Here is a 72,089-nt window from a genome sequence, read left to right as displayed (position 1 = left end):
GGATCGGTGCAGCTTCTGCAGTAATGCGGTCGATGTATCAGTCTGTCGTGGTTAAGAAAGAGCTGAGCCGCAAGGCGAAGCTCTCGATTTACCAGCCAATCTACATTCCTACTCTCACCTATGGTCATGAGCTTTGGGTCATGACCGAAAGGACAAGATCCCGGATACAGGCGGCCGAAATAGCTTTCTCCGCAGGGTGGCTGGGCGATCCCTTAGAGATAGGGTGAGAAGCTCGGTCACCCGGGAGGAGCTCAGAGTAGAGCCGCTGGTTCTCCACATCGAGAAGGGTCAGCTGAGGTGGCTTGGGCATCTGTTCCGGATGCCTCATGAACGCCTTCCTGGGAAGGTGTTCCGGCCCCATCCCACTGGGAGGAGACCCCGGGGAAGACCTAGGACACGCTGGAGGGACTATGTCTCCCGGCTGGCCTGGGAATGCCTCTGTGTCCCCCCGGAAGAGCTGGAGGAAGTGTCTAGGGAGAGGGAGGTCTTTGTGATCTCTGCTTAGACTGCTGCCCCCGCGACCCGGCCCCGGATAAGCGGAAGAAGATGGATGGATGGATCACCCTGCAAAACATGACTTAGTACTTGGTGGCAAAACTCTTGTTGGCAATCAAAGAGGTCAGACGTTTCCTGTAGTTGGCCACCAGGTTTGCATACATCTCAGGAGGGATTTTGTCCAACTCCTCTTTGTAGATCTTCTCCAAGTCATTAAGGTTTCGAGGCTGACGTTTTGGCAACTCGAACCTTCAGCTCCCTCCACAGATTTTCTATGGGATTACGGTCTGGAGACTGGCTAGGCCACTCCAGGACTTTAGTGCTTCTTCTTGAGCCATTACTTTGTTGCCTTGGCCGTGTGTTTTGGGTCATTGTCATGCTGGAATACCCTTCCATGACCCATTTTCAATGCCCTGGTTCAGGGAAGGAGGTTCCCACACAAGATTTGACCGTACATAGCCCCATCCATCATCCCTTTGATGCAGTGAAGTTGTCCTGTCCCCTTAGCCGACCCCTTAGGTCTCATCTGACCACAACACTTTCACCCAGTTCTCCTCTGAATCATTGAAATGTTCATTGGCAAACTTCAGACAGGCCTGTACATGTGCTTTCTTGAACAGGGGGACCCTGCGGGCCCTGCAGGATTTCAGTCCTTCATGGCGTAGTGTGTTACCAATGGTTTTCTTGGGGACTATGGTCTCAGTTGCCTTGAGATCATTGACAAGATCCTCCCGTGTAGTTTTAGGCTGATTCCTCATCGTTCTCATGATCATTGCAACTCCACGAGGTGAGATCTTATATGGAGCCCCAGACCGAGGGAGATTGACAGTTCTTTTGTGTTTCTTCCATTTTGCGAATAATCAAACCAACTGCTGTCACCTGGTCTTGTAGCCCATTCCAGCCTTGTGTAGGTCTACAATCTTGTCCCTGACATCATTGGACAGCTCTTTGGTCTTGGCTATGGTAGAGAGTTTGGAATGTGATTGATTGATTGTTTCTGTGGACAGGTGCCTTTTATACAGGTAACAAACTGAGATTAGGAGCACTCCGTTTAAGAGTGTGCTCCTAATCTCAGGTCGTTACCTGTATAAAAGACACCTGGGAGCCAGAAATCTTTCTGATTGAGAGGGGTCGAATACTTATTTCACTAATTAAAATGCAAATCAATAAAAATTTTCCCTCACTGTATAATCGTACCAGTCCAACTGCCATTGATAAATCGTACCAGTCCAGCGTAACAGACAAAGCATGTATTCCCATATGCATCCCTCTGCTTTACTGAGGCCTCTGCTTTACCCAGCCATCTTGGTAAATGGGAATAAACTGAGTTTGGTGATGGCGTCCAAACGACTGGCATCGCCCCCCTACTTGCACCAGTCTATCGGACGTCAGCCACTTAATCGTACCAGTCCAACCAGCGTCGGCCACTTAATCGTACCAGTCCAACCAGCGTCGGCCACTTAATCGTACCAGTCCAACCAGCGTCGGCCACTTAATCGTACCAGTCCAACCAGCGTCGGCCACTTAATCGTACCAGTCCAACCAGCGTCGGCCACTTAATCGTACCAGTCCAACCAGCGTCGGCCACTTAATCGTACCAGTCCAACCAGCGTCGGCCACTTAATCGTACCAGTCCAACCAGCGTCGGCCACTTAATCCAGTGCACACAGACCATGCGTTTATCCTAATCTAAACACTGCCTGGTAATCCCCCAAAATAGCATGATCAACCAGCTGTCCTGGTAAATGTGAATAACCATGGTGATGCCCAACCGACCAATGTCAGTCCCCTAATTACACCAGACAAAGCACTTTCAGACCAAGCTTGAGACACAAAAAACCCATCCAGCAGGTCACAGAGTAAGATGAACTAGCCATCTTGGTAACCCATTATGCAGTTTAAGTAAAACCCCTGCGAATTAATGATGGGAAATCATGGCTTTTGTCACATTAGGCCGAAAAACAGTTCATTGTCTCAAGGCTTTTGAATTCATTGCACAGTGGTGTCACCTGCTGGTCACAAATAAATATCACGTTTTAGAGTCAATGGCCCTCATTTATCAAAAGTGCGTACACCAAATTTCCAGCGTATACCTGGCGTACACCCAAAACCATGGTGACTTTGAGATTTATCAATATGGACGTTGGCGTACAACACTCTCAAATCCTACGCCAGCTCAGGAGGTGGTGTACGCACGTTTTGAGTTAGTGCGGAAATGCGCAGAAAAAAAATCCTAACGCACTGACAAACTAAAAGATATGATATATTATGACCCACTGTAAAAAAAACAACAACATAATTACAAACTTCAGTGTTTATTTTTGTGCAACATGGACTTCAATGTTTAATTTGTGTGACTTTACCAAAGCATTTGATTTATATGTATTCCTTCAGATGCGAGCCTGTGCGCTTTACATGATGTTTCCGTGTTAGGCCCGGCAGTTGCGCACGGACTGGGTTCAGTAATAAAAGGCTTTTAATGACCAAAATATAATGACTATATAACTGACAAAATAATAAAAATGATATTCTTCTTCTTTTAAATAATAATAATAGAAATAATAATAATGACATTCTTCTTCTAAATAACAATAAACGTCATTAATAATAAATATCATAAAATAATAAGACGAATATTACAAATTGTCATGCAATTATTAATGTGAATGAATGGTACTCCACATCATATCATCATCTTTTATTCCGTTTTTTAAACTGCCAAATAAAACAATTTTAATTATTTATACCTCCCTGGTGATCGTCTCAATCTCCACGTCAGAGAAGTTTCTCTTTTTTGCCGTCTTCCGTGTGTCCATGGCGTAAAATGAGGGCGTGGGGGAAGCGGAGACTTGAATATATAGGGGCGTGTTATTCTAATGACGATCGTTTTCAGCCGCGGCATTTATCAAGGGCAGGTATTGCGTACCCCTGGATTTTAAAGGTACGCACAGCTTCATAAATCAGGCGGTGAGAGGAGTGTAAGCAAAATCTTACGCCAACATATACGCCCGTTTCTACGCAAGAATGATAAATGAGGGCCAATGACACTAACAGCTGTGCCATTGCTGGACTTACAATGCTAACAACTTTTTAAAATACGTTATTAAATAAGGTGACCAGTGGAGGTTGGTGTTATCAGGCACCGAACAACCACAGATGCTTGCATTTTACAAGAGGCTTTGGAAAAAGCATGTGATCAAAACAAGGCTTCAGACGTCATCAATCATGTCGTATTACACCGATGCAAGCCCCACCCCTTTCGCATTGAATAGAAAGGTGTTGAAATTTCACAGCAAGCCTCGGTCTGAGAGCGTAGTTCAATCTCCTGATCAACAATAATTGAAAAACATTTGCATCTTACACAAAAAGAAATGTTATTATTTCAATAACTGTGTGGTCACATAAAACCTAAACTGAGACTAAATACAACACTGTGACAGTTATTTCATTACCAACTTTACATACTTACCTATTGTTTATGTGAATCAATTGTAAATAAATTGGCATGCAGGAAATCCCTGGTGCCAGTCAGTGGAGATTGACATCTGCAGTCCATTTGGAAAAAGCCATGAGATCAAACAGAGCTTCACACAAGCATAAGCAATTGTGAATCAATGTCACCTGTTTTGGTGCAAATGTAAGTGATAACAGGTGCCCTGGAGAGGCAACAGCAAGACAACCCCCAGAAAGGGAATGGTTTTGCAGGTGGTGGCCACAGACAATTGCTCTCCCTTTGTCATTTTTGACTGATTCTTCTCTAGTTGTGCATTTTGCTAGTGTCCTTATCACTAGACCTACTGGTGCGCCATAGAGAAAGGTCGCACTGACAATGGCTCCATGTTCACTATGTAGTGTTTTGTTTACTACTTAGATGTCATGTGCCATGTCACAATAATTTCATTGTGCAGGATGATGTTGCATTATTCAGTGAATTTGATAAATAAAGTTTGACATTTTAACTACTGGTAGCATGAGGCGGTACCTGCAGCCCATTCAGGCTGCACAGGAAGTCCAGATCTTCCAGGATGGCATATCCACACGTGTCGTTGCAAGAAGGTTTGCCGTGTCTCCCAGTACAGTCTCAAGAGCATGGAGGAGATACCAGGAGATGGACCTTTAACATGAGGAGAGCTGGACAGGGCCGTAGAAGGGCATCAACCCAACAACAGGACCGGTATCTGCTCCTTTGTGCGAGGAGGAACAGGAGGCACACTGCCAGAGCCTTACAAAATGACCTCCAGCTGAGGACCAAACTGTCAGAAAAAGACTCAATGAGGGTGGCGTGATGGCCCGATGTCCTCTAGTGGGACCGGTGCTCACAGCTCAGCACAGTGCAGTTCGATTGGGATTCGCCAGAGAACACCAGAATTGTCAGGCCAGAATTGTGGGGGCCATTGGCGTCCCGTTCTCTTCACAGATGAGAGCAGGTTCACACTGAATACATGTGACAGACGTGAAAGAGTCTGGCGATGTCGTGGTGAACGTTATGATGCCTGCAACATCATCCAGCATGACCAGTTTGGAGGTGGGTCAGTGATGGTGTGGGGAGGCATATCTTTGGGTCGCACAGACCTCCATGTACTAGCCAACGGTTCCCTGATTGCTGTTAGGTACCGGGATGAAATCCTCAGACCCATCTTCAGACCTTACACTGGTGCAGTGGGCCCTGGGACAATGCTCAGCCTCATGTGGCCAGAGTGTGTAGGTAGTTCCTGGATGACAAAGGCATTGATGTCATTGACAAGCCCTCACAATCCCAGACCTGAATCCAACTGAGAACCTCTGGGACATTATGTATCAGTGCAACTGACGCCGCTAAGTAGCGCCACAGACTGTCCAGGAGCACACTGATGCCCTGATCCAGGTCTGGGTCCCCCATCTCATCAGGAGCATGCCCAGGCATTGTCGGGAGTGCACACAGGCTCGTGGGGGCCATATGCACTATTGCTTACTAGTTATGCATCAAATTGTTTATTTCAATTATATTAGCAAACCTCTACCGGTAACTGTTAAAAATGTATATTAAATAATTATTGACCAATCTTAAAAATACTGTCCTTTTTCTAAAGATTGCGGAACAAAATATACTTACACGCATCACTATCCATCAGGCAATAGGTGGTGTGTACATTTATGTAATTACTCAGAAGCTCTCAAAAATGTATGACATTATGAATTCTGATTCTTGCATTTAGTAATGGACAAATACGATCAGTGAAAAAAATTATTTTTAAGATTACATAGAGCTTTTTTCTCAAGAGCAATTCCTGATGGGGACAACAAAGTAGTGCTGTAATACTGTTTTAGTTTGCGCCATCGGTTCGCTATTAGATCTGCCAATTGAGATATTGTGTGTGAACCCTACCAACATAAAAACAAACTGACTGGATTAACCCCACATTAGCTATTGAGTGCCGTTCAGAAGGTTGACATGAACAGTCACCTTGCCAAGTAAGGAACACATACATTGCATTGCAAGCTTCTCTCATTGACTTGAATTCAAACAGCTGCAAACATTGGTTGATGTGTTACTGTAGCTAGCTAGCAAATGTCAGCTATCCGCTAGCTAACAAAGTGTGACCTGTAATTCTGCGCAGCGAAAATGAAGATTGGTGACAGTTATAAATGTAAAAGTAGAAAAAAAATCTCTAACATATCCTTTGTTTGAACTAGTTACTGAAAGTCAGCCACCAACAACAGAATCCCTCAGATTCCCACACATGCACTGTAGTTATGTAGTACCTGCATGATGTGCCACTGCTGAGGACTAGATCAAACCATTGTGAGGCAAAGGGCGGCGTGTCGCAATCATTTGAAACTTAAAAATGCGCTATTAATCAGGGCCAACTGGTAATTAGGGGCAGGTGGGGCACAACCCCACCTGTTGTCAACAGAAATAAATGCAACAAAATTGGTATTTTTATTTCTCAAAGATTACTTCCTATAATTTATTATCTATGAATATAGTATCTTCCTAAATTGCATATCATTTGATTCACAGTGGGGAGAACAAGTATTTGATACACTGCCGATTTTGTAGGTTTTTCCACTTACAAAGCATGTAGAAGTCTGTAATTTGTATCATAGGTACTCTTCAACTGTGAGTGACAGTTGAAAAATCCAGAAAATCACATTGTATGATTTTTAAGTAATTAATTTACATTTTAATGCATGACATAAGTATTTGATACATCACAAAAGCAGAACTTAAGATTTGGCAAAGAAACCTTTGTTTGCAATTACAGAGATCATATGTTTTCTGTAGTTCTTGACCAGGTTTTCACACATGCGCTGGCTTGAGCAGGGGGACCTTGTGTGCGCTGCAGGATTTTAATCCTTGCCGGCGTAGTGTGTTATTAATGGTTTTCTTTGAGACTGTGGTCCCATCTCTCTTCAGGTCTTTGACTAGGTCCTGCCGTGTAGTTCTGGGCTGATCCCTCACCTTCTTCATGATCATTGATGCCCCGCAAGGTGAGATCTTGCATGGAGCCCCAGACTGAGGGAGATTGACCATCATCTTGAACTTCTTCAATTTACTAATAATTGCGCCAACAGTTGTTGCCTTCTCACAAAGCTGCTTGCCTATTGTCCTGCAGCCCATCCCAGCCTTGTGCAGGTCTACAATTTTATCCCTGATGTCCTTACACAGCTCTCTGGTCATGGCCATTGTTGAGAGGTTGGAGTCTGTTTGATTGAGTGTGTGGACAGTTGTCTTTTATACAGGTAACAAGTTCAAACAGGTGCAGTTAATACAGGTAATGAGTGGAGAACAGGATGGCTTCTTAAAGAAAAACTAACAGGTGTGAGAGCCAGAATTCTTACTGGTTGGTAGATGATCAAATACTTATGTCATGCAATAAAATGCAAATTAATTGGCTAGCCCCTCTCTCACAATGCAATCTACATGGTACGTGTGAAAATATTAATACGCATGCTCAGAATGTTAGTGTGATCAATGTAGATCACACAAATTTGATGCCAAGTGGGGCAGACAGCCAGTAGCCCAACTACAGCGTAATTTCGTATTTCAGACCTGATTGGCTGTCTGTCTGTCTGGCGCCAACATTAATCGGCAAGAAGAGCGAGGAGGGTAGATTATCTTAGCTAGCTTGTTAGCTTCACAAACGGCAGATAACTTGAGAACAAAGTGGATTTCATACTCGAGCACTGGTTTGAAACCCTTAATTTGGAGGAGAAACTTGAAGTAAAGCTACTTGGTACCCATCAGCCACAGAATATTGTCATCCCTCAAACTGTGGGTTTAACGTGGAGTGGTTTTTGAAGTGGCTAGCACACAAAAGAAGGCACTCTTCTGTTTTCCATGTCTGCAATTTGGTGGAGATGTTATTTGGTCGAGGACGGGTTACAAAGATTTGAAACATCTTTCTGAGAGGATTGCAAAACATGAAAGCAGTGGGAGTCATCTGGACAATGCTATGAAATTGGGCTTACTTGGAAGGTCAAATGTCGCAGCCCAAGTTGACAGTGCATACAGGCGCTCCATTGAGCTGCATAACAAACAGGTGGAGGAAAACAGATACGTTCTCAGTCGGATCATAACATGTATTAAACTGTGGAAAATGTGAAACCGCACTGAGGGGACACGACGAGTCGGTGGACTCCCTGAATCCTGGAATATTCAGATGCATTTTCGAGACTATGTGTGAGGGCGATTCGAGACATCAGAGGCACTATGTTGCTCAGCCCATGTTCAAAGGGACATCCAGCACTGGAATAAAAAAACTGTTAGACTGTATGTATGAAGTGTACAGGGAGGAGATAGCCAAGCAAGTGGAAGAGACATCATTTGTTGCCATACAGGCAGATGAGACAACTGATGTCTCCTGTAAATCACAAATGGTGGTTGTGTTGTGATACATGTTGCCTGACAATACAGTGACAAAGAGGTTTTTGAAGTTTGTGGAAGTCAAAGATAAAACTGGACTCTGCCTTTCTAATTGCATTAAGGGTGTGCTGGAACTACTGATGCTGAGAGAAAAGCTGATCGCTCAGACTTATGATGGTGCGGCTGTAATGAGTGGAAATGTCAGAGGGGTACTGACGCCAATGAAAGAGACATGCCCACATGCCCAGTTTGTTCACTGCTATGCTCACCTGCTGAACCTGACCTTGCAGCAACTTTGTTCAGCAAGGATGAGCGTCCTGAAGGTGTTTTTTGCGCTCCAAAACGTGTTGCAGCACTTGCTGAGGAAACACAGAGACGCATTCCAAGGCCACCCGCTGTATGATGGAACTTTAAAAGTAAAACCTTTCAATGCAGTTTGGGAAAACCGCTCTGCGCTGCTCCTGTGTATGGAGGACATATACGCTCAGAACCAGGATGGGATGAGGCCACCATAAGTGGGCGGAGCCTTTCTGCAGCTGCTGGATTTTTTTTCTTCCTTATGCTGATGTTTTATACCACACTCTGCAAAAACGGAGCATCGGTGCATCAGGGATTAGCAGTGCGCTCACCCGTTTCAAGGAGAATGTCCAGAATATGCGGAAGCAAACTGATGAATGGGCTGCCACCGTTCACGATGGAACAGACGAGCCAGGCCAACGAGTAACCAACACAGCACCGGTGATGAAGGGGGCATGCAACACAGTCATCTCCCAGGTGGAGCAGAGGTTTTCACCAAGTGACCACCTGATTGCTGCCAACCTGGTTGACAGCTCGCTCTTTCCATTATTTGTTCTGTCATTCCCTACATCTGAGCTTGACTGTGCAGTGAAACTATGGCCTCTAGGAAACAAGGAAACGTTGAAGTCTGAGATGACCACTCTGTACCGCCACACTGATCGTCACGCTGGTAAGACGGCCCTGTCTCTGTTAAGATCCATCCATGAGAACAACCTAGAGGAGGCTTTTGCTGAGACCGTCACTGCTGAAAATTATCATAACAACACCTACGATGACATCCGAGTAAGAGAGGAACTTTTCCACCTTGAAGAGGGTAAAAATCTTCACAAGTGCTTTCATTGCGGGTGTTATAAATATTATTATACCTCGCCGAATTAGTAACGGTCTACCAACCTGCTAGAGCTCTCCGCTCCTCTGAACACACCTCTCTGGTCGTTCCCAAATTCAAATACAAAAAGTTTGGAGGCCGATCATTTGCAGTTCAGGGCCCAACTCTGTGGAACGCTTTACCACCATCCCTGCGTAACATTACCGTGTTCAGTGTTTTTAAAGCGCAGTTGAAAACACATCTGTTCAGACAGGCTTTTAACACGTAATCTCTGACTCGACTGCTCATTTTATATATTTTATGTGTATGTATGTGTGTGTATATGCGTATGCGGGTGTATGTGTATATATATGTACATATACATTTTTCTTTATTTATCTTAGATTTTTATATGTTTTAATATTTTTTATATTCTGTTGTCTACTGAACCTTTTAATGGAAAGCGCCTTGTGCACCTTTTGGCTGCTGTAAGGCGCTTTACAAATAAAATTTGATTGATTGATTGATTATAAATATTATTGAAATTACAGTTATTTTTACAGTGATATACTGGGGAGCAACAAATCACAGTTTTCCCAGGATGGCAAATCTGTCAGAAAGACTAGCAAATGTAAATGAACACAAGGTCTCAGAGTTACTCACCTTTATCTTTTGGGTCATAAACAAGCATAGCGGCATAACTGAACTTTTAGAAAGTTTTTACACAATGATTTTGACCGGTTTTCAGCTCTTCCAGGAAATGGTAAGATGCTCTACAGTAGTCGCTAATATCTTTCGATTTTGTGTCAGACGTATTATGTTTTAATTTGAAACAAAACTGCTAGTATTGGCTGCCTGTTGGTACGTAAGTAACCCTTCATGTCCTGATTTGAATGCTTGCTACCTGGTTAATATCATAGTGTGGTCTTCAAACAATTACAATCAGGAAATAAAGTTATAAGCACTGTTTGAGCTAAATGTGAGTAAATAAAAGCACGGTCTGACCAGCCATTGTTACGTCACTCGTACCTGGGCGTTCTAATGGTGCGTTCTAAACAATAAGTTCTAATCACACCGGTGTGATCGTACCTTTCAGGGACCACTCTAACCTGATCATACCGGTCTGATCGTACGCGTCAAAGGGTTAATGAGCGAAATGCAGTAAGGAAGGACCGGGGGAAAAACCATAACCTGATAAACACAGCAATCAGGTTTAGCTGTGGTAACAATAGTAGCATACATTCCATAAGTCCCAGAAGCAAAGACACACCCAATACAACAACGAAATGTTACGAAACTTCCAAATCTCACCGGTCTACAGTATATCGAAATGAAAAGAGGTCTGACAAAGAAAAATTCCAATCAAACAATACGATAACAACCTGACCTCCATAACCGGATATAAATCAGGACAAGGACATGAATGATACCAGAGTGAAGACTTCTGGTTAGAGAGGCACCATGTTAAGATGTAAAGTTATCGAGCTCTCCACAACCAGCTTTAAATTTCGTTTATATTACTCTTATTTTATATATTTATGTGCTAAAGCTGCCTTGGTGTGCTAATAAGAGCGTAACAGTGTAAATCCAGTTGGGTTGAATGCAGTTTGGCCGGAGTAAGGGCCGGAGTAACCACAGAGATGCAGAATCGACCGCCAGCCAAAACGCTAATGCTAGCGTCGAACTCCACGCGACATCAAAGAAAGACTCGGCTTCAGCTAGTGACAACTGAGTGGTTCTTCAAGCGATTAGTTCACCTAAAGAGGGCTTGATTGCAAAGATTGAAGAGAAGGCTGTTGCCCAATCAGCTGAACTCTTACGCAGTGCCGTGGATGTTGTTAATACCAGGCTGGAAGCAGCGGAGGCGCGGATTTGCGGGTTAGAGTCTGCGGTAAACGGCTACTCGGACTCCACTACTACTCTTGAGAAGGAGCTTATGGTTATGAAAAAGGAGTTGGCCGTACTGAGAGAGCGGAGTGAAGATCTGGAGGCGAGGTCACGCTGCTCAAACATTCGCATTACAGGAGTTAAAGAGGGGCGAGAGCACGGCAAACGGATAACTGAGTTTGTGGCCGGCCTCCTGACAGAGGCCTTGAACCTTGAGAAGACCCCACTCTTGGACCGAGCTCACCTCACTCTTCACAGCAGACCAGCTGATGACAATGAACCACTGCGCGCCTTTGTGGTAAGGTGTCATTACTTCTCGGAGAAAGAGGACATTTTGAAGAAAGCTATGGGAATGAGGCAAGCCACTACAGCTCACGGTGACCGGATACGGATTCTTCCTGATTTCACTCAGACAGTGAGCAAGCAGTGAACAGCTTTCAACGAGGTGAGGGTCTTACGTCGTAACTGTGAGGGGGTTCACTTTGGGTTGAGATACCCTGCAATTCTGAGGATTACGACACAGGATGGACAAGAGTCAAGCTTTAAGGACGCGCTGAAAGCTAAAGACTTCATTCTGAAGAACCTGACTTGTAAGGGAAAGTGACAATCACACATAACGTTACATCAGCGGCTGGCAGTTGACTGGACACCAAGTTGAGGACTGTTCCGTCGAAGTTCAATTCAGGTTTGATACTGTTATGGTTAGCCGGCGTTCAATTTGAGTTCACTTAAAATGTTTATTTAATGTTTACGCTAAGTTTATATCGAGCCCCGAAGCACATGCTCTAACTTAACAGAAATCGCTGCTCAAGAGCAAGAGTGTTTTTGTTTTGTTTTCTCTTCTGGGGCTCTGTTTGGGGTAGCTTAGTAATTCAATAACTGCAAGAGCCTTATATTGTTCGGTTTTTAAGTGGGGGCTCACGAGGTATGCTAATTAGGAGTTAGGATAGCTGGAAGAGGTTGCGTTCTCATATGCAAAGAATACGTTTTTTTGTTTGTTATTGTCAGTCTTTTGTACTGGAGTTAAATTCATGCATATGTTTTTTGTGTGTTTAGGAACACCCCCCCCTTTTTTTTTTACATTTTTTAAATTTGTTTTTCTCTCTTTATCACAAGGGGTTCTCTGCTGGCAGTTCTGAGAAATGTACTTGATGGCCTTTAGTAGCATAGGTGGTGCGGACACGAGGCTGGTCAGTTGGAATGTACGTGGGCTAAATCATCCATTGAAATGAAACCAGGTATTCAGCCACCTTAATAAATTTAAATCGGATATAGTATATTTGCAGGAGACTCATTTGTTGAACAAGGACCATCACAAACTTAATAGAGGAGGCTTTATGCAAATGTACCACTCTAACTTTAACAGTAAGAGTGGGGGAGTTGCTGTTCTTATACATAGGATTGTACAATTCGTAGAGGAGGTCACTGTGAGCGATAAAAATGGTCGATATGTAATAATTCAGGGCAGTCTTTATAATATGCCTGTGGTCCTGGCCAATGTATATGCACCTACCTGGGATAATGCACAGTTTTTTCGTGATCTCTTTTCATTTTTACCTAGTCTAATTTTACCTTGATACGTATAATAAAATTTTAGGAGGAGATCTGAATTGTGTTTTACACCCAATTCTGGACCGCTGTAGTTCTACGACTATGCCAGCCAGTAAATCAGCGCAATGTATCAATGCTTTTCTCCAAACATATGGTGTAATGGACCCCTGGAGATTTAAGTACCCTTTATCCAAACAGTTTTCATTCTATTCACCGATACATCAAACATACTCCAGGATTGATTATTCTCTGCTGGATAAGAAACTACTTCCTCCGATGACACAAGTGGAGTATGACGGTATAGTTATCTCAGATCATAGTCCAGTGTTACTCAAGCTTCGTTTCCCAGGTACTTCATTCTCTCAGTGTATGTGGCGCTTGAACTCTAGGCCTTTGGCAGATTAAGATTTTGTTAAATTCATAGAGACCCAAATTGATTTATTTCTTGAGACAAATGAATCCCCAGAGATAAGTTATAGCATTTAATGGGATACTCTGAAAGCGTTTGTGAGGGGTCAAATTATTTTGTATCAAGCTAGTGCTAATAAGAGGAAATGGAGGCGGATTACGGAAATAATGAATGAAATAAAGACAATCGATCAGTCACACTCTACATTGTCCTCAGAGGTGTTGCATAAGGAGAGACTCCTGTTACAAGCTGAATTTGACTCCCTGACCAGCGAGCTTGCAGAAGATCTCTATTTGAAATCATCAAATTCATTATGAACATGGCGAGCGTGCGGGCAGGTTTCTGTGTCATCAATTGAAGCAATCTGCAGCAGCGGGTATTATAGCGGCAATTGAAAACAGTGAGGGCCATATTATTACTTATCAACAGGGTATCAATAATCAGTTTAAGTCCTTTTATGAGGCTTTATATACTTCAGAGGTGAATGACACTGACAGGATAGAAGAGTTTTTCAGCAACATAGAGTTGCCATCTTTTAACGATTCAGACAAATCCACTTTAGAAGGCAACATAACAGTTCCTGAAATTGACAGCGCAATTAAGAAATTTCAATCTGGGAAAGCGCCAGGCCCGGACGGATACCTGGCTGAGTTTTATAAGAAGTTTTCTGCTAAGTTGACACCAGGTATTTGAAGAGGCCCTCGTTTCAAAATCTCTCTTTCTTAAAAAGGATAAAGACCCACTTAAATGTGAATCCTACCGCCCGATCAGTTTACTTGGCTGTAATTATAAGATCCTGACCAAGGTGCTGGCAGATAGAGTAGAGCCAGTTGTGAGCAAAATAATTGAATATGCTTACTTATTAACAACACTTAGAAGGTTTGTCTTTGGCCCTGTATTCTGTTCATGTATTAAAATTCTATATACCAGCCCTCAAGCATTTATTCGAACAAATAGTATAATATCCAAATGCTTTCCGCTTTTCAGGGGGACAAGACAGGGGTGCCGTCTGTCTCCTCTGCTTTTTGATGTTGCTATTGAACCCCTTGCAATTATGCTAAGGAATGCAGCCGGTTTGGATGGAATTCACAGAGAGGGACTTGTTCACAAACTTATGCTTTATGCAGACAATCTCCTCCTCTTTTTGTCCAATCCACATTCCTCTATACCGATTGCTCTTACAATTATTTCCGATTTTGGAAATGTTTCGGGATATAAAATTAATTTGACAAAGAGTCTTCTTTTCCCCATTAATGAAAGAGCGCATCAAATGACATTTCAATCTTTTCCATTTTCAATAAGCCTTGACAAATGTCTTTATTTAGGTGTGAATGTAACCCGCAGTTATAAGGATTTATTCAACAGTAATTCTAAAACAGCATTTCATAAGGCCAAGCGCGATTTGGTACAGTGGTCAACTCTACCCTTATCTTTGGCTGGGAGGATCAATTCAATTAAAATGACAATTTTACTAAGGTTTTTATTCTTATTTCAGACAGTGCCAGTCTTTATATTATTTTATTTTTCAAGGATTTGAGTAGTTGTATTTCTTCTTTTATTTGGGATTTTAAAAAATCCCCACATAAGAAAAGAATATCTGGAAAGGAAGAAGGAGGATGGTGGATTGGCAATGCCGAACTTCTTGCATTAGTACTAGGCAGCTAACCTTCATAAACTGACATTTTGGCTCTCTGATATGTTGAGGGAGGAAGCTCCAGTTTGGTTACTCATGGAACAGCGCGTGTGTAATCCAGTATCACTATGCTCACTGCTCTGTTCTCCAATACCCTTGAGCAAAAGCTTTTTTACTAATAACCCAGTTATTCGCGGATCACTCAGAATATGGTCGCAATTCAGACTTCATTTTAACAGTAAGAAAGTGTTGCCCTCAGCCCCCATCCTGTCAAACCCTATATTTCCTTCGTCCCTCATAGATTCTGCATTTCAGCGCTGGTCTAGAAATGGAGTCAAGTGTGTTAAGGACCTCTTTAAAGACGGCATGTTTATTTCATTACAGCAATTGAGAACAGATTTTGAGATCACTCAATCCAACTTCTTTAGGTATCTACAGGTCTGTGGTTTTGTCAAAAAAAAAATGTCCTTCTTTGAGCAAGCCGGAGGGTGGCTGGATTGATGAGCTTTTAAATATGGACTCCTCTCTTAGGGGTATGGTGTCTATCATATGTGAGAACATCCAAAGATTTGCTTCCCCTTCTCTTGATCATATAAAGAGGCAGTGGGAGGAGGAGCTGGGTACAGAAATATCTGATTTAGCTTGGCAACGGGCAATAGAATTGGTGCATTCATCCTTGGTACGTATTAGACATGGGCTTTTGCAATTTAAGGTACTTCACAGGCTCCATCTTTCTAGGAGCAAGCTGGCTAAAATGTATCCAGGGTCAGACACAACATGCCCAAGATGTAGTCTGGAACCAGCAGACCTGAGTCACATGTTCTGGGAATGCCCCAGATTAACAAAATTCTGGGCAGACATTTTCAGAACGTTTTCATTTATTTGTAACAAAGATCTTGATCCCAATCCTCTGACTTCCATCTTTGGGGTAGTGCCGGAAGAATTGCAGCTAACAACCAATGAAATAGAGCTCATAGCTTTCTCCACATTATTGGGTAGACACCTGATTCTTCTCAGTTGGAAAAGGGCATTGCCACCATCTTATAAACGCTGGATTACTGAGGTGATGTCGTGTCTTAAACCTGAACATCTCAAATACACTATCCGAGGTACCTCTGCAAAGTTTTATGGGGTCTGGCAGCCCTTTTTATCTTATTTGAACCTTCATTGGCCGGTATAGTATAATCAGTACTATTATGTTTATTATCTCCTCCCCCCTTTTTATTTATTTTTTGCTGCAGGGGTGCGTATGTTGATGTGTGAATAAGACTGTAGCTCTAGAATTTATGTTGTATGTGGTTCTGTGGGATTGTGATTGTTGCAAAACTGAGAAATCTATAAAAATATTTGTAATAATGAATGATACCAGAGTATTGCAACTCCAGAGTTTAGCAACCGCATGCCAAACAACCAGCAGAGTAGCGGACAGATTGGCCCAATCCCAATGTCCACACTCACAGACTTTGAATTGCGTTCTCGCTAAGTCTGTGAGGGCTTAGGGCTGTCAAGTGCGCAAGGGCTCTTCTGCAGAAAATGTTTAGCCCTTTATGCACCCTTTTTGTAAGTCCGCATTTCTGCAGACTTTGCCTGAGGAAATTGCACTCAGTTCATAGCGTTGTGACGTGAAACACGGGGGTTACCAGGGGAAGCCCGGATGCGAGAGAAAAATCCTGGCAAATCCCGCTTTATAAGAGATGAAGGGTAAACTTCACTACATTAAGAAGGATTTAAGATGGCACATAGAACACATGAAATCAGAGGAATGTAATCACCTTATTACACACCTAGTACATTCAACTATTTATTTTAGTTTTTGCTTAATGCTGTTTTGACCAAAAACTGTACATTGATTATTGACAAATATAGATTGTTATTGACAATTAACTCTGTAGGGCAAAAGCCTGAAAGACATAAATCAGGCAGTCGGTCTATTAAGTGTCTTGGCCGCGAAGAAAGTAAAAAACGTAAAATAAAAAGTCTCAAACCCACAAAAGTGTTTCAGCATCGTCAAGGTAACATAATAAATTCACAAAGTGCTTCCCCATTATTATTCTTAGCATTGAAAACCCTTACAGCCTCTTGCACTCAATCACTTACCAGGTGATGTGAGTTAACTCTGTGAGGGTTCAGGGCTTAGGGTTTAGGGGGGACATTGGGATTAGGCCAATAAGTAACACTAACCCTAACCAGTCTCAGGATTCCTAACCCGCCATATTAGATTAGGAATCCTGAGACTGTGGTAGGCGTGATTCCGACATCCGCTGATGCATCACTGAGCCAATGCCCACTTGGGTTCCCTGGCTGAACTAGCTGCGCTCATCTCATGGCAATTTCTCACATGGAATAGCATTCATTTTTCAGAGCAAGAATAGATTGATGAGTTTCAGAAGAAAGTTCTTGGTTTCTGGCCATTTTGAGCCTGTAATCAAACCGACAATTGATGCTTCAGATACTCAACTAGTCAAAAGAAGGCCAGTTTTATTGCTTCTTTAATCAACAGTTTTCAGCTAAGCTAACATAAGGGGTTTCTAAGTATCAATTAGCCTAAGTATATAAATGATATACTTAGATTGGCAAACACAATGTGCCATTGGAACACAGGACTGATGGTTGCTGATAATGGACCTCTATAGAAGTAGATATTCCTTTGAAAATCAGCCATTTCCAGCTACAATAGTAATTTACAACATTAACAATGTCTATACTGTATATCTGATCAATTTGATGTCATTTTAATGGACAAAAAAAATTGCTTTTCTTTTAAGTGTCCTCATACATTTCAACAGTAACATTTATATTTCCCTGCATTTGAGAGGTACAGGCTGAAGTAATTCCCAATTGCATGCCGCAATTGTACATAGCTACAGATTATATTACCTTCTGTTACACTGTGTATGGAGAGATATCCAGTTTGTCCCTTTAATGGATTTCTTAGCCAGTGACCTTCATTGATGCTCTATCGCAATGCCTTTTTTAAAGTAAAGCAAATGTCTGTAAAAGTTGTAGAATAAACATCTACTCGAAAATTCCAATCAATGTGCCCAACTCTCTTGACATATTCAACTTCCCCCAGAAGCCTTATTCTAAGGTGGAGAAATGGGGGAGCTGCTTTCCTGTTTTCTGTCGGACCCTTGGGATCCTGTGGAGGCACGGCCCCCTCATGCTTGGTAGTGAACCTTTTCATTTTTGATGAGATTAGTTCTGGTTACTGCCTTTGCAGTGTTACTTCTGCCTACTGAATTCTTTGCCCTCTTGAATTGAGCCTCAGTGAGTGACTGTCGGCTTTACTTTCTACTTCAGTTCAGTGTATTGACTTGTTGTTTTTATTGGTACTGAATACTCCAGCATGTGTTTTCGATTGGATTGTGAACAATTGCCATTTTTTTTCATATAGAAAATGCTCTTATCTGGAGAAACTTACAGAAGCCATTTGAATTAACTGTCTTGCTTAAGGACAGACTGACTGTTTGTTTTTTTACCTTGCCAGCATAAGGACTCCAGATTCTAGGAAACTTTCCTTACAGGTATAGTTGATTTTATTGGTATTTCTATTTTAGCAATCACCCCAATACCCAAATAAACTGTGTTGAAACATAGATCTGTAGATTATTAAAGAAAAATATTGACAGTTCCCCAAAGTAAAGTGGCTCCATCATGGTGAAATGGAAGAAGTTTGGAACCACACTTCCTAGAGGTGGCTGTCTGGCCGTACAAAGTAACCACTCCAGAAGGGCCTGGATCAGGGAGGTGACCAAGAAACCATCTTTTGGCCACTCTAACAGAGCTTCAGAGTTTCTCTGCAGAGATGGGAAAACTTAGCTTGACTAACACGACCTACATAAATCACAGCCCAGGGAGATCTATGAGTCATTAGTCTGGGCAGGATCCTATTGTAAACGCAATTTTCACTCAGGAAATGTGCAAATATTTTGACTGGTTCTTATTTACTAGCTGAAAGCATCCTCATTAATTTGCTTCGCCAGACATTTTGGGAATAAACATTTTATGAACTGTTCAATTTGAAATGCAGATATCAAAACAGTAGTGCGCATCCCCTTCATTATCAACACCCCTTGACAACATCAAAATACCCTTTCCAGACTATGAAGTGAGGAGGACATTGAGTCAGGCGTCAGCCAGGCTAGGGAGAACCTGCAAGAAGGACAACTATCTCTGCAGCACTCTATCAATCAGGCCTTTATGATAGAGTGGCTAGACGGAAGCCACTCCTGAGTAAAAGGCATATGACATGCTGCCTGAAGTACTCTGAGAGTGAAAAGAGAAAGGTTCTCTGGTCTGATGAGACCCAAATGTAACTATTAGGCCTGAATGCCAAGCGCTACGTATGGTGTCAAAAAGGTACCGCTTATCACCTTAGTGATACGATCACTATGGTGAAGCATGGTGGTGGGAACATCATGCCGTGGGGATACAGGGATACTGGTCAGGGTTAGGGAAGAATGAATAGAGCAAAATACAGAGAGGTTCTTGAAAACCTGGGGCAGAAAATAATTTTTCAGTACAAAAACACCGTAAAGCAATCAAGCAATCATGTATTTTAAAGAGCTTTTTTCATAACAGCAGTTGTCATAAAGTGCTTAAACAGGTATCAATACCTAGCCTCAGTTGCGTGGTTAGGCCTGGGCTTCCCTGGCTATAGCCCCAGATCTTTTATGAATAGCCCTGGATCTCAAATTGACCAACAATTTTTTTATGATAAAACAACCCCTGACCTATGCAACTGTAATTCCAATCGCGCATTATGACAATTTAGACATGTAGGCCGCTAGTATGTACATTGAAATGTTCCTTATGTACAAAACCCTGTATTTTCTGTCCCGGGGGACAGTGCCTCTAAGACATTTTACATTTCATGTAAGTTATATCATTTTTTTGTCAATTGTGATTGTTTTTCTTAATGTATGTTTTATTTCCATTTTGTATGTGGTTTTTTGTTGTGATACAGGGCTCAGCTGTAAAAGAGACCCTGGTCTCAAATTGATTTCTCTGTGTAAATAAAGATAAATAAGTAAATACATGACCGCATTAATATTCCATGTTTAAATGACCAAAGCACACAACCAGGACAATGCTGGAGTGGCTTCGGTACAAGTCTGTGAATGTCCTGGAGTGGCCCAGCCAAAGCGCAAACCCCATTGAACATCTTTGGGGAGACCTGAAGATTAGGTTAGCTGCCACTTCCCATCCAGTCCAACAGAGCTTGAAAGGACCTACAAGGAAGGAAGAATGGGAGAAGCTGTTCAAAGCCTGGTTTGCAAGGCTGGTAGAGACTTAGAGAAAACTCAAAGCTGTGATTTCTGCCAAAGGCTTTTCTACATAGTACTGAATAAAGGCTCTTAATACTTACGTACAGGGGATATTTCTGTTTTATATTGTAAATAGTCACAACTTATGGGGTACTGTGTGTAGATTGCTGAAAAAAATATTAAATGTAATCAGTAATAAATTAAATATATAAAACAGCAAAATCGGGATAAATGGGTCTGAATGCTTACCAAAGGTACTGTATTATTCAACTTTTTTCATATTTCACATATATTGTCTTTCAGTATAGGAGCACAAACACATTTCCCTCCATGACACTGAGGATTTGAGCTTTGTAAACTGTCTAAACAAGTTTGCTGGTCACCTTGGACTAGGATGTAACTGCATTAGCTGCACGTTATTATAGCTGAAATGTCATGTTATTTTTTTGGACTCCAATCAGGCAGATTTAACTTTGTAACTAAGATGCAGACATATTAAAAATGAAAACTGTATCGTAGACAGGTTTTATTGGAAAGATTTTTTTTAACAATGTATATGATATATTTGTACACATGCCCAGTTCAGTCCATCCTGATATTGATTTCTTTGTTATCTACATGCATCCTAAACTTTCCCAATAAACCATAGAAGGCAACAACCTCTTTGGGTTGCTGACTCAACATGAGATGAGAGAATGATACAGTTTTGTATTTATTTATTTAAAGTATAATAAACTCAACTACTTGCCAGAAAGAAAAGGCTCTTTCCGGAAGACTCCAGACTCAATCATATACTATTCCATCAAAGCTATAATTCTAATGATAATTTTTTTGCATACAGATTTGGTCCGTGGTACCAGGTTGGTGAACGTTTATTTTAGACTTAACTTGACTCCACTTCAGGCTAGGAGGTAGAGCAGAGGCCCTCTGTTTCTGTGTTTAGAGAAGAGATGTGCCTGGGATTGACAGGTCATGTCTGGGCTGTGTCAACCACAGGTTCCCTCTGACACTGACCATCAGTCCTTCTGTTGCAAGATCCTGAGAGATAAAGAAACAGAGAAAGAGAGAGACGGAAAAAGCCAAACACATGAGAGGGAAAGAGAGATTGTGACTTCATAAGGTGAAGAAGATAGTACTTGGGTGACAAAATCAGACCAATCATAGCAGTTTTCTAAAAGTATTGTCAAGCTATGATAAGATCAGCAAAAATAAGAATATTCTGACTTTACATGTAAATATAAAATTTCACTGGCATTCAGTTTAGCAGATTAACACTCAGTGTTTATAATGTCTTTGAGATGGGTTTACACACAACTTGGAAGACACAAAATAATTTTTCCATTAAATGTCTTATTTTCAGATGAAATACAGAGAACGGATTAAGGAAGACCCTGGGGTTTTCCATGTTCTTTTTTCTCTGAGCTTCAACTTTGACTCAACCTGACAGTATTTGCAAACAGTATTTTTCATTGTCATGAGCTGAGCTGCATTACAACCAAAGTGGAAGGTAGAAATTAAGTTGGGAAGTTGGGAAGATCAGTTGGGTGCATTCACATGCTTTGAACTTGTTAAGAAATCCACATTGGATAAATGCCAATAAGCTGCATCAACTACCAACTAAATGTATAGCTGTAAGGTTTGTATAAGTATTATAGAGCTAAAAACATCCATAAATTGCTTTTTACAAATAATATTCACCGTAAAGTTGCATTTAACTGACAATTTTTTATTTTTTTTTTGTCCCGGTAATTCCAACAAGAGTCAGAGGTCAGCTTGTAATGACCTGATCATGTATACGCAAAAGGGGTCTGAGGCCACTCTGTGTGACCTTTCAGGTGCCTTAAAAAATTCCCACAGAAACTTCTTCAAATTGTTCTCGCCCGACTAATGCGTTATCTACACTACTGATCAAAAGATTTAGAACCCCTAAGTTTTCCCAGTTTTTATTGAAATTCACACAGGTTAATGCCGTTATGTTTTAATGTAATTTTATATTACAGCATAGAACAAAATTAACAATTGGAGGCAAAAAAGAAATCATAGTCCTTTTGTTCAACAAATTCTAATGTACATTTTTGATTCATCAAAGTAGCCACCTTTTGCACACAGAACAGCCAAACTCACTCGTGGCATTGTTTCTACAATGGAAATCAAATATTGTTTGGAAAATTCTTGCGAACGCTGTTACAGAGGTTTCCACAATTTTGTTGCACTTGTAGGTTGCTTTGCTTTCATCCTTTTGCCTAGTTCATTGCAAACCAGCTTTACCAGGGTTTAAGTATGGAGACTGTGCTGGCCATTCCATGATTTGAAACCTACTGTCTTGATTTTCTTCTATGGTAGTTCTGACATAGCCGGGAGGTATGTTTTGGGTCATTATCTTGCTGTAGGTTGAACCCCTGACCAATTATGTGTACACCAGACAGTATTGCATTGTGTTGTAAAATGCAGTGGTAGCCGTTTTGGTTTAGGGTGCTGAATCTGGATCCAAAAGAGCCCCAGACCATCACGCTTTCTCCTCCATGTTTGACAGTTGTTGTTACACACTGAAGAACCAGTTTTCTCTATCATTTCACTTTTTCTAACATCTCCTCCAAACATGGCTTGTTGATTTCTACAGTAAACAGTCAACTTCAAGACCCGTGACTGACATTTATCACAAAAAATGTATGTGGTATGTACTACAATCAATTACAAATGTTGTGTTTTTGCTGTGCCAGAACATTTGTTTTTCATGTACACTAATGGTCCAAAGGTTTAGAACACCCTGATTTTCCCAGTTTTTATTGAAATTTAAGCAGATCATGTCCAGTAAACATTTTCATCCAGAGCAACTTGACGTACATTCTCTAGAAAAGGGAATCATGACTTTGAAGAGACTGTCTTATTCAACACATGTAACCTGTAATGCAAAACATAGCATTATATAGATGACAGAATTATTTTAGAATTAACTTTTTTCGGTAGGTAGCCAGGCTTACAAGCTTCTTTCATCTTATTGTGAAGACATAGTTAATGTTTATCTTATCCATGAGAATGCAATGTCCTATAGAACTCAAGGAAAAAACTGAATTTCTAACCTAAAAATCCTTAAATGCGAAGATCAGGGGCCATATTCACAAAACGGCTAAAACTCCCCAACTCCCAAACTCTCAACTTGCTGATTTAGGAGAAACTCTTAAAAACAATGGGTGTGTCAGTCCTATTTTGTGACTCCTACATTTATGTTCTAAGAGTTTCACAAAGTGTATTAGTGTTAAAACCAGCTCCTAAATCTGTGAAAAGTTAGAGGTAGTCAAGAGGAATCCTAAGTCACTAAGTCCAAATCACAAACTAACCTAAAATGGCTGCTACGTGCAGTGCGCCTCATAATCAGCCCGGTAGGAGCCAAATCTAATATTTTGTTGTTCAGTGGAATTTTTCCACCCCCTCTAGAGGCCTGGAGGAGAATGTGCCAGCAGGATAAATTACCTGGCCAGGAGAGAGGCAGGTGTGGTTGATTGGAGGCTACAGCTTCTTACATCTGTTTTCATTTTGTTTGTTGTGTTATCGCTTTGTTTTAACCAACCTTTTCTTCATTTATTTTTGCTGTTACTTCAAGATTATATAATAAACTGGAAACATCCTGAGATCACTCTAATTCCACCTCTGGACATTCCCTTTTTATTTTAGCACGGACAAACACGGACAGTCAGTAAAGAACATTTCTCCCAGTCAAGCACCAGAGAGGCAAAATGTCTCTACAAACCCCATTATGCTGTTGTCTGATTTGGAACCAATTACTATTTTCAAAGACAACCTAGCCAAAGGGATTCATTTGCAATGACCTAAACAATTACATGACAATAATTAAGTCATATTATCTATTCCAATTTGATGCTATTTAAAACACTTTTTGTGTTAAACTTTGAGGATGAACATCTTTATATTGTACGTATTATACTGTTTCCTCATGAGACTTGGTACAAATCCCCAAACTACTAAATTCTACCGATTTGTTGCCATGTGTCCAAAACATATTGACATTTTCATTTAGCATTTTAGTAATTTAACAGACTTAAAAAGGAGATACATTTTAATATTTTCTCACACTAGAAAAATGGTAGAGCATAGATTCCCCGGTGGGAATTCATGCTCTACCAACTTCATTTATACACACACAGAGACTGAAATGCTCCAGTCAATTTACAGTAGGACATGTAAAATATGTAGGTTTGCTGTGGTACGTTTTGAAACAGAAAGATTCCTGTGGGGTTTTACTTACACTGTCAAAATACAGTGCGCTAAAAATTATAGCATTCTACTCATGTTCCCACAATTTCCACATGACATCTGCCCCACCAGCCCAGAAGAGGAAATGGGGGTACTGAGAGAATAAACCTTATGGGGGAATGGCCCAAGTCTTTGCCTCTCCTTCTACTGTGTTCACTCAGGGTCACTCAGTGAATAGATCAGAGGTCAAGCTTTCATATAGTGACCTCTAGTACCCTGGGAAGAGCTGACTTTATTTGGTTTAGGAATGTTGGCTTATTGCTTGTTGTTTCCGGGTGTGAAAGCAAGGCAGCTAGTCAATGAGGCAGTCTTTCATTAAGGGAAACCCCACATATATTTGGAGAGGTACCAATAATTTAGCTTTCTCACTGAGGCCTTTTACTCCTGGAGCTCAGACCATTCACAACAGTTCTATAACTTATCTGGTCCACAGTGATATTTTTCAAGTCTGCTTAAAATTCTCATCTCAAAATTGGTGGTCCCATTGGATTACGTTTCTCACTGACAAAGGGGGGTGGGAGGCTGTTGGTGGGTGGAAGTTTCGTCAGAGCCAGGGGGGTGTTAGAAGAGGCTCATAAGAACTAAATGTTTACTCGCGGGGATGGAAACTGTTGCTCCCAGGCTTGGGACGGCTCAGTTAATTCCACACTGGGACAGTTTTTGATGGGAACATGTTGCCCTTTGAATTGGAGAGTGCAACCCCCCCTGCATCAAACTCTCAAGATTGAGCTAAACAGGATGCTGAAGGATTCTGTGGTGCCCTCAGAAACATGGGAAGATGTATACTGTAAAGTAATTTACTTTATGTGAGTTCCTAATCATGTAATTCATCTTGTTTATGTACTTCATAAATGAATTATCATTGTAGCATCAAACATCACATTTAATTCCGTATTTTATGACTAATTAATAAATTGTGTTGAAAATATATTTTTTACTTACTACATATTAAATGGAGACTGGAGAAATTAAATTGTCACAAGCAGCATGTCCCAGAGTATCCGCGAATGTAAACTGTTATACTCTACACTTCTACAACATAATTGAAGCAGGACAAAAATAGCAGAGATTTAGCCATCAAAGCTCTTAGTTGTTTGGAAATGTATCCAATGTTGCTATGTTTTTCTTACATCACTGGCTCTTCTTCTAACATTCTAATAACACCACTGCAAAGAATCATTCTTTTATGTCAAGAGCTTTGTTTTCATCTGGGTATAACTAATTTTCTGTTTTAATAGAGCCCACGGTTGTTGCCTAGTCTCATGTTGGTGCATTTGGGAGTTCCAAAGGCCCCGAACATTTGGCCACTATCCTTCTACGTTTATAGGTCTAAAGCAAGACTGGTGAACGTCACATAAGGCTGCGATATTTACTTAAGGTTAACAGTTATTCCTCAAATATATCCTTACACCTCTTCTTTTTCTATCTTTCTCCAGGCATTAGTTCAAATGGGTCTGACATGCCAAAGTCATGTCCTCCTCCATCTCTGTGTGGAATGAGAGAGAAAGAAGTACCTCTCTAGAATGTAAACAGAACCCAAGGCAGCGGGACAGTATGTTCTGACGCTTGGCCCTTTGAAAGGGGTTGAGATTTATTAAGCTCCAATATAAACCAAGAAAAAGTTAGGCCATAATGAAAGAAAGAGGAAAAGAAGATCTAAGATTCCTCACAGCACCTATCTGGGTTACTCTGAATGTGGGATACAGAATAAGTGCGCATTCCAAGTCTATGATGGGGTTTCATTTCCCCACCTCCTTTCCGCTGAATTATGTGCACTGAACTAAAAGGATACGTTAAATATGGCAGAAGTTCCACAACAGTATTCCACCCACCCGGTCAGATGATTGAGCTCATTTATAGAACACCTGACTGTTGTTACAGTATGTATGATGATTTAATTAAAATACAGCTTGATAACATGATCATCTTTCCAATAGAAATGTTTTGAGGAACTGAAACTCTTGATGATGTTTCTTACACAGGACAGGGGTTTTGGGAAATTATGCTAGATCTAGATCTCAGATTACCATAATCCTCTCTTGGGAATACAGGGTGTGTGTAGTTTATCTTGACTTTGGGCTAGATTACAGGGGTGGTTATGTCACTTGGGTGGTATCGGAAATGTCCGCCCTGGGTTCCTGTGTTGCATCAGAACCAGACTTATCTTGTGGGTTGGGGGGCAGTTAATCCTAGGATATGTTTGACCCCCCTGGTCAAACATATTCCAGGATCAGCTGCCCCCCACACATTTTTTATCTCTGGCTAAATGATCACCAAATCGAGACTGGGACCTGACCACCACAAAGACATACAAAAAACAAGATGGCCCTTCACGTCATGACAAAGTAAAGAAAAGCAGATACTCTTAAGCAATGATATTAACAGATTTATCAACACAAACAGTTGGCAAGAACAGGAGAGAGGCGAGGGAACCCTCCTTCCTTTTAAGACAGACGGTGCTGTGAAAGTTGTACCTTCCTCTGCCTAGAAAATGGATAGACGTTCCACTTTAGGTGCGGAGGACTTGACAAACGTAGGGTGAGTGCTTTAACAGCCTGGTGGCGATGATACAATCGGACAGGTTCGCTGAGGCATAAAGGAGGGGAGAAGGTTGGGGCAAATTGGGAGGTTGAACCTTCTGTACGGCAGCACAGCAATATGAAAGACCTCAGACGGTAGAGCCCTCGTGCTGTAATGTACCTGCCAGGTCCCAGCAATATGAAAGACCTCAGACGGTAGAGCCCTCGTGCTGTAATGTACCTGCCAGGTCCCAGCAATATGAAAGACCTCAGACGGTAGAGCCCTCGTGCTGTAATGTACCTGCCAGGTCCCAGCAATATGAAAGACCTCATACGGTAGAGCCCTCGTGCTGTAATGTACCTGCCAGGTCCCAGCAATATGAAAGACCTCATACTGTAGAGCCCTCGTGCTGTAATGTACCTGCCAGATCCCAGACTTTGAAATGGGGCCCTTGCACACAGAAGAAAGAGGAAAGTGGATCAGGGACTGCCTGATCTGGTTAGGGGGAATATTTTCCTTATTAATTATTCAGTGTCTAGTCTGTGGGAGCTTGTAGTTGGATTGCTCTCCAACAGGGCCTACAAGGCATTGTTAGTGGACTAACATTGTATTGTATTATGGGTTGGAAAGCAGAGGAGGATGTCCATTTAGTCCTTGCCCCCCCCCCCAAAAGTATTTCCACCTGCTTGGATGTGCATTTCAAAATGGAACTCCCTGTACTTGTTCCATGCTGTGTGCGTAATGACGTCATCCCCAGACAGTCTACAGACAGGGAGCCTAAAATCTGCCATCTGGAAGTGAAGAGCACAACAGCACAGATGTTGGCATGAGCTCTTTAGAGCATGAAATGCACCATATTTTTCAATGCTTTCAAGGAATTTCCATTTGTTTCAGTTTTGTGTCTTTTTCCTGCTTAATACTAACATTCCATGGTATTGACATTGTTCGCCAAGATGAAGAACAATTAAGGCACAAATCAATGCCGAGCTGAGTATCAGATTAAAGAAGAAACACCCCTGTACCATGAAACAACGACTTTCCAGAGCACTCTGGGGGGTACATGTTGGCTTACCTGTTTAGCTGTTTGACCATGTTGGATCAACATTGGTCAATTTACAGTATATCTCCAATACATATTATTAAACAGTTTTTTTTAAACCCTTATTTTACCAGGTAAGTTAAGAACACTGTCATTTATGGCAACAACAAGGAGAGGAATAAGGGTTTATTGCCAGCCTAAGAGATAGAATGCCAGGCTCTGTCCTCGGTTACTACCAGTAGACAAATGAAGATGCAAGTTATAGTACATTTGAAGATATTTATGTTGACGTTTATTGTAAGGAACATGCTTGCTGCCAGGGTTTTCTTTATGACATCACGTAAGACATTTTCAATTTGAAAAATGGAAATGTGAAGTACAACTTTGCATTGAGACTGTTGATGTGTACACTACTGCAAATACATGTTGACCATGTTGTATATGGTTCCTGGAAATGCTACCCACTCTTTAAGCATGACATTTCATTGGAGCCTCTAAATGTCATTACAATTCATAGGTAGTGTGAAATGCTCTCATTTGCAACATTGTAGATATATTTTGCTGGCACGCCGTAAGACCTCCCTGTGTTTTACTACTAACCTGGCGCACATAGCCCTTCTGTGGGAATGTTTGCAAACACAGAAAGAAGTCTATTCTTTGCGCTCTTGGCCATGTGAATGATGTAATGCCCTAATGGTGCTAGCTGACACTGAGTTGAGAGCCAAGACCAGCGGGGGGGCACCTGCAGTGGTTCTGGGGGCACATTATTCGTCGAACTACCGTGGGCGAGGAGAGGTTTGCCACAATATTTCCTCTTTAGAAAGCACAGATAGAAACCGACCATAAATAAGACATAGCAGTCCGCTCTAATGCTAACTTTTGTTGAAGAGCTCTGAGTTAGGCTGACATTTCCAATGTGTTTCTCAATGCAGGTCTGGGGCAAGGTTATTATTGGAAACAAAAACAGAAAACTAAAAGAAAAGCAAATATTTGAAGTTTGAAAACTCTCTTTGACTGCATTTAAATAATGCATCAAAATACAACAAAACATCAAATAGGGTTTTGTAAAAAATAAAAAGTAATGTTTTTTTTCCAGGTTGTGATTCTGGCACGTAAAGGCTGACAGTATATGATAACGTTTTAATAGGCCTATCATGTCCGCCACTTCCACTAACTAGGACCAGAAGGAAGAAGCCATAGGAACACCATCATCCAAACTCTAAGAGAGAAAAGCAAACCTTTTTGTATGAAGGTCTATGCACCAATCTGAGCGCTAATCCTTTGAATTTATAATTTATATCAAGTCGTACTACAATGAAAGTTATAATTGAAATCTAACATGACATATCATATTTTTCAGAAAGTAGATTCCATATCACATAGGTACAAAACCAAAAACTGCTCAGTCTCAGTCCGTGCACTTATCTGGCACCTTGGCAACATGTTAGGGTTCTTGTGCCGGAGCTATCCAATGCACATCAACAGGTACTATTTGTCTATAGCTATGGAGAGTAGGCATTCATTTCTTTGTTCACCCACCACTCTGTGCTTAACACTTTTTTTAACTGTTCCTCTGAACAATATTTGAAGCCACCTTGCCTACGTTATGCATTTACCTACAATTTAACTAGCCTAGCTTATGCATTTCCTTGAATTTGGGAGTCATTTAAAAGACACAAGCATCTGGTTGTAGTGTTGAATCGATCAAAGGCGGCCAACTAGGAGAATGGTTTTGCGCAGCCCCCATCCGATCTCAATCTAACCACATTGAATAAAACAACAGCCACAAGAAAATACCTTGAAAAGCTTGATATGTGTTTTATACAGTAGAGAAGCTGATATGTGCTCATTACAGTAGCCTAACCTGGCAGTTATGGTACTTGGTGCCTTAATCAAGAGCACAATGGTAGCAGATGTTAGAACTATAGGATCAGGGACTAACAAACTTCTATTTAGATTTACATGGGCTACACGTAAACGCTGGCAGTTATTGTGGTAATTTGAAGTGTGAAATGTAACAGCCGTGACACCCTGGTTCAGTGACAGCACGTCTACTTACAACCCTGTTTCCAAAAAAGTTCATAAAAACAGAATGCAATGATGTGCAAATCATTTAAACCCTATATGCAATAGAAAATAGTTAGAAAATATATTAAATGTTGAAAATGAGACATTTTGTTGCCTCTGTAAAAATATATGCACACTTAGAATTTGATGCCAGCAACACGTTTCAAAAAAGTTGGGACAGAGGCAACAAAAGACTGGAAAACTTGCGAAATGCTGAAAGACTAAACATGTTGGAATATCACACAACTGATTAGGTCAGTTGGCAGCAAGTCAGTAACATGCTTGGGTACAGTATTAAAAGATCATCCCAGAGAGGATGTGTCAGTCTGAAGTGAGGATGTGGGGGTTCACCACTCTGTGAAAGACTGCGTGGGCAAATAGTGAAACAATTTAAGAATAACATTTCTCAATGGTGGAGAGTGCCTGCCTCAAGTGGAGGAGTTTAAGTATCTAGGGATCTTGTTCACAAGTGAGGGAAGGATGGAATGGGAGATTGACAGACGGATCGGTGCAGCTTCTGCGGTAATGCGGTCGATGTATCGTTCTGTCGTGGTGAAGAAAGAGCTGAGCCGCAAGACGAAGCTCTCGATTTACCGGTCAATCTACGTTCCTACTCACACCTATGGTCATGAGCGTTGGGTCATGACCGAAAGGACAAGATCCCGGATACAGGGTGGCTGCGATAGGGTGAAAAGCTCGGTCACCCGGGAGGAGCTCAGAGTAGAGCCGCTGCTCCTCCACATCGAGAGGGGTCAGCTGAGGTGGCTTGGGCATCTGTTTCGTATGCCTCCGGAACGCCTTCCTGGGAAGGTGTTCCGGTCCCGTCCCACCGGGAGCAGACCCCGGGGAAGACTTAGGACACGCTGGAGGGACTATGTCTCCCGGCTGGCCTGGGAACGCCTCAGTGTCCCCCCGGAAGAGCTGGAGGAAGTGTCTGGGGAGAGGGAAGTCTGGGCATCTCTGCTTAGACTGCTGCCCCCGCGACCCGGCCCCGGATAAGCAGAAAGAAAATGATGATGATGATGATGATTTCTCAATGTAAAATTTGGGGATTTCTTCACCTACAGTACATAATATCATTAAAAGATTCAGAGAATCTGGAGATATGGCTGTATGCAAGGGAGAAGGCTGGAAACCAATACTGTATGGCTGTGATTTTCTGGACCTCAGGCAGCACTGCATTAAAAATAGATACGATATTGTAGTGGAAATCACTGCATGGACTCAGGAACACCTTTGAAAACCATTGACTGTGAACACAGTATGTGAAGGCACGATTAATGCTAAACAATATATACAGGTTTTGGAGCAACATAAGCTGCCATTCAGACAACATTGTTTTCAGGGAAGGCCTTTCTTATTTAAGCAAAACAGTGCCAAACCATATTCTATACGTATCACAACAGCATAGTGCTGTAGTAAAAGAGTCCTAAACTGGCCTGCCTGCAGTTCAGACTTGTCCCCTACTGAAATCATTTGGCGCATTATGAAACGACAACTACAACAAAGGACACCATTTGAGCAGCTGCAATCCTATATTTAGCAAGAATGGGAAAACATTGTACTTTCAAAACAACAGCAATTGGTCTCCTCAGTTCACAAACGCTTACAGAGTATAGTTAAAAGTAGATGTGATGAAACACAGTGGTAAACATGCCCCTGTCCCAACCCTTTCTGAAACATGTTGCTGGCATTAAATTCATATATTTTTCCAGAAACAATAACATTTCTCAGTTTTAACTACTATTTTCAATTAAATATAGAGAACTGATTTACACATCATTGCATTCTGTTTTTATTAACATTTTACACAACAATGTTGTAGTTAATTCCAAATCAAGCTTTAGTATTATGGACTGCTTTTTAAACTTACTAAACTACTTGAAATAAAATGTCAACACATTGTAAAATTCATAACAGAAGAAATTATAACGCATTCTGTAATGTACTACAGAAGAAATATGAACAAATTCTAAGATTAAGTAAAGAACATTATTAGATAAATCACAATTCATTATGTTATTATTCTTAGATCCCTACAATATTGTTTTTTACCAGGAAGCCATAAATTACCAGCTTATTTTCATCCCGCTTTATCTTAAAAATTACCAAAAAAAGGACAACCAAAAAACAAACCATAGGTTTACAACACAAATGTTATTTCCATGTGATAAAACTAATCTAAACTAAATAATATAAAAAATGTAATATATAATATACAATATATATTAAATATATATTGAAACAAAATAAAACAAGTAAAATCAAGTCTGAACAGTAACTGAACTGAAAATAAAAAATATAAAAAATATATATATATATATTATAATAAGACCCAGTGGTGTTCTCAGCTTCTGTCAGCAGGGCTTGGTCAATTCCGTCGCCCAGTGGGAAGCATCGGCAGGTGGCTAATGCACAGAGTACATAAGGGTAACTGGACATTGGGGTCTGAGCGGTGTATGTACCAGCTGAAGGCGGTGAGCCTCATTGGGCTTGACAGCAGCAGACGTTTCAGGCCTCAGTCAGCTGGGCTAGGAATTCTCATGTCTCATGTGGGTTATACACAGGAGAAACTAGTGGCTACCTTCATGATTTGTGTGCATTCGTTCATGGACATATGACAATTCTTTCTTTAGTTTATTAAAGTTAGAGTTTGTTGACACAGAAAGAGAACACCCACTCAAATGACTGAACAATGTAATCACTTGAATCAGCATTTCATTAATACAAAGTGTATTTGATTAGCCAGAGGTGACCACTTCCTATGTTGGAGGGTAAAGTATTAAAGTACAGGTGTTTCCCAGTTCATAGTAGTTTCCAGGAAGTTAACAAGAAGTAGATGACCTTCCATTTTATCCAAAGTCTTACTAATATCAGGAGGCAATACAGCACAATAGACATAATCAGATAGGCCAACTTTGTGTTCCCTTGTGGATACCCAATATCATGATGTCATATGGAGTATTTACTGAAATTAAAAAAATCCCTTACCCACAGAATATTAATTACACAATGCCTCAGTTTTCCGCATTTGTCTGGCGATACCATGAATGCGTTCTGTATCCTATTTTGAGAAATGGCAGAGGACATTTGCATTAAGTTCAACTCTTTCCCTTTAACTTTAGCTCTACTCCCCCAATGCCATTTCTTTTTTTTTGCCAAAAACATTGCATTTATTTTTAATTTGCATTCCATCTCTTTGACTGGTTGAGGTTTCTAAAAGCAGGCCCAACATGTGCGATAGGAGAGAGGTACTTTCTGTACTTTCTTGCCTGTGTAATGAAGCAGAAGAATCGACTGTGTGGAAGGAGATGCAGCGAGATGGAAGACAGGCCCTCAGAGGGCTGCTAAAAGCCTGCTTCTGGTTCTCTGTCTTAAGGCCACTCCTGTTCGCAGAACACTGCTGTCTGCAATGCTATTGCTGGTTCTAGCTACCACTGACTGACTAAGAAATAGCTGGTGTTATAAACTGCCACTTTAAACATCCATTGCCATGTGATTTACAATCTAGGGTTATTGTAAATTCAATCATACACTAAGAAGATATAACTTTTTTAAAGATACTTTTTCACAGGAGATTCTCTCACAATTGGACTGAGCTTGAATTGTTCTACCAAGAAGAGTGGGGTAAAGTTAACTTTAGCTACAATACGTTGTTAGAATAGCTAAGAAACAATTTGCTGTGGGGTGTGCACATGAAGGTATTGACAGTTTTTCATTTGTTATTATTTCTCAAAGAAATTATTCAGTTGTTTTTCTCATAAATATTTTTGGTTACAAGACCTTATTAAAGGTGGAAATGGTCAGACATTCATTTAAGCCATTATATCAGCAAAGGGTATATTTTCAATCAGGATGTTGATACCCACTGTGTATAAAATTCTAACAAGAATGGGCTAAATTTTTTTGGGGGGGGGGCGATCTGTAAATCTTATATGAAAGGCTTAGTATACACAATATTGCGCATATATGGCTGGCCAGCAATGATGACAGTGAAAACAATGAAAAGGATGTTGACTGAGGTCTTTGGTCATTCTTTCCAAAGGGCCTCCCAACACAGAATGTATCCTACTTCAAATATATCCTCTCCATGGCTGGCCAGCAAAATTGATCCTTTAACCCAAAAACTGTAACTCCTAATCATCCCGACAGAACCAGACCTAGGCATCTCTCCCAAGGTGCCCCATCACGGAGCCGGGCCTGGGACGGCAGTGTCGGCCTTTAATGTGCTTATCAGGACCCCTCCTTAGGGGGGTAGGGGATGTGCTGAGTGTCAGGGAGCAAGGACCAGTCCTCCTGCTCTCCACGAGTTGGAGATAAGGTCTGCAGGAACAGACAGGCCCTTTTAAGGAAGAGAGTAACGGAAGGGGAGATCAGTCTTATCTCTCTCTCTGTCCCCAGATCTCCCCATCCACTCACTGGTTATCCCTGGGCTCCTCCCTCCCAGAGCCTATTCTTGGTGTGCGACCCTCCAGATTTTCCATCAGCTGGCTCAGGAAAAGTGGAGGAATGACAGCGCGGGCTACACACACTCTTAATAACATCCCACAGACTTTTTCCAAAGCCACGTACATGTTCAAATACAAACATAAGCCCTCTGTCAGTCTTTTAAATATAAAACATTTTGGGTTTGAGGATTTCACCAACAGTCGTTTTTCAAGACCACCCTCCAGGCCCAGCAGGGCTGTAGTTCAGACGTGCAGAGAAGCGTCATGAAAGTGACGTCATTCCAGAGTTCCCGTCATGTGGAAGCCAGAAAGGATGTCATACTTTTTACTCCATTTCCCCCCTCCTGACTTTTGTCTGACTGGCACACACTCACACACTCACGTGGAGGTCAGCAAGAAACAATATAGATTTAGGTGAGTTTTTTTTTTTTCTTAGTATTTGCTTTGATGTCCTTGACTGCCTCGCTTCCCTACATGGACTGGAAAACACAAAATAGCTCATATCTCTCTAAATAGGGTTCTTCTTGGTTTATTTAGCTGGGTATCGAATCAATGCAATAAAGCCATTGGACCACACAGGCTTTGCAACTGGTTCTATTGGGAGCAATAGACATTCTGTCTGGATATTTGTGGCACAAATGTTTTAGCTGTTGTGTCACAAATCTTGTTCTAGTCACTGGACAAATATGAAATTTTTTTGCACCACATATCAACCATAATTTACTTTATTCTGTAATTTACTTCAGTGAGCTTCAACCTCAATTTGAGATGAGTATAATGTGGACCCTCAGCGCTGTAAAAAGGTAATGGGGCCCATTTGTGATTTTTTTTCCCTTTTCTAATAAATCAAAGAGAACACTTGTAATGTACATAATTCATTATTCAACACATGGTGAAAACAGGACTACCCCCTTAAGCTCAATAACCCGTTGTGTACAAAGACTGCAACCAAACTTCCTCTCACATCACAGTGGAACAATGTTTTAACAAATTTCTGGGTTTTTGAGAATCTGTACATTTCAGGTCCTACCACATCTCAATTTATGTTGTTAGCAACAGATTCTTAAGTAGGTGAGTTAACTAGAGTAAACATTGGCTCCCACTGAACATCAAGGCAAGTTGAAAGGAAAGCAAAAATATACAATCTGTGTAAATTAGCGCTTGTAAAATTGTCTCCCCATTGACACAATGCTCATATTGTACAGTACCAGTTATTTTTTCCACATTGTAGAATGATAGTGTAGACATCAAAACTATGAAATAACACTTATGGAATCATGTAGGCACCCTTTACCTTGAAGACAGCTTTACACTCTTGGTATTCTCTCAACCAGCTTCATGAGGTAGTCACCTGGAATGTTTTTCTCTTTGCTTATGTTTTTTTTTATAAAACATTCTATTTGTGGTATATTCTTGGCCTCTAGCGAGTTAATTCTCACCAAGTGCATAATTTATTTATTTTACTAAGAAGTTATTTCCGACGTACGTACCATGTTCATAAAAGGGAAACATATCATACTGTCATTTGGGTGAACTGCTCCTTTAACAAAATATTGCCATTGTGAGATTAAGGTCTTGCTCCGCTCCTAAATGCCTCGGAAAAATAAACAGTGAAGATGGTTTAAGTGGGCCTGCGCAGGACACCATAAATGGACCTGTGGCACTGGACTAGAGCTATCATGTTTATATAGTTCATTGTTCTGAACGTGTGATGTATATTCTAGGGACAGTGTAGTTTGGTCCAACCTCCATACATGATAATTCTGCATTCGTCTAACTACAGCTATGTAACTCAGTTTTCTCGCTCTCTCCATTTTTTCAGGGGGATGTCTGAGTGTGTGGTAAACACGTGCAGAAGGTGTGGGCTGTGAATGTCCCAATGACAGTGCTGGAGGAGTCACTGAGAAACACTCGCCATGATCTTGGCACAGAGAGCGTTGGGCCTGTGCAAAACACATCCAGGAGATCACCTTAAAAGGAGGGGGACTCTTCACTGTTATCAGAAGCCAGAGGAGCTGCTTCTATCCCAGCTGGTTCCGCCTCATCCTACAGCCTTCCTCTGTTTTCTTTGACTAGTCACCTACTTGTATGTGATTTCATTGTCTACAATGGGTGTGCGGGTATGTTCCTGTAGTGCCTTACTAGTGAGGACTATTATTCCTCCTCAAAAAGTCCTCCACAGAAGCATATTTAACTATGGAAAATACTGACAAGTGAGGACCTTTTGTACAATTGTCACTTATAGAAAGACTATTTTTGGCTTAGGGGTTGGATGTAGGGTTAGGAGTTCTGGGTTACTGTAGGAGTGTGGATTTTTTTGAGGTTACACTAAAAGTTAGGTTCATAAAATCAGATTTCTGTATGTCAATAAGAAAGAACTATCAAAAACGATTAATTTCAGCCCTCCAAACATAGCCTGTATTTACCAAGGACAATGGGAATCATTCACCAATATCTTCCTAAGTTTTTTCTTAAATTTGTTCTTGAGAAAGGTCCTATTAAAAGTCTATGTCAGATTCATGACGTGTTCTTAAACTGCAGAATTGTCTGCATTTATGTTCTTATACTTATGAATCCCATTGTCCTCATTCATTGAAAGCGTGTGCAAGTTGTTCCCAATTCACATATGTAAATGCCCCACCAATCCCCATAAAAGGGCATGAGACTGGAGGGCCGTGTGCACATACAGAAATCACACACCGAAATTCAAAAGAAATGTTGACAGAGGTCAAGAATGCCCAAACCAAAATCTAAAAACTGTGGAGCACCTGAATCCAAACGTTTAAAAAATCTTCAGTAGTTCTGAAGTGGAGGTGCTGCTGCAGGAAAGGAACAGCAAACAAGCTGTCATATTCAGTAGCATCAGTAGTGGATATAAAATAACAACAAAAAAGATGCATGGGATGATTTTACTGGTTCAGTAAACACTGCATCCTGACAAGGGTGCACAACTGAGGATGTAAAAAAAAATTATATTGCAAACATAGAAGAATAATTAAAATAAATTCTGAAATTTTATTTTAAATTCAATCCTATCTATTTTACATAACTGTAGGTTTGAAGAAAACGCAATAACTAATTATTTGGCACAAACATGTCAGCACTCAAATGTGCGTGTGATCTTCAGTGTGTGTAGATTTTGTTACCTAAGAACAAATCCCAAATATGAAAACATTGGTGATTGTCAGAATCTTTGAGGAAACTGCATAGGTGGGTTTTAAGAAGGAATTTCTTCTTAAGAATGGTTGGTGAATGAGGCCCATTGTCAGGGGGAGTTGAATGTACTCAGCTAGATCTAAATAAACCCTCAGAGAGATTTTACCTGAGACAAAAGCTTTATGCTATCATATATCCTTCAGCATGCATCTTTTGCGTAAGTGTAGAAGCCATTTAGGTCAATGTACTCAATGTACAGTCATTGTACAGGCTTCCACTATATCAGATATACATCACATACTACAACAGTTTAAATACATATACAGCACAAAGGATTTTCCATTCCTGTTGGGACACTGAAACAAACACCACTTTCATATATACGCTGGGGAAAAAGCTAGATTGCTGAATGAGAGCATGATCTACAGTTACATCAAAAAGATTTCACTCAGTCATTTCAGTTATTCCAAGCCGTAAGAACATCCTGGGAGAGAATGCCAATAAGCCTTATAAAACAGGCATTTGTGGCCAGGTAAATATTAATTAATAAAGATGCGATTCAGTGAACTTCTAATCATATTTTTGTTAATCACAGTTTTGTTAATCATGGCCCTTTTTCTTTGCAGGATTTCTTTGTTTGATTCCTGTGGCCACCAACATGTAAAATACATGCCCACATGACTGCACATCTCTTTGGATAAAAGCCTCTGTTAAATGGTATATACCATCATTGTGTCATTTTTCACAGACAAGAAATTACTTTAGACATATTGAATATTTTATTGCTGCTCAAAGTTATATATCCAGTGAAGTGGAAGCTGACAAGACAACCCAGTGACTCAGGCAAGAGGCTATGTCTAGTAGAGTGATGGCGAAATAGAAAATTATGTTTTTTCAAAAAAAGTTAAATGTCTTGTGTAGCACTTGACTGCTGTCAATAACGTAAGTCACTCTGGATGAGAACGCCTGTTGACTTAAACGTAAATGTTAAAAAAGCTTGTTAAAAAGGTGCATGCATCCTGTTAAATAAAAGCCATACACCTTTATTGATTGTAACAGTAAGAACCAAAACACAAGTTGATCAGGAGAGCACACTTTTTCCATGACTTGTGTCCTTTTGATCTCATCCTAATTTTAGGATACTGTGTCACTTGTGTCACTGTGTCACTTCCTGGCACTGCAGGTTGCCGTGCCAATAAGATCCAATGCCGTCTCTCCCTCATTTAGAGCACAAACACCTGTTTGTTGTTATTGCCCTCACCTGTGTTCCTGATCACTGTCCCTATTTAAAAAAAGGACAGTCCATTTAGAATTTCTTCCTTTCACAGTGGCTCAGGTCAGTCTTTGTTTGATTTCTACACCAATGTGATGTTGTGGTGTTTTTGTGTGTTTATTTCAGTTTTGTTTTTATTAAATGTTCTTTTTATTAAATGTTCTCATTTCTTCCTGCCTCAACTCTTCAATGTTACACACTGGGTTTAGAAAATGTTTGATAAAATGGTGTGTTCTGTGCCAGAACATTTAAGCAGTAACATGTATACATTTTATCTATGTGGTTTGGAGGAAATACATGTCCAAGTAAATATATATTTTTTTAATCTACAAAATGCTGTCATAAATATTTATTTCAGATATTGTTGGGTCTAAGGATATTCCAACTTTATAATGGGCAGCTTTAAAAACACTTTTAAAAGCATTTTCTTTTATAATAATATGTAATTAGTCAAATAGGATCTGCTCATTATGAACATTCTGTAATGTTTTTTTTTTTTCAATTGTTCCAAACAGTGATGGCTACAACAATTGTGATTTTGACATTTGGGACTAATGGGTTCTTCTGTTTCAATAACTCCCAAAATTCTGCTTTCCAAATTCTGTGTCCACATATCCACGTATTGATGAATACTGCTTTCAATTGGTATGCTCTTTGACACTAACTTCTACTAAGTTCAACAACACGTTAAGACGAGGGATTCTAACATCTCATAACTCTTTTTGACAAGGTTCAACAAGAAACAACTTTCCACATTTGGTATGACTGAGACTGAGTAGTAGCAGCACCAAAAGATTTCCATCAAAGTAAGAACTATAATGAATTTCCACTTACTACCCAACTAAAACTTAGGATAAGTGCTTAGCTGTCATATATTAATTTTAATTTACAGCCAGTTTATAACTCAATGTTACAACCACTGATCAGGTTTTGATGCTAATCCTGTGGAATCCAACAACACACAGGTTCAATGAATTTACTTACTTCAGAAACACTTCTGCAGGGAAACTGACGTTGTCTTGAATTTGTATTAATGAATCAAGTTTCTTCAAGAGTGTTGGAATATGAGATACAAGGGCCGTTATCTAGATCCCTGCGAGGTTGATAGAGTTCAGGGGCTTGGAGACATCTTTATTATGGAGATTTACCCAGCAGGAGGGACAAGTTGCATGCCAAGAATTGTGTGAGTGGTTGACATCTGAACCAGATAGCCCGGTACAGCAGGGGTTTGAGTCCCTGATGTATCATGTTGTGAGCTTTCCTATACTCTCTGTCTACCTGTTTACTTTCCCATGGTCTTAAAATAGAGACAAATATACAAAAGGAGAGAGGAACCTGTCCTCTTTAAAAAATTAAAAAATAGTTAAAATCCCCCCATCATTTAATATTTTAATTATTCTTATTGGCCAACCTCAGCCCTTTTGACTGCTTATACAGCCAACCAGTGAATACCGTAGCAAATTTATGGTTTTGTATCCTCTTCAGTAATAAGAAATGTTCTTAGAAATGTAATGGGATTGCTTTTATTTTTACTGTTATTTTACCAGGTGTGTATGCTAATAGCTGATTCTTATTTATAGTAACGACCTGGGAGGAATTAGGGGTACCCGGTTTGAAGGGTAGAATTACAGTGTTTTTCACTTTGTTACCTCAGGGATTAGAACCAGCAACCTTTCATTTAATGCATAACCCTCTTGACCACTAGGTACCCAAAGTGACCCAAGTCCTTAATCCAGGACTTGGGTCACACTGGCAGGCCTGAAGCCTGCAGATAGAAATAAAGGGAGGGAAAAGGAAATCTTTGGGAAAGCCCTCCAGAAATCAAGCAATCAGGCTCTGCACACAACTGGCTCCAGGGAAAAGATCCTTCTTTCACTGAAGTGTTGAGTGCACATCAAAAAAATACGGAAGTTTCGTCTTTCACTACTTTGGCCTGAATATAAACCAAGCCATGTGTTTGCATATAACATCTGTGTAGTGGTTGAAATGTACATCCCTTCACCAGCATTGGATTTTAAAATTATTTTCCTGTGCCAACAGAATTAGATAATGACAATATTCAATGGAATGAAACCAGTCATATGTTTGAGATCTTGTGTAATGTTGTATAGGTTATACATGATATGTATTTGTTTTTGTGTTCTGTTTGTGTGTAGTCGATCAATAACACAAACAGCAACATAAACCATAACATGAACAGCAGATTAAATCGAATACCCTAAAATTTGTGATAAATTAACAGGATAATTTTTTTTATTGTAACATTCCATGTGTATTATATCACACAAACGAGTCCCTCATACAACCAACAATGTTTTCACAAGATAAAAAAATGAAATACACTCCAGCAGTTACTTAGGAGGGCTAATATATTGCACCCCTGCCAAGAAAAAGTTATGGAGGGAAAAACGAAAGAGGCCTCAGAGTGTCTATTTATAGAGCTGGCTGTAAGAAACAACATTGGGTCAATGATTACAAAAGAACCAAATATTTCCTCCCCCCGGGAACCCGGCCTTATCCTAATTGTGTTCCCACACAAAGTCAGGAAACGGCCTGCTCGTGGAGACACAAGCTAGCTCCACACTAGAAAATGGTCTAGCGCCTCAACGTACGGCCATCAACGGGGGCTCCCACACTGAAAAGCAAGGGACTCCAATTCTCTGATGCTGAAAACATAGGCTAAACTAATGAAATATCCAACCCCTTTCCGAACAATTCCATCGGACTGTTTCTGTAACATTCTGTCCCATTCTTCTATAATTGAGCAACCATGGCAGCTAATGCTGAGGGCTCAGTCTTGCCACAGAAATGTAATGGGCCACACAAAGCTCTGCAAAGAAATCATTAACACCTGAGGGAACGAAAGTAGGTCCAGGGTCCTGCACTGGGGCCAACAGTGAGGGAGTGGGGAGAGAAGGGATCCCTGTTAGCTGAGCCAGGGGTGTTGTTTTGCTCTGCGTCAAAGCCTTCAGAGGTCTTGGGTCCGTCCTCAGAACCTTCCCTCGATCGCTTCATTAGCAGCTAATTCAGCACCACGCAGGGTAAGGCCCAGGACAGGGTAAATTATAGGAAAAGAAAACACAAGGAAACTTTAGAACCTATAAAGTGATGCATGCACTAGAGACAACTTGGGAGGTCTTTCTTTAGTCTTATATTTGGGGGAATATTGGTATTTTGTCATAAATTGTTAAATAAATAAATTGTGATTGTAGATTCAGTATTGTCTAAACCTATGAATAAATCTTTCTAAGAGGCACACAGCATTTTAAAAGGCTTACTCTAATATCAGAAAAGAAGGAAATATGCACTTCAGGAGTGTGATAGTTTATCTTCTAAAGTATACAAAATATAATATTCATTATTATGTACTGTATGTAGTTTTATTTGATATATGTGTAATATATTTAAGTACCACATTCGTAACACGTTTGTAATTATTGACATATTTGGATACAGCAATATCGATTATGTGCAGACAAAGTGAAGCCTTGTGAAGTAGCCCAATGTTCGATTAATACCATGGGATCATTCAGTGAACATCTGCAGTCCTTATCCTTCTTTGAAATTAAGATGCGTAGGCCTATGAGTGAAATAATTTACCGGTTTCAAAGTTCTACTTGAACCATATGAAAACATGAAACCTCAACAAACATGTGAGTGAAATTTGGACAACTGTCTCTATTGGCCAGGAGGGTTCCCATAGAGACCGTGATGCACTCGTGGAGTGGGTTGGGCTTTGTAGGACCAGCTGAGAGCCATCAGAAATGTGTGCAACTCATTCGCTTTGGCTTTTCATGTAATTGACGAGCAATTTGTAAAGCAGGGGACGAGAGACAACAGCGTGGATCCCGTACCTTTAAATTTCTCCTAGGTCGATTTTTTTCTTCCTTATTTCGTTTTAAATCAAATGAGCTTCATGTGAGTAAGGGGGAACAAGAGCAGTTCTTTTTTTCCCTTTCTCTCACCTTCACAGTGCACCTATCCACTTTCACCTTTAGTTTATTGACTTTTATTTTGTGGTACCTCCTCGGATAATTTTGGCTTTAAAGCACGGCTTCACCTGGTCACCCCTTTTCTGAAGTCTCACGAAACGGCACCAAGATTTCTTCTGCAACTTTAAAGCACTTCAGGGAAACATCCACCGACAGGGACAACATATTTTTTGCTTGCACAAAGAAACGTAAAAGTGACACAATGAGTCTCAAATCTGATTCTGAGCCGAACAACAATGTTGTATCCTTGGAAGAGGAGGTAAGGGGAAGCTTAGCCCTTGGTGTTTTGAAGAGAAAAAAAAATTGCGTGTCAGTGGGGTTGACTGACCAGGTCTGTGATGGTTCTATCCGGTCGAATGAGCCTACAATTGAAGTCTTAAGTTTGTTTATATAAGGTGTGAATCTGAAGTGCGTGTCTTTGTAATATAACTTTTTTTGTATCCCAAAACCGTTGTACCGATAAAAGTTGCCGGTCTACGGATATCAAAGCTATGGGCAGTCAAATTTGTTCATGCGTCATGCCATACCTTACACTTTTTTTTAATAACCTCTAGCGAGTCGTACCCGATTAGTGAAACTTTTGAAAACGAAACCCATTAGGCCTTATTGGGGCGTATTCCATAATACTAGGGAATGCGGCAAAAAAAATATATTCTCCAACATGTATTTTTTTGACCATGCCGATGTTGGATCTGGATATGACGGAGCATAATCGTAGAACAATAGTGTTGACTTTTTGAGTCACTTTTTATGGAGGCGGTCGGCAGATTAACACTGACACACCTGCTATAAACTACCCTGTGAAACAAGCGCAAGTAAACGTAACTTTAAATATTGTTTCAATGTTAGTTAACATGTGAAGTTGCACCACAGTTAGAGATACCATCTTGTTTACTAACAGCGACCCTACATCGTTTATTAGTCTCACTTGACCTTCGGGTGTTTCCTGAAGAAAAGGTCGGGTTTCTGTGTCCTGTGCAGTTCCATTCTTGATTGAGACTGGGCGAATTACTGACCGTTGATTTATTTTTATTTCTTTCCCCCTTCATGTTCAGAATAAACTACATAATTTTTACCTCAGCATATCTTATCGTGTGTGTGTGTTGGGGGCATAATCAAAATCCACGCAAAACGCACTTTTTTAATTTAGCTCTATGCAGGGAAATCAAGCAGTCCTTGATCTCTTGCCTTGTGCCCGGTATTACAGCAATAATAAACATAAAATGCATAATCAAATATAAAACCTTACATTCAGAATAGCAATCACATTGAATGATAAAATTGTAATTTACGAAACATTTACATTTCCTTATGTGCTCCAGAACATCATGTTTATGGCTACTTTGTTAGGCATTCCATGAGTGGGGTGTGTGACAGCCAAAAGCAGTTCTAATTCTGTAAGCCTGCAGTATCTCAATCCAGTCTAGAGCGAATTTGGTAACTGCCGGCTTTCAAGCTTTTTTTTGGTCCGATAATGTGGAAGTTTCTGCAGTACAACCTTATACAAACATTAACCAACATCTGTCTTTTCTGGATGTCTGGAATTCCCAGCCAAATTAAGTGTATAAAAGAGATGAGTGTGAAAAATGATAATTAAAAATGGATCTTTAACTTCACCAACTCTAATGCGTTTCAAAAGAGATGATCGATTTACCAAATCCCAAGATATCTACAGGTTTTGTAACATTCTACAGCACATATAACAGCATTGCCCAGTGTAGTAATTTTGAGATCATCCAATTTTAGTTTTTGGGTCTTAAGTAATATTTTCTAATATGTTTGCCGCAAGAGCAGAAAGTGTAACTGTTATCCAATAAAAAAACAAATGTAACTCTGTTTTTTCATCATTGTTTGGAAACAACGTCTTTGCAAATTTCTCAAAATAAAAACTTCTAAATGGTGTATTTTTAGGACATCACCTAATTTCCTTTCAGTTCTTGCGTCCATTGCTCTTGCCTTAGTACCGAAGCTCATTATTATTTTTTTAACTCCTGTAGAATATGAAGTAACATTATCCAGCTCTGTAATGGTTGTTAATATTACTCCCTAAAATGTTCTGGCATGTGCAGGTCTGTTGCTCCAACTGTATGGTATCTTGAAAGCTCATTGATTGTGTATTGACAGTATTTTCATGGAAGTGTCACTAGTAATGAGTGGCTTGTAGATTAGCGGGTTTTAGTACAGGGGCTGCTAACCAAAACAAGGCCTTTGATGTCAACTTCTCCAGTGTCACTGTCAAAGATGACTGATCACTTGTAAATAAAATGCATTTAGAATTCAAATGTAATCAATGTGAGCACTTGTTGGATTGCTTTTAATGTTGATCTTTTTTCCACAAGTCCATATTAATGAGTAGCTAACTTATTTTGACATACTTGCAAAGCTGTCTAATGGGACATTTTGTTGAGGGATCCCAAGCTGAGAACCCTTCGTTTAAGCCTTGAAGCCTGTGTAAGTAGGCAACATGAAGTATGTATTTGCGTACATTTTCCTGCACGATCGTTTAGCTTTAGCCAAACAGTACCTCCCATGTTCTGTAAAGTACACAACTGAATTAGAAATTGATCATTGTTTTATGTACTTTGTTCATGTGACTTGTTGAGCTTATAGTCTACCATGAGGGTGATCTGTATTGGCTTGTTCTGGCATCTCCCCGGAGACAGCCTGTGTTGCAGTTTAAAACCCACAGTCCAGTCTTCAAACAGTGAATTAACCTGACTAAAATAATGAGTCATAAGCCTCACAAAACCTTGCAGCTAAACTCAGTGGTACTTTGGGTTCTTGCACCATTCATTTCTTCCATTGGGTGTTTTTAGATCCCCTTCAAATAGGGTCTGTGTTTTGTGTAGGATTACACCATCTCAGCATTTTGTTAATCAACATCTATAGGACAATGTGGCTTATTAATATTGGCTGAATATAAGAATATATTTTTGGGTAGAATTAATTGATGCAAATATGTTGACAAACATCACCTTGACCTGAATAGGTTTAGTAATGAAGCAGACTATTTGAAGGTGTTCTGAAATTCTTCATGGGATAAATGACTGGTGAAATGCCAGTTGATCAAATGACATTTGCTGCTGGGTTTTATGGGAATAATTTCTAGGTGTGAACTATATTCTATGGTTTTAACACTTCTTGTTGTGCTGAGCTGTGGTGGAGTGTTAATGCTGGATCAGTGTACACACAGTTTACGGATCCCCATCTGTGGTCCAGGGTTCAGTTCCCATTTTCACCCTTTGCCTGTTTCTACCTCCCCTGTTTCCCTCATTCTACTATGTATGTTAAAGCCTGGCCCAAAAAATTTTACTGTCCGCTCCTTACATAGATTAATTTTTTTCTTACATTTCAATTAACTTAATTGAACATCTGCTTCATGGAAAGGGGGTGTTGTACACCTCTGGATGATGCACACGTTGAAACGGCAAAGTAGTGCTGGTTACTTTTTAACTTGCTCCTCCCACTTGCCTGTTCAACCCGGGTGAGCTTAAAGGAACTCTGGAGTACTGCTTTGGTCCAATGATGCCTCGAGTGCGCTGAGACCTGCCAAGTAATTATGCCTTCTTGATGACCAACATTCACCTGTAGTAGGCAGTAATGTTGTACTTTTCATCTTAGTTCAACCCGCCCCTTGTGCAGACCCTGTAACTTTGCTCATGCAAATTTTACCAGGCCTGTTAATGGTTGCCTTTACACTGGCAGGTCGATTCCGATGAATCCGGCGGTCTGTCAACATGGTGTATTATAGCCTTGATGTCAGGGCTGCTTTTGCAGCAGCGTTACTGCCATGATATGATAAAGCTTACTGTTCTCCTCCTGGAGGTCTTTGGCAAAGGCCAAGACCCCTGGAACCGATGTACTTGTTGATGTGAGGATTTGACGTGTGTAAGGAGCTACAATATCCTATTTGGTAGTTGTAACATTGTCTGGGGGGTCAGGCAGGCCTAGGGGAGAGCGCTCCATACAATGCTGATTTTGTTAGATATGTGCAAGGTCATTCGTGAATCTTTGCAAAACAAGAAGGATAGTTGAATATTAGGATTCGCATTAACTGTAGCCATACCGTAAACTTATTCCTGGGGTCGGACGAATGTTACTAATAAGTAGAAATCCCACACCTCCTTGACCGTAGCGCACCAAGTTTGGATACTCTTCATGACAGAAAAGCTTCAACTGTCCTGTCCTGTGGAGCTGGAAATGCAGAGGTTGTGGGTTTGATTTTCTTGAAGGGCCCAGATGAGAAAAGTGTGTACTCACTATGCCGTCATCCTGGAAAAAAGTGCTAAATTACTTGTAAAAGCTTTCCTGGTTATCCTACATCCGTGCTTGTGTAGTCCCAGGAAATGTTATCCTCAATATCCAGTAACCTTGAGGCATTGCATATGCTTGGTGAGACGCTTCTTTATTAAAAAGCCTTAATTCCTCACCTTTCTGAAAGCTGTCCACTACCACAGGACATGGCCTCCTGCCTACAAATGGCATTCACCTGATGACTTAATCAGCAAGTTCCATTCAACTAATAGTCATTATCTTTGGCTAAAGTGGCCTGAATTCTGCTAAAAGACTGTCTGCTCACAAGCTCTTGGCAATTTACTTTTAATAGCCTGGGTCATGTTCTTGTCCAATCTAGAGTGAAAACATTCTGACAGATTAGCTGTGTGCAGACAGAAGAGGCAGAAGTGTATTAAGCCATTAAACTTTTGCAAGTTTTAAAAACAAACACTAAGAATAAAGCTTCCTAAAAGGCACTAAGTGTGGACTGAAACTCCATCAAATACCTTAAACCTTAAATTTGGTTGAAATGAGTTGTGAAAACAATTTATTCATCATTCAGGCCATACCAATGTGATTAGCTGTTTAATTGTAATTTCTTTGAATGAGGCAAGTTAAAGTTGTGTAGTTTTTGTGAAATGTGAAAGGGAGCATCTGTTAAATGGTTAGCATTTTATTGTTCAGTCAGTTTAGGCCTACAACTCCTGATGTCTGCTTAATCAAGGATTCTCATTAGTCTTTGTGAACCTCTTCACTATAGATTCATTCTGACATGAGTAATTGTTCATGGATTGGAATCAGAAGTAGGCTACATTATGTCATTGAACTAATAAAAGGACATTTGCAGAATGTACTTTCCAAAAATGTCAAGTCTTCTCTCACTTCAAACTTAGTTGGGTTAATTCTAGGTCTTTTGTTCTTTGATCTTTTTAATGTTATTACTATGCCTCGACTTAGCCTGGTTGGATTTGTCATGCGTGTTGCTCTAACTCTTAAACACACCCTTGTTTTTATACCCGACTATCAACCTAATTTATGCTTTTAGTAGCATGCATTTCAAAGTTAACAATTTGTGTTTCCAGGTGCGCACACTTTTTGTCAGTGGCCTTCCGGTTGATATTAAGCCCAGAGAACTCTACTTGCTCTTCAGACCATTTAAGGTAGGCCCGAATCTTATTTTAAAATATGTCTTCCCTAATGCAGCATTTCTTTATAATTCTGTCTTGTCAAGCTTGGCATTCGCTTGTTATCTGTGGCAACTTAAAGCATTTTTTTGGTTTGACTTGCTTTTGCAGGGTTACGAAGGATCCCTCATCAAGTTGACATCAAAGCAGGTGAGATTATGCCCCTACCTGAGGTATGAGCAGTCCAAAGTAAGTCAGAATGATCCAGAGGTTTTAAGTTGAGACGCTATCTAGACTTTAAATATTTTTAGCCAGGTTGACAGCCATCAGCCTTACGTTGTGTTTTGCTGATCCAATGTTCTTTTTTTCAGCCTGTCGGGTTTGTTACCTTTGACAACCGGACCGGCGCTGAAGCGGCAAAGAACGCGTTAAATGTAAGCAGCCATCCAGCTGCCAATAAGCTGACGTGAAGCTAGCCCTGATTACTGAGCAGGCCTCTTCCTCCACATAAGAACTGAATGAAAGCGCACGATTTGTCCAAGTCCCGGCTGTCCAGTAAGGAAGATGAACCGCTTGTCCGTTTCCCATGATGCAGTTGAAACGCAACAGGGTGGCTGTTTTACTGTGACTGTATTTGGCCTCTACGGTTCGCCCTATGTAGCCATGTGCAGCCTATATAACCAACCAAAAGCTCTCACTTTCCATACTATTCAGAAGCTCCACCCCCCCCCCCCCCACCCCGTCCTAATGTAAACCCTTTTCTTAGGGGCCTTGTCCCGAAGGGTCGCCCCCAGTATCTGACTAGGTTTACCTGCATGCACGTGAACACAGGCTAGAGAGCACCTTGCACCTCTTCAGATTAGTCACTTCCACCCCACCTCCACCCCTTACAGTGTTCCCCATGTCTCCCTAGGGGATCCGTTTTGACCCCGAGAGTCCCCAGACCCTGCGCTTAGAGTTCGCTAAAGCCAACACGAAGATGGCAAAGAGTAAGCTGATGGCCACACCGAACCCCACAAATATCCACCCAGCTCTAGGAGCTCACTTCATTGCACGGGATCCATGTAAGTGTGCGGCTGCACCCTAGAAACACTCACCACGTGCACATAGGCTCCTACCCCCCCTTTTTTTTTCTACCCCCCCCCCCTCGCCCCTTTCTTGCATTCTTTCTCTGTATGACCTACAGACAGTGCTGAATCAACTAATTCACTTCTACATCTCAAGCTGATGGTTTTCTTCTGTTGCTTTCTTTAGTTCCCTGTAGTTGTGATAGTGTTAGGCTGGTCAGACAATTTGGGGGCCTAATGTCCCATTTCCAATTTCTTTCGCCATGTTTGGAGGAACCAGGGACTTTATTTATCAGCTCTGTGTTGTCTTTTATTTCTGGCACGCATGGAAATTGTATGGATTGAATGCCTAAAAATTTTTGATTTCAAATGGACTGATCATGTACAAATGTTTTAAACATTTTTATCATGACTGACGGAGTACGGCTCTGTCATTGCAGCTTGGTGTTTGAATCCTGGTCCTGTCACTCAAACATTTCACAGGGGTCCATCAAATTGGCACAAACTGAGACTGAACCTGTCAAGTCCTGACCCTGCTGTGGATTTGTTGCTATGATTGTGAATTGGACATCATAAAAATCTGCTATACCTTTTGGGCGTACACCTGAAAAGTCCCCTTAGCTCACCTGTATTTGGACATCTTTTTATTTTGTCACCTTGCTTTGCCGTTTTGAAACGATGTCTATCTAGATGCCGAACAATAGCAGCTCATTGCTGTGTGATTTGTCTGCTTGAATTGTTTTCAAAGTACATCCTAAATTTCAATGTTAGTTCTACTTGTTCAATATTTGGTTTATTGATAGATGGTGTCCTGATATTAGCTATGCACGCATCTTTATATGAGGCCCCAGGACAACTTTTTTATCAAAAGTTCAATTGTGCATCTGCACACTGCTTTCTGCTACACCTACAAACCCACTTTAAATGGTCTCGGCACCGGTCCTTTTCCTAAAACGCACAAGGAATAGAGGTGCTAGAGAGGAGCAGGGCCTCGGCTCTGTTGACGTGCAGATTCTCTTTGCCCTCACTCACAGGTCACTGATCTGACTAGTTTGCCCAGATGCAAGCAATTGGGTGGAGACCTCGATTTCACGCATCATTCATCTATTGGATCACAAATCCCTTTGAGGGATGGTTACTCTTAGTGACTTAATCTATTTCTGGGCTATTTAAATGTCACCTAAAGAGAACGTGCTTTGAAATGGGGAGGTCTTTTACCTGAAACAAATGTCCCTTTCCTGTACCCTTAGTCAGAAGTGGACACACCCCTTTACCACCAATCTGACTACGCAATGTCTTTCAATGCTGTTGGGTTAAGTGTGTTGACCTTTCTCTGTACCCCAGTCACGTAGATGTTTGTGGCAGTAGACTATTTTCCCAGGTTGAGTTCAGTTAAGTCGTAGCCCTATGCTATTTAAGCTTGTCTTTATTTGTCTCTGTACAGATGACCTAACAGGGGCAGCGCTGATCCCTGCCTCTCCTGAGGCCTGGGCCCCTTACCCCCTCTACACCACCGAGCTGACCCCCGGGTTACCCCACACTGCGTTCACCTACCCGGCGGCCGCTGCCGCCGCCGCCGCCCTCCACGCCCAGGTGAGGGACCCCACCAGTGCATCGACCGCCTCTTCAACCTCCATCCTACTGACTCCTTGTTTGAGTAGCATTTGACCCTGTGGTCATGTGGCTGAAGCGCTTATCCAGAGCAAACAACAAATCCAGCAGGAACATGAATGGGTACAAATGGATCGAAGGGTGTGGTGGTTCTCTTAAGTTGGAGTTCTTGGATTGGAATTTGAGCTGTCTTCACGTGACATTACAGTTGTGAGGTTATCCAGACTGAAGAATGTACAGCCTGACACTGAAAGGGATCTGTTCCATGTGTGTTGACCTGCCTGTCGTGCATGTTGTCTGAGACCACAGTAGTGGAGTAAAATACATTTACAGACTGTCCAATTCAAAAAAAAAAAAGAATATTCCTCAAAACAGCATTCCTGTGTCCTGGAATCGTTGCTAAGAGATCACAACAGAGAAAATCTGTTTTTAATTGGCTCTCTGGTTGGGTTGTTGAGTGAATCCGTTCCCCCGTAAAGACCTGTTAACGGTTAGCCAAGCCTACACTGTTTTGGCTTTCTTGACTTCTTAAAACTAGTGAGTCTTGACAGCATGGCTCAGGTAGAGCTTGGTTTTAGTCACTCTGAACTCTGACCCTAAGGGATGACAGATTAATGCAGGAGATGGTGTCATCTCGCTATGTCATCTCAATGTTTTCCAACTCCAATCAAGTACCCCCAACCGTACATTGTTGCTGTAGCCCACCTATAAGCACAGCTGATTCAACCTGTCAGCTAACCCTCTAGACCTCTGAAGTTTTTCCAGGGTGACAATTGTGTTGGTTATTCAAGGATCGATGTTGAGAAACACTTCTCTAGGTCCTGGGAAATGCCATAAGGCATTTCTGGCTTAATTCTACTTGAGATATCATTCTCTCTAATGCTCTTTGATATGAAGTACTCTCCTGCCTTCTCAATTTCCATGGTCCATCACTGAGTGGTGTGATGTGACTCACCATTTTATTGCTGTTCATTCAAAACCCTCAATCAATTGACTGGTTGTTCTGAGAACCAGCCATCGTGAGCTGGCCCATCAATTGGCCGCTTCTGGAATTCCTGCTGGTTTCCACGGCAATAACTCAGAGGTAAAGGTCAAAGTAGTAAATGGGTAGACTAACTCTGCCTCCCGGCATGTGTATCTGACCGTTCTGTCTTGCAGGGCTACAGTATTGAGGTATTTTCTGTTGGTGCTTGTTGGGTTTTCAGAAGTGAATCTACGACTCCTATAGTACCAAATGACCAATATTCATGTTATATGATATGGCATCTATGTACAAAGTTATTTCAAAGCAAAATAATCCAGGCTGTTACCAACATGGCCACGATTAACCTGTGAACATGTCTAGGAGGTATGGTTTTGAGCACATACCGTACACACAACTCCAACACAATTGTATTATAATGCAGCCCGGTACGTATGTTCACATTCATGACCAAAAGACTGAGATGGATGAATTTATTTGCAAGGGTCAATTTAGGGCCTGTCATGATGGATTTTCAGCCATTTTGAATACATGCTGCACCAAATGACCAATCTTCACCTTTGGTTTTGTGTCTATGGACAAAGTTCACTTGATCCAAAACTGTCCAGGCTTGTATGTCCTAACAATTAAGGTCGCTATTGACCAGATAATATTTCGTCACACTAAATGCAATTTTTTTGCTGCTATTCAGTGAAATCTCATTAACTGCAGGGCTCCTGAGTGGAGCAACAATCTGGTGCACTGCATTGGCACATGTCACTACAACATTTTTGGACTCTGGCTCAACAATGACTTACAACCAGTGGCCAAAAGTGTCTTAACTGTGAGTGAAGTGGACATTGTCATTGAAAGCTTTCTCCATTTTAATGTAGTATAAGTGGGTGGGACTTCCAGTCTAATTGTCTGATCCCCTGCTGAGCTAAGCGCTGAAATTTCTCAGGATACCAAAACGGCTTCTCATTGGTCTTCTGTTCACAAATGTTTCCCCTCATCTACTTTGCATGGGAAGTTAATTGTTCTATTTCCTCGGCTCAGTGGCGCATCCCCTGGGGGAAAGCAATGCTACCGACACATTTAGGGGTGTTCTCCCAATGCCCTTGGCTGGGAAACACAATGGTCTGATGCGTGGCGCAATGCAATGGAGGCAAGGACAGGAAAAAGACTAATGGCAGTGTGGTGAAAGATGCTGAGATTGGGCCTGACTACAGTAGCTTTCCTGTACGGCTTACTGAATGGCATTTTCTGAGTGTTGCATGTCAAATGCATCTTTGGTCTAGTCAAACTTAGTCTCCAGAATAGATCCCCTGTTTATTTTTTTTCCTGCTGTACACACACTACTTTGTGGCTACCATTCATTTCATACCCTTGAAAGTTGTTTTCCCTGGGAAGATGAGGTATTCAGCAATTCTAGGACATTGAATTTGCCGGTGTACTGTTCATTATGTTTCAGATGGCAGAAAAGTGAAGAATAATTAACATTATTACTCTGAGCAGGACCTTCAACTCCAAAGGATATTTTACATCATGATGCTCAAATGCATTTAATCATTAACATTTGTCATCTTATAGCAGCTGTTAATCAGCTAGCAAATGCTAGACATATTGTGAGACGGTTAACACAATGCATCCAGATGGGTTTTAATAATGTTGTCTGTGGTTTCCCCAGATGCGTTGGTATCCGTCCCCGTCTGAAACCTCACAGCCAGGATGGAAATCCCGTCAGTTCTGTTAAGTCTTTAGTAAGTATCCCGTAACCCAAGAAACCGAACTTGCCGTGGTCGTGTTCCAAATGGCACCCACTACATCTGAAGTAGGGCACAAGTACTACACTTGAGCAGGGCTCACAACCAGTTTCTAGAGGGCTTAGTTGCGTTTTAACTCCAACTAGTAACTAATCTCATTCAGCTGATCATGCATTTGATTAAAATCTGGTCTGCTAGATACGGGTTGGAGTGAACAATTGGGAAGCTGGCTTGCAAGGAACAGGGTTAGACTGCCCTTACATGGAGTGTAGTTTACCCTCAGCTTTGGGTAGATACTGCATTTCTTATCTGTGTATAATTCATTAGCTGCTGATCTGGCTGCTAAAATGTGTTATGTCCTACTTGAGTCCGGTATCCATCGCCTGTTTTAGTATGTCATACCTTCATTAGCTACATTTTAACAGCGTTACATGGTTGTTTAAATAAATGTTCTCTTGCTCTCCCCAGATGCCATTCAGTACCTGCTGGTTTTAGTCTTTCCCTTCCGCACGGAGTAAAGGTATTCTGAACTCAACAATTTAATTTAAATCAGGTTTATTTAACGGACATCAAGGTGATTTACCGATGTTGATTCCCTTGTGGGGAAAATGGAGAGGAAGAATTGAGACCGTGGAAACATCTTGCGGACGACAATCAGCAGCGGAGGCCTCCCTGCGGCTGACCTTTTGACCTTTGACGGTACAGTCTCTGCACTTCCATGAGAAAAAGGAAAAAAACTGTGCGAGCCTACTTCACACTCGAAGTGGACCTAGCTTTGTGCTGACGAAACCTAGCTGCTCATTATTGGGTCTGGGTGGGAGGGTGGGTGGGATGTAGACAATCAATATGCATGATGCGATAAACAGCATGAGTTAGAATGCAAAACAGTGGTGTCCATGTTTCATAGTGCTTGTTGCCATATTAGCAAGGTCTCAGTGGACCCCGTACAGTGTTTTCTATATTCAGTCTCGCTTCAGTAAAATTAGCTAGGCTTGAGTTGCTTATGATATCTGCAAAGTAGAGGCAGACATCTTATTCCTTTAGTCCTTGTGTTTTTCTTCTGGTTTTGTGTTGTCATTTGTTCAGAATGGATTATGTATCCACTGGGTTTTCCTTTTTCCTTCCTATCTGATCTTTAATTGTAAACCTGTCCAAGATGGCTGCCACTGTTGGTAACCTCGGACATTTGAATGCATTCTCTAACAACCAAGTTTTGCCAAAATATCTGTGTAGAGTATATTTGAACAAAAAGTGAGTACAAGTATTTTTGTACATTTGTGTAATGAATATTTATGAATTTTTTTGTGCAATTAAATAAGTAATCTGTATACATTGATGTTTAGTCTGCCCTTTTGGGTTTCTTTGGTGTTCTTTTTTTGATGGATGTTATTCTGTCTAATACCCAGTTTGAAGTAGGAAAAGTGCAATTTTCTTTGGCTTGTTAAATACTGATCTACTCTTGCAGTCAAAACTGCTAGTGTACATGGACTGCTAACATGAGATTGCTGTAAAACAAAATGCTGATCATTCAGAATGTGAAACTGGAGAATAAACAGATTGTTCTGAAGCTGTGCAGCAAATCTTTTAAGCACTTTGGATAGGTGGTTAAATGGTACTTCAAATGTAAGGATAAAAACATTGGATGAATAATGCTTTGGATTCCTGTTGGCACTCAGGTTGGTACTTTTTTTTTTTCATCCTGTCTTTGTTTAAATTCATGCCATCCAATTAGGGGCAACTGTGCACTGGACCTCCGAGTACTACATATAGTATGGAACTTGCTGGTGACTTTTTCTGCCCCTCAGTTTGCACAATACTTTTACCACTTTGATCTTGTGTAACACTTTCTTCTGGTCTCCCTTGTAAGAGAGGTGATTTTCCTAGTTAAATAAAGGAACAACATTTCTGAAAAGCACTACCCATTTTCTACCCAATTTTGTGATATATTCACAACTAAGGCCATACTTCAGGAGTGTTGATGTTGAGACATGGTTCCTCCAACACTTCCAAAGCTGTACTGGATATGCTGTTTGCTCCGCTAGGAAGTGGAGCCATCTCATAGCTCTTTTTTTCATTAGGCTTGAATGTTTTTGGCAGAGTTGTGCCCTGTCCTCCATTGAAATCTCAAGATGTCATTAAACGGACTTCCCCTTGACTGTGGAAGCTTATTTGTCTCTTCTGCATCTCACTGCGGTTGTAAGTGTATAGAGGACCACTGGCTCCCAAGCGGTTAGTGTACAGAGGACCACTGGCTCCCAAGCGGTTAGTGTACAGAGGACCACTGGCTCCCAAGCGGTTAGTGTACAGAGGACCACTGGCTCCCAAGCGGTTAGTGTACCGCGGACCACTGGCTCACACCTATTTCGAAGTGATAAGTCATGAGAGGGTGGGGTATTCAAACAATATCCAACATGCTGTCTTCAGCTGCTGACATCCCTTAGCTGTGGTACATTGCCAATACACCACAAGCCCCTAAAATTCTAGCTATTTTTTTTTTAACCACTTCGCAACACAGGACAGTAACAAGTTTGATGTCGCATTTGTAGTATATGGTCTTATAGCCTGGTTTTCAGTCAATACCATAATTATCACAAGTATAATCATAAGTGCCCAAATGTGGTAGCTCTCCTTTGAGATCGAAGTCTGAAATGGAGCGATCACTCTGTTCTTTCAGATATGTGCTGTACTGCTGGGAGTGCCCAGGTAGGATATAAGGTACAACCAGTTGGATATTATGCCAAATGTTGGAGATCTCAAAGATATGGGTATCTGTCCCATTATCTGTGAGCATACAGTCTCACCAATGATGCCATCTCCATTTTGTAGTTAATTATTTCTGAGCTGGTAAACAAATGTAAAGGGTGCATACTGCCACCTGCAGTGTGCTATTTGAACTGTTAGAAAGCCACGGTGGGGAGATTTACTGCCCCCTGCAGTTATGGAATGTTTGCTGGTGAGTATAATAAATTGGCTGATCCCTCCTGATGACCCAGATGGAATTATGCAACCCCTTAATTCATAGAAAGTTGAACTAAACAGCAATATCTCAAAACGGTGCTGCTGCCGACATAGCATTTTACCTTTCAGGGGTCAGCCGCTTCATGTTGACTGAATTCTTATGACATTAGGACATTAGAAATCTGGCATTAGGGAAGCAGGGACAGCAGATGGTTTGATCAAAACTGCTGGGCCAGTTGCCGAAACGTCACTGGTACCAATCATCAAACGGACAAGGCACTTATACCCATTTGCTCCTGTAAATGGCTCTAGATATGAGCGTCTTCTAAATGACTACAATGTTAATGCAGCCTTTTACTCCTTTATGGGTTATTATTATCCTGCAAAAGCAGTGGTCAGAAATGTAACCATTAACAGGGTTAACCCAGATGACTAACTCTACTGGTAATAATTTCACATCCCCCTTTGTTTCTGCCTGAGTGCTTGCACTGTACTGTTTGACGCTCTGATTGGTTCACTGTGAGGTTCCGTGGAGCAGAGCAGCCCATTCACTGGCCTTCTAATGAGCCAGCTATGAATAGGGCCTGCTGGGAAAGGAAGGGGTGGGAGGAGGGTTCTGGGACCTGTCAGACCTTATTAATATCACTGGTCACTAATTGATGTCACTGGTTGATAGAGAAAGCTAGGAACCCTTCCCTAGTTGAATACAACCTTTCATTAATCCATAATTCTCAGTGGCTGCCTGAGCTGTGTGGGTTGGGGGGCAAATGACAGATATTGTCTAAACATAAATAGGCTACAGTGTGTGAGTAATGTAAACAACAACAAGCTTGTTATGCTAGCATGAGACTGTCTATAGATTTACAGGCCTCAATGTGAAATAAACAAACTGACCGTTTCATCCAGTAAAAAAGTGAGATAAAAGCTTTAAAGCAATTTTGCAATTATTCAAGATGACAGAAGTTGCATCTGAGGGCATACCTGTGGCAAATTAATTTAACATAATTTAACATAAGTCTGAGAGCACCAATGATGACTGTCATGTCAATAATGTTAGACCTTACACCCATAGATTTCATTAGTATTGTACAAAGTTTGAAGTAGACATCAACATACATGCCTGTATATCCTACCAGTGAGCATGTTCTCTCAGGGGCTGGTCTGACTGGTTGGACATGCAGTGTGGACGATCTCCAGTTCTCCAAAGCCCATTGGAAGTTCCTGTAAGGAGATAACTGTTGGGTAACACAACATTGAGAGGGTTGATAAGAGTGGAGATGGTAAAATTGGTGGAAAACCTTTTTTAAACATATATAAAATGCAGTGGCCACAGCCTCCAGTGCATAAATACTGCTGAATCACTTGTTTACCACCCCCCCTCGCTCTTCCAGCAGAAAGACCCTGTTCTCAATGTCACTGTTAATAATGAAAATAAAGAAAGATAAAATAAATGTTATACTGGCAGTTCTACATTAACAGGATCATGTACTAGAAATTGCAGTGGACAGTTACTATTTCTATAACAAGTACTCCATCTGCTGGATTGTATCATTTACTGCATACTTAGGATATGATTTAGTACACATTACCTTATGGCAGGGGCATTCAGCTCTTGCCCTACGAGGTCTCACCGCAAAAGTATAATCAAGTAATTGAGTAAGGCCATCATGTGTGTGTTTCTGCTCTCTGAACAGGATGTGCCTACAGCAGATTAGTGGGGGCTTCTTGGGGCGTTACACAAGTGAAGCTATGGCTAACCTCTCAAGGGCTGCATCTTTTTACGCTGATCTCAACTGAACAGCTTGAGAGACTTGCCTAATCAGACATGGGAGGTAATCATCTGTACTGAGTGTATGTAGGCCTGTGCTCAACCTTGGACGGAGAGGACATGACCTGGATCTGCTAAGAGTGGTGTTAACTGCACCAGATTTGCAAATCTATAATAACACTTTGTTTTAAGAATCAGACTCAACATAGGGACCATACAGAAACTGAACTTATCGCAGATTATTTCATTGTCATATAGATACAAGTACATTTTCTACCTCAGTAGCAAACTGCAAAATGAAAGCTCAACCATGAGCATCAACAGTTTAGGGGACAGGTGTACAATCATAAAATAATTTGGAGAACAATGAATAAAATTATTAGGAACTGGAAGGTTTATGGAACCACCAAGACCCTGCCTGTCATATATTGTGGTGCAAATGGCCTCTCGTCTGCATCAGTGTCGAACCAATGTCCTCAAGGGCAATGTCCGGGAGGTGCCGGAAAATTCCAGAGGCATGATTCAGGGTCAATTCATCCCCTGCACAGCCGCATTCCATCGGGAGCATCATTTCAAAGTTATAAATAAAATTCCATTAAATGTTTGTAGTTTGGTGTGTACATGAGTTGGGGGCAGGATTCTAGGCCGTGACGTGTATACAGTTTATAGATGTTGTATAAAGAATTCATTTAGTGGATTTAATTAGTAGGAACTCTTTTTGTACCATCTCACACCTAGATTTATATTACACCTAGTAAAAATATTGTTAGATTGAAAACATTGACTGCAACTGTTTTGTTAAATGGTTAAATAAGCCTTTGATCTTCCTTAAAAGATGGAAAAGATAATGTTTATTTCTCTGAATTGTTCCTGCTGTACATGCCTATGTATGCTATGGTCTGGTCACAAGATGCTGGCCTCCTAGCTGTACCAGAATGTATAAACAACCAGCTAGAGTGACATGACGGTGAGCAAGCGGGGACCCAAAAGCAGTCACAGAGGCAGAGGAGGGCGAGTCACAGTGTTTATTGCACCAATAGGGACAAGGCAGACTTGTAGTGGGGGACAGGCAGTATTCGTTATCAGGCAATCAGATGGTTGAAGGTACAGGTGAAGCAGACAGGCTCGCAGTGGGGGACAGGCAGTGTTCGTTGTCGGGCGGTCAGATAGTCGAAGGTACAGGGGAGGGCTGGCAGGCTCGTAATCTGGGAAAACAGGCAAAGGTCGCAACCGGGGAAGAGAATGACAGCTAGAGTGGGTAATATAACACATAGAACACTGAAAACGACTGTACGAGACAAGACGATCTGTCAACTGCCAGAACAGAGAACAGGGGCTAAGTACACAGGGCTAATGGGGAGCACCTGGCAAGGGGGCGGGGACAAGACATCGGTTGAAACACATCAGGGCATGACACAGAGGCAGAGCTTTCTCCTATTGAGCTCTATTGTTTGTAGTGTTCTGCCAGTTACAGATGAGCAATGCAGTTTCAGCCTTTAAATGTTAACTGAAGACTCATGTCTTCTGAACATTCTGAAAATTCAAAGGGGAATTTAAGAACAATGAGCTTGTGACTCAACCTACCCGGTAACCCCAAACAGGTTCTCCAAATGGTTCTTTGAGGATTTTTATATTAAAGATTCATTTTAAAGGGTTCTTGGAATAACCTATATGAGTTTCCCATAGTTTCAATGTGAAGAACCGCTTTAAAACACTCCAAGAAACTTTTATTCTTAGAGAAAGGATAGGATCTATGATTAAGTGTAGTCTGGCCCAATGATTTGAAAGTGAACAGAAAGGCATTGGATTTACAAACCATCCTGTCTTTCCTTGGTGGGCTCCCATCTCTGCTGGGGTATCCCCTCCAATGTAATTTGGGGGTTGGGCTTACAATACATTTTCATATTGTTCAATGACAATAAAGTTTAATCTAATGTTTTCACTAAGCCAGCTGCCTAATGCTTGTTATTGCTGCAATGCCTACAGCCCTTCTGCAACCTGCTTGCCCCCCAAAATCCTTGCCCATCTTCAAAAATGCTGCTACATCCTGACAATCCTCAACTATGGCAATGCAGTCTTAAATGTTTGCTGCTAAAAAAACTCCCCCATAAATTAGATGTCATTTCTCACTGTACCATCTGCTTAGTAACCTCTGCCCCTTCAACCCTCATCATTGTTACATTTTACCCTGGTATATTTGACCTCTTTCACACCTGACGCCAGACACATTCATACCAACTTATTAATAAGTCATCTCATCTTCATCCGCTTATCCGGTATCGGGTCGCAGGGGCAACAGCTCCAGCAAGGGGCCCCAAACTTCCCTTTCCCGAGCCACATTTGCCTGCTCTGACTGGGGGATCCCTGAGGTGTTCCCAGGCCAGTGTCGAAATATAATCCCTCCACCTAGTCCTGGGCCTACCCCGAGGTCTCCTCCCAGCTGGACGTGCCTGGAACACCTCCCTAGGAAGACGGGAGGGGGCATCCTTACCTGATGCCCGAACCACCTCAACTGGCTCCTTTCGACGCAAAGGAGCAGCGGCTCTACTCCGAGTTCCTCACGGATACCTCAAGGGAGAAGCCAGCCACCTTTCTGAGAAAACCCATTTCAGCCGCTTGTACTCGCAATCTTGTTCTTTCGGCCATGACCCAGCCTTCATGACTATAGGTGAGGGTAGGAAAGAAAATTGACCGGTATATCGAGAGCTTTGCCTTCCGGCTCAGCTCTCTTTTCGTCCCAACGGTGCGGTAAAGCCCTCCAGGAACCTTGCAAGAGTAAAGAGCTGGTTGGTTGTTTACGTGACCAGGACGGAATACGCATTGTTCCTCTTCAGTCTGAGGTTCGACTATCTGCCGAACCCTCCTTTCCAGTACCTTTAAGTAGACTTTCCCAGGGATGCTGAGAAGTGTGATACCCCTGTAATTGGCACACACCCTCTGGTCCCCCTTTTTGAACAGGGGAACCACCACCCCGGTCCGCCACTCCTTAGGCACTTTCCCCGACTCCCATGCAATGTTGAAGAGGCGTGTCATCCAAGACATCCCCTCCACACCCAAAGCTTTCAACATTTCTGGACGGATCTTGTCAATCGACGGAGCTTTGCCACTGTGGAGTTGTTTGACTACCTCAGTGACAAGAAACACCTTGGTGCCGACCGAAAGTACTTCTCCATTGCTTCCCCAAACTCCTCCCACACCCGCTGTTTTGCCTCTTTCACAGCAGAGGTCGCAGCCCTTCGGGTCTGTCGGTACACTGCAACTGTCTCCGGAGTCCTCCAGGATAACATGTCCCGGAAGGCCTCCTTCTTCAGTCGGACGGCTTCTCTGACCACCGGTGTCCACCAGGGTGTTCGAGGGTTACCGCCCCTTGATGCACCTAGACCACAGCTCCCCGCCGCAGCTCCGGCAATGGAGGCTTTGAACATCGACCAATCAGGTTCAATGCCCCCAACCTCCACAGGGATGCCAGAAAAGCTCTGCCAGAGGTGTGAGTTGAAGATCTTTCGGACGGGGGCCTCCTCCAGAAGTTCCCAGTTCACCCGCACTACCTGTTTGGGTTTTCCCGGTCTGTCCAGAGTCTTCCCCCACCCCCTGACCCAACTCACCACCAGATGGTGATCGGTTGACAGCTCCGCCCCTCTCTTTACCCAAGTGTCCAAAACATGCGGTCTCAGATCCGATGACACAATCACAAAATCAATCATCGACCTTCAGCCTAGGGTGCTCTGGTACCACGTACACTTATGAGCATCCTTTTGTTCGAACATGGTGTTCGTTATAGATAATAGCACAGAACTCTAACAACAAACGACCACTCGAGTTCAGATCAGGGAGGCCGTTCCTCCCTATCCCCCAGCAGAATTATGGAGTCCCCTACTGGAGCCCCATACAGGACTCCATTCAGGGTCTCCAAGAAGGCCAAGTACTCCACACTGCTGTTACGTTTCCAATTCTGAACACTGCAAGAGTAAGCCCCGTCTAGAGAAAGAAACTGTAGGCACCATGTACAGGTGCTGGTCATATAATTAGAATATCATCAAAAAGTTGATTTATTTCAGTAATTCCATTCAAAAAGTGAAACTTGTACAATGTATACATTCATTCCACACGGACTGATATATTTCGAGTGTTTATTTCTTTTAATTTTGTTGATTATAACTGACAACTAATGAAAACCCCAAATTCAGTATCTCAGAAAATTAGAATATTGTGAAAAGGTTCAATATTGAAGACACCTGGTGCCACACTCTAATCAGCTAATTAACTCAAAACACCTGCAAAGGCCTTTAAATGGTCTCTCAGTCTAGTTCTCTAGGCAACACAATCATGGGGAATTGACTGCTGCCCAAAAGACGACCATTGACACCTTGCACAAGGAGGGCAAGACACAAAAGGTCATAGCTAAAGAGGCTGGCTGTTCACAGAGCTCTGTGTCCAAGCACATTAATAGAGAGGCGAAGGGAAGGAAAATATGTGGTGGAAAAAAGTGTACAAGCAATAGGGATAACCGCACCCTGGCGAGGATTGTGAATCAAACCCCATTGAAAAATGTGGGGGAGATTCACAAAGACTGGACTGCAGCTGGAGTCAGTGCTTCAAGAACCAACACGCACAGACGTATGCAAGACATGGGTTTCAGCTGTCACATTCCTTGTGTCAAGCCACTCTTGAACAAGACACATCATCAGAAGTGTCTCGCCTGGGCTAAAGACAAAAAGGACTGGACTGCTGCTGAGTGGTCCAAAGTTATGTTCTCTGATGAAAGTACATTTTGCATTTCCTTTGGAAATCAAGGTCCCAGAGTCTGGAGGAAGAGAGGAGAGGCACAGAATCCACGTTGCTTGAAGTCCAGTGTAAAGTTTCCGCAGTCAGTGATGGTTTGGGGTGCCATGTCATCTGCTGGTGTTGGTCCACTGTGTTTTCTGAGGTCCAAGGTCAATGCAGCCATCTACAAGGAAGTTTTAGAGCACTTCATGCTTCCTGCTGCTGACCAACTTTATGGAGATGCAGATTTCATTTTCCAACAGGACTTGGCACCTGCACACAGTGCCAAAACTACCAGTACCTGGTTTAAGGACCATGGTGTCCCTTTTCTTAATTGGCCAGCAAACTCGGCTGACCTTAACCCTATAGAAAAACTATGGGGTATTGTGAAGAGGAAGATGCGAAATGCCAGACCCAACAATGCAGAAGAGCTGAAGGCAACTATCAGAGCAACCTGGGCTCTCATAACACCTGAGCAGTGCCACAGACTGATCGACTCCATGCCACGCCGCATTGCTGCAGTAATTCAGGCAAAAGGAGCCCCAACTAAGTATTGAGTGCTGTACATGCTCATACTTTTCATGTTCATACTTTTCAGTTGGCCAACATTTCTAAAAATATTTTTTTTGTATTGGTCTTAAGTAATATTCTAATTTTCGGAGATACTGAATTTAGGATTTTCATTAGTTGTCAGTTATAATCATCACAATTAAAATAAATAAACATTTGAAATATATCAGTCTGTGTGTAATGAATGAATATAATATACAAGTTTCACTTTCTGAATGGAATTACTGACATAAATCAACTTTTTGATGACATTCTAATTATATGACCAGCACCTGTATGGCTCGTGCACTAAAGATCCTGCCTCGCAGTTAGCCGTGTAAATGCAATTCCAGGTTTTAAATCCTGCTTGTGGATTAGCCAAGCGGCCCTGTGGAAGGCAGTGCAATTGCCCGGCACTAGTGATGGTCATTCGAGGCTTCATTACCGTTCTTCTAGCAGCAGCATATTATGCTAGCAGCGCTAACTACGATTTTTTTCAAAATATAAGCTATTTTCCAAAATAAAAGCCAGCATTGAAATATTTAAGACAATACAGTTAACAATCTAGTCTGTCATTGTATTCTGTCATTTTCTGTTTAATGTCCGCTCCAATGTTGTTCTTGTCTGTTCTTTTTTACAGACTAGATTGTTAGCTATATTTCCTTCTAAATGTCAATGGTGGCTTTTATTGTGATAAAGAAAATCTAAGTGCTGCCAGCATAATATCCTGCTGCTAAAATAACGCAAATTAAGCCTCGTTTGGCCATCACTACCCGGCACCACCTGTGTTTGGTCAGTTATCTTGCATTATAATGTAGTGCTCTATCAACTCCTTGTAGTGGCTTGGCCACAAATAAAGTCTATCAAGGTAAACTGGAGAGTGCGTTCCATCCAGTGCATTTGGGTATAGACTTCCTCCGTTGGGGAGCAGCCTAATAAGAACCAGAACGGCATCGGATTTGCTTTTGGAGAATTTGCTTTTGTATCGACATCGTCCATCCAGAATTGGCTGGGAGTTGCAGATGAAACTCAGTCACAGAATATTACAAAATTGGGAAGAAAATTAAGTCAAATAAGTCAGCAAATGGAACATGATTGTATTGTTTCATTTGTCTGTTACAACACAATATACTGATCAGTAGTGACTTGTTTTAAGAACACGAGGATTTTGTTACTATTTGTCTTCATGTTTCTTTCTGTTGTTTTTCTGAAAAAATTAACACTAAAATGTTAAGGTATCCCAAGACTTTTGCACAGTAATATCTCATAATAAAGATGTTCGATCTTTGACAGGCTTTGTTACAATACTCATACATGCTTATTTGAATGTATTACACATGATGGAAAGTTTTACAAGGTTTGATTGGCTTTGATTATGCTTCCTAAACCATCAGGAGTTTATGTTAGGCTATGTATTTTTATGACTGAAGGTGGTTCTGTGGACATAAACATTCATTCTAAAAGGCCCGAAAACAAGACTATATACAGGTCCTTCAATGGACGCTGCGTGGTAAATCCCACGGAAAGGATTACCAAAGGGCCATTAGACATCACGTGACTCGAGCATCATCCCCGTTTGGTGACTGTATCAGTGTAGCAGAGAATAGAGAGGAGATAGCACTGGTGTACCTTTAAGAGGTGTCCTGATCGCAGCATTAAATCTCTACCGTTGTGTTCCTAAAGAGAGGCCGCGGAAATGTCTGCTAACTCTGCATTCAATGAAGAAAAAGGGGGCTCTTCGAATGTCGGGGAGCCTGAATATGGCCACGACCCGGCCAGCGGAGGTATTTTCTCCTCTGACTACAAAAGGTAGGTACAAAAAAACCGGCGCCGCTTTTGTTTGTCGCTGTTTATTTTTTTAGTGCTGTGATAGCGAAATATCACGGGCAGCTAATGGAGGAGGCGCGAGATGGATTCAATTTCCTGCCTGTGAAGATGTTGAGAAAGATGAGCGTGAATCATTTATGTGTTGGAAAGCTGTATAATTTGCTAGAGTTGCTAACAAAGCTAAATTTCGAACGAACAAAATGTGTTTGTAGAGAAATTGCGGTGTATTGTCCGGAGTGAATTGCTGGGCAAAACCACCGACCTGTGCTGCTACCACGGCAAGGCCATCTGGGCGGAAGCAGGCACATCCGTACAGTATCCTACTGTCACTTTGATTTGGGCAAATTTAAATAGGACTATAGGCCGCATAAATATACCCAACATTATATAGATGGAAACATTTTGTAAAGGCCTACCTTTTATTAAGCCTCTTAATACGTTAATCTCAACTGAAAGTTAGATTAGTGTGTAGGATATCCTATTGGTTCATTGCCAATATACCACACGCCAACGGATTGATTTTTGTTTACAGTTAGGGTACTTGGGGGTGTGTTCGTGTGGGAAGGTAGTTATGCGATTGATTGTTTCCGGAACTGATACTTTCGTTAGTATAACAATAGTGTAAGAATGCACCTTGGTGTTTTGATGTTTCCAGACCGGACAGCTCCGTGGTGCTGAAGGAGGTCTGTGTGTGGAAGTCGTTTGTGGACACAGCATGTACCTGAACTGCTGGTTTTAAGTTGCCTTGTCTCTACACGTTTGAAGGGCAACTATGGAAATGTAGGTTTTGCATGTTGTTTCCGCTGTTGGTATCTTAGCTTGAGATTAATCACATACATTTTTTCGGGATTTGTAGTCCACTGGAATAAAAGATCCAGGGCTTCCCTAAGCGTGTGGATGACGTTAGATAAAAGCTAAATCAATGACTGCAAGATCACTTAAGGATCACAGTATTCTATAACAGAACTAAGTAGGATAGCATTGTGAAACGATAATGTAAGACAAAAAAATGCCATTTTATATAATGTGCCATTATGTAAAACACACAGGGTATCCTACAGTTTGTTGTTAAATATACTTGATGTCAAATTTAAAATCCGGAACTGACATTTATCATGACATTTATCATTCATCAATGTATATGGTATGTACCACAATCGATTGCTGTTTCCCAATTTTGTGTTTTTGCTGTGGCAGAACACTCGTTTTTCACGTAGATAATTGTTACTTCATAAAGTTTTATCAAATCATATTACTGGGGGTAGAGCAATAACTAGATGATGTTCCAATTGTGCTAGCTTGACCCTGCTCCACCTGAATTAGACAGTTGCCAGCTTAGAGAGACATAAATCAAGAAAAAAATTGATTTATGAACTGTGTACTGCAGAGATGGTTATCCTTCTAGAACGTTCTCCAAATGCCAAAGTGTCGGTTCACTAAAGCCTACTAGGAAGTGTGGGTTCTCCAGTCCTGACCTGTAGAAGTCTGCGCTGCAGCATTAGAACTGGAGACAAACACTTGCGGTGTCATTTAGAAAAATCAATGACAGAATATGGAAAGATATTGTGGCTATTCAATCCTACTCATATAGTCTGGGGGTAATAATGCTTCTCCTGTGTTAAAAAACTGTGAAATCTTTGTGCACTTTCTTGCATTGTACTTACGAAGTGCAGTCACCAAGAGCCAGCACATTCGGTCATTTAGCCAGCACATTTTTCCACAGCGACTTACAGTTAGCCAAGGAAAACTAAACACATTCACTGCACTTTTACAGCGCTGTAGACCTGCAAGGTTTAGGTGGGTGTGTGCCACTACATTGACCTGAAGTGCTCCTCTTCAACATGATTGCATGGAGCTTTAAGTATTCAGCTGAAGAAGATTGTATAATTCTCTTGTCAGCAGTCAACAAAGACTCTCCATGGGGCAAAAGGATCTGTTAGTTTTTCGCTGTAGTTTGGGCTGGGTCCCTGTTATGTATGGGCCCTTTGTCACACTGTATAGTGAATAGGGTGCCTTTGGGATGCACAGCAAATAGGGGCTATATTTAGACGCCTGTGTTTGGATCAAAGAAATTGGCTGAATTCATTAAAGATGTATAATAGCATGCATCACAGTGTGTGATTGTGTGTGTCAGTCACTGAACCCAATCCAATAGCAAAAATGATACGATCCTGTGTGATAAAACATTTAATATCCTGTCCATGCAGAGGTTTTGGTCTGTTGTGTGGGGATGTTTTATGATCCTATCCTAGACATCTGATTCACAGCAGTGTTTGTATCGTCATTTTCTTTCTATCTGCTTTGGCATACTCTAATGTTCTTCACTAGGATTAAAACTTGTCATCGGTTTTCTGTTTCTGTATATGTTTGCGATGCATGCACATGTTGCAGCATTTGAAATCGAATTTCTCCTATGATGTATGGGACTGTGGCGTCATCATGAAGAAAATTCTACAAAGAACTTCTAAAAAGTGCTATCATTGCCCACATTTACAAAATGCAATCCAATGGGCCTGTTTGACGTGGACATTTATTCGGTGTACTTTGTATGACAACTAGCTGAGGTAGCATTCAATCAATGTTTCAATCAATGTTTGACCATCAATAGTTTAGCGAAGTAACAGTGCTATCAGAGTTCAATGTCTTACAATTGTACATTCGAAGCTCAATACAATGTTTTTTTACAGTTTAGTGATTGTATGCATTTTTACACCTTCACACCTTTGTTGTTACACCATTGAATGGGATTTTAACAGATTTTCACAGAAAAATATTGTGTTAATTATAACCGCTAAATTTAGAGGAATAATTTGAAATACTATGTTAAATAAGTACATTTTTAACACTTTCTTTACTAATAGATAATACACCACTATTCAGAGATGCACAACAATAGCTTTGTACAATTTGTGCCACTCCCCATACCAACATTTTGTAAATCAAAAAACTTGCCAACATTTTCTCTGCGTCATCCAATTACGGTTAGATCCAGAAATATTTGGGTCAGGTGATTGACTCGGCCATTGCAGAATATTCTACTTTTTTTACTTAAAAAAACTCCTGGGTTGCTTTCACAGTATGTTTTGGGTCATTGTCCATCTATAAAGTGAATTCCTGCCAAATGAACTTCACAGAATTTGGCTTAATCTGAGCAGACTATATCCCTAGACACTTCAGAATTCATCCAGCTGCTTCTGTCTTCTGTCACATCATTAATAAACACTAGTGACCCAGTGCCACTGGAAGCCATGCATGCCCATGCCATCACACTGCCTCCATTGTGTTTTACAGATGATGTGGTATGCTTCGGATCATGAGCCACAACAAGCCTTCTCCATACATTTTCTTCCCATCATTCTGGTACAGGTTGATCTTAGATTTATCTGTCCAAAGAATGCTGTTCCAGAACTGGGCTGGCTTTTTTAGATGTTTTTTTTTCTAATCTGGCTTTCTATTCTTGAGGCTTTTGAATAGTTTGCACCTTGATGTGAACCCTCTGTATTTGCTCTTGTGAAGTCTTCTCTTCATGGTAGACTTGGATAATGATATGCTTACCTCCTGGAGAGTGTTCTTCACTTGGCTGGATGTTGTGAAGGGATTTTTCTTTTTCATGAAAAGGATCCTACCATCATCCACCACTGTTGTCTTCCGTAGACGTTCAGGCCTTTTTGTGTTGCAGAGCTCACCAGTGCATATTTTTTTCTCAGATTGTACCAAACTGTTGATTTGGCTACTCCTTATGGACCTGCTATCCCTCTGATTAATTTGTTTTTGCAGCCTAAGGATGGCCTGTTTCACTTGCATTGAGAGCTCCTTTGACTGCATGTTGTGGGTTCACAGAAACAGCTTCCAAATGTGAATGCCACACCTGGAATCAACTCCAGAACTTTTACCTGCTTCATTAATGAAGAAATGACGAAGGAATAGCCCACACCTGTCCACGAAGCAGCTTTTAGGTCAATAGTCCAATAACTTTTGGACTTACATATTAAAGAGCTGTAATTCCTAAACCCTTCCTCCAATTTGGATATGAATACCCTCCATTTTAAGCTGAGTGACTGTCTTTAAGCCCATATTCATTATTTAACTATAATTTAAATATATTTTGGTAAACAGCGAAAATAACAAAACTTGTTTCAGTGTCCAATTATTTCCAGACCTAACTGTATGTACTGTCATTCATTTAATGTGATAAGTTACTTACTGCAATTTAGGCCATATCTTATATATATATTACTACACAAAACAATTGTGTAATATTAGTTATTTTGTGTAGTAGAAAAAAGGTTGTTACTGTCAAATAACTTTGGATATTGTATTGATTTAATATATAACTGTAAAATGATGTCCATAACTGTGATCCGAGTGTACATTTGCAAGTTTTTATTATGGTCTATAAGTATTCAATAAACTTTCAAGGCAATTGTTCTTTAAGAAAAAAACAAAAACATGCACTGTATACTGTATATTTAGGATGGAAAACAAAGTAACCTGCATTACATGATACCACCCTTGCAAATGCATTTGAGCAACACACCCCTCAATCTAAATTACATTATCAATACACTGCATCTAAACATGTTTCTTGACATAAGCACAGATGTCAGTGTTATTGATGTCACCTTTGATAAAGTGTACTGACACGTTTACACCAGCAGGAGGAGCTCACAGTTAAGACCCCTAGTTAACTGCGTTATTGTCTTTCTCTCCATGTTGTTATTCCATGGCCAGGAGAGCTTCGAGTGGGATCAGTGGGTACATTGTATGTGATAAACATTGTGCGTTTGATAAACACAGGGACCCATCTAGCCAAGTTCCTGATGAGTTTTTCCAAATGTGTAAATGTTTTAGGTAAGTATTCCCCAGTGTTGGCCATGTTTACATTTGTTTGTTGGCCATTTAACCTAGTGAAAACTAGCAATTCTGAAGACTTAAGCCCACTGTAGTTAATGCATTAGACTCAAGATAATATAATGTTTCAGTAGCAAAGAATGAAGGATTAAATAAGATATAACAACAGAGGGTACACACAAACTGAGGGATCGGATCTCCAGTGGCTTCGTTTGGTCATTTGGGTCAAACAACAACCAGTGCAAAGCCTGTGGTCTAGCGGTTACACTCTTGGCTTTGACTCAAATGACCACTGACCCCACTGGAGATCCTATCCCTCAATCTGTGGGTCCCCTCTGTTGTTTCTTTACTGTTGCTATAAAGTGTTTGAATACACACAAATGATATTTAATGAAACATTGATCCACTTATCTCTAACTCTCTAGCTACCTAACCTCTGTTCCATGTCTTTAAGCAGTGAATGCTTGGTTATCACTGCCGTCTTGTGTCTTAAGCGGGGGTTTGGTTTAGGAGCAATGTAAAAAATGTTGATCCTGCCTTTTTTGCAGCTCCACCACGGAACTTCTAGAGATGTGGAAAGAAATATGAATTATTTATTTACAGTGTTTCTTGTGTTCATAGTGTGGCTCTTGGGATGGCACAGCGCGCAGGCCAGCACTGAATCACTCTAGTTTATTATTACACACTTTGATCTCTATAGGGAGGTTTATTCTAGCAGAGAGAGTGACTTCCAAATCAGTGACTTTAAAATTGTGAAATGTGTATGGAAAATAGCTGAGGGGCTCCTAACACTGGGGAATAGGGACTTCCAACTGGTGCAGTGATCTACTATAAAGTATTGCATTGCTGTTTTTTTTCCCTGGTCACCATCCCAGTTCTACACAGGGTGGTGTAAATTGGCCTAGCTCTTACACGTGGCACTTTAGTGACTCCTTATGATGGGTTGGGCACCTGAAAGTTAAGTGCGGCCATTTGTTGGAGGAGCGTTCTCCGACAAGTATGTTGTTCCTGTAGAGTGAATAAAAAAGAAGCATACCTCGGCCTGACTTTTTTACATTTCCTCAAGGGCCATTGTCACGCTTTGGATAGCATGAAATTGGGAGAAAAAAAGGGGGTGCAATTGGAAAGACTTGGGGGGGGACATATTCTAAGTGGCCTAGGGTGTAAGCAGTGTAAGCCGCTGCCTCCAGTGGCCATGTACTGCAGCTCATGACTTTGAATTTTCTCTTTCTGCAACAAAAAAAAACAGGACATGGAGAGATAAATGAACAAATCGATTTATATGCAGGTGCTTGGACCCTCTCAAATTTGGACCCTATGCCTATCCTATATTGTAAATTAAATATAACTACTCAGATGTTTAGCTGAAAAAAAGTCAAACCCTGCTTTAAATCTGCATTTAGTTAATAATAGTCACTATACAGAGTTTTATCTGTGCAATTATACAGCATGTTTGCATAGTTTCATTGTATCCTAGTTGTACATGAGGACAGGTTGGCTTGTTTCTGTACAAACACAACAGATAATTCCTCTCCACACACATACTGTTGCCTTGGAAACCTGCCGAAGTCACCTCCACATTCCACGTTGTTCAGAGCTTTATGCTCCAAG

General features: G+C 41.2%; 2 protein-coding genes and 1 long non-coding RNA gene across 9 annotated transcripts in view; all 3 read left to right on the top strand.

The window, feature by feature from the left end:
• Positions 1-34,892: 34,892 nt before the first annotated feature.
• On the top strand, positions 34,893-39,238 carry LOC109616914. Its single transcript, XR_002198220.2, has 3 exons — positions 34,893-34,953; positions 36,362-36,659; positions 38,322-39,238. It is a non-coding gene; the product is annotated as an uncharacterized LOC109616914 (long non-coding RNA).
• A 3,484-nt stretch (positions 39,239-42,722) lies between these two features.
• rbpms2a (RNA binding protein, mRNA processing factor 2a) lies at positions 42,723-55,328 on the top strand. Of its 3 annotated transcripts, none has more exons than XM_020040494.2 (8): positions 42,723-43,219; positions 48,318-48,395; positions 48,531-48,608; positions 48,731-48,793; positions 49,273-49,423; positions 50,871-51,019; positions 53,686-53,758; positions 54,230-55,328. In XM_020040494.2, the coding sequence occupies exons 1-7, from the start codon at positions 43,163-43,165 to the stop codon at positions 53,749-53,751; spliced, it is 642 nt and encodes a 213-aa protein (XP_019896053.1). In that variant the 5' UTR covers positions 42,723-43,162; the 3' UTR covers positions 53,752-53,758; positions 54,230-55,328. The 3 variants fall into 3 exon arrangements, with proteins under 3 accessions (XP_019896053.1, XP_010882622.1, XP_019896054.1); XM_010884320.3 differs by having other exon boundaries at positions 42,726-43,219; positions 48,531-48,569; XM_020040495.2 differs by having other exon boundaries at positions 42,788-42,886.
• Positions 55,329-65,300: 9,972 nt separating this feature from the next.
• LOC105018693 (adaptor related protein complex 3 subunit beta 2) overlaps positions 65,301-72,089 on the top strand; it is a 68,438-nt gene continuing 61,649 nt past the window's right edge. The window contains exon 1 of one of the 5 annotated variants that reach the window (XM_034288332.1): positions 65,301-65,609. In XM_034288332.1, coding sequence (XP_034144223.1) covers positions 65,497-65,609 — 113 coding nt within the window. In that variant the 5' untranslated portion in view covers positions 65,301-65,496. The remainder of the gene's footprint in view (positions 65,610-72,089) is intronic. The other 4 variants (XM_010884325.4, XM_010884326.4, XM_010884331.4 and 1 more) reach the window with 4 other exon arrangements.

Source organism: Esox lucius, chromosome 19, assembly GCF_011004845.1.
Source record: "Esox lucius isolate fEsoLuc1 chromosome 19, fEsoLuc1.pri, whole genome shotgun sequence".
NCBI classification, from domain to species: domain Eukaryota; kingdom Metazoa; phylum Chordata; class Actinopteri; order Esociformes; family Esocidae; genus Esox; species Esox lucius.
Note: the sequence above shows the minus strand (reverse complement) of the source record. Positions and strands in the feature narration are given on the sequence as shown.

Excerpts from the sequence above, each read along its gene's own strand:
- rbpms2a (XM_020040494.2), top strand. The coding sequence starts at position 43,163 with ATGAGTCTCAAATCTGATTCTGAGCCGAACAACAATGTTGTATCCTTG. Across the intron at positions 48,609-48,730 it reads TGAGGTATGAGCAGTCCAAA|CCTGTCGGGTTTGTTACCTT; the intron begins GTAAGTCAGAAT and ends TCTTTTTTTCAG. Across the intron at positions 48,794-49,272 it reads CGGCAAAGAACGCGTTAAAT|GGGATCCGTTTTGACCCCGA; the intron begins GTAAGCAGCCAT and ends ATGTCTCCCTAG.